The sequence below is a fragment of the Patagioenas fasciata genome, chromosome 18 (assembly GCF_037038585.1).
Source record: "Patagioenas fasciata isolate bPatFas1 chromosome 18, bPatFas1.hap1, whole genome shotgun sequence".
In the NCBI taxonomy this organism is placed as follows: Eukaryota; Metazoa; Chordata; class Aves; order Columbiformes; family Columbidae; genus Patagioenas; species Patagioenas fasciata.
In genome coordinates this window covers 1,860,866-1,932,954 of record NC_092537.1, presented here as the reverse complement: position 1 = coordinate 1,932,954, position 72,089 = coordinate 1,860,866, and positions in this window count along the sequence as shown.

Sequence of the window (72,089 nt, the reverse complement as noted above, 5' to 3'; positions counted from 1 at the left end):
GTCAGGAGCCTCTGTAAGTGAGGGAGAGCAGGAGACACCTCAGAAATAAGAGGCAACCCACAAGAACACTGATGTTTCTGCTAATTAATTGGAAGTCTGTCAACAGTAAAACTTATGTAGAATAGAGGCAGGCAAGATCTCTTCCCTCTCGAATAAGCCCTGGAAGTTACCTGAAAGATGTGCATGGTTTCCACACAGCTGTCGAGTTTATGAGCATTCTGTAGGGGTTTGTTTAAATAGATTTTGGGCGATCTGTAGATAGCAACAATTTTTTTAAAGCAAACTAAACTAGGATGTTTAAAGAAAAGCAATGACATCAGTAAATCTCATTGTCATAGTTAAAGCATGTGAGATCTAATTAAAATGAAGAAAGGATACTAGGCTGTGTCATTCCTTGGGTGAGTTGTCCCCAATGTCAGTATAAAATTAATGAAAAACTGTGAAGGGAAAGCTTGTATGCACACTCCATATTTGCAGCTGTGAGTTAGAGGAAGTAATCGCCTTTGCACTGATGCTTCTCTGCAAGCACATTTCTGTGATAAATCTAGTGAATAGTGTTGTGCGGGATTATACAGCTATTCCCTTCAACCGCACCTGAGAAACTCATCAATCTCATGCCACAAATCAAATCAGAACAAGCAAGTAAGCAAGCAAACTACTCCTGTCATCAAACCCTCTTCTGCTTTTGATGAGAAGCACAGGCTCGGTTTCTGTTTCTTACCATAAGAAATATGCTGTTGTTTGACAGATAAAATCAAATCAAATGTGTTTTTCCTATGTTTCCGCACACTCCAGCTGTCATGTCCCCATCTAGTGTGTCTCTTCACTGCTCATCAGCTTTAAGGCTCGTGTGAGATGCGTGGCTGGTAGGCGCCAGTCACCACTGCCCTTTAAGACGTGTGTCAAGCCGAGAGCTTCTGTTTTGTAGTGGCTTTTCATCCTCTAAATCCAGATCCTCCAGGCTGGATCCTCAGTGACATTTCTCCGCGGTTTTCAGCGGAGCTGTGCCAGAGAAGGATCTGTCCTCTGTGTTTCACACAAGGTTCTGAGTCTTTGGCACATCTGATCTGTTTTGTTAAAAAACAGCCCAGGCAATAAGGGAAGATTTTCCACAGAATGCAAAGCAGATCAGAGACCACGATACTTCCACGCCTGGGTGTATTCCTCCCTTTTCAGTTTGCCCTCTTCATCCTGTAATTATTCTGCTATTAATATAAGAGATGAAATCCCTGAGCAGCTTCAAATAGCAGTGATGATTAGAACGAACGCGTTTGCGTCTGGTCAGAAATGGCCGTGCTGATCTAAGTATCATGCCTAAGCAGTTGATTAATTTCTCCCGGTTATCCAATACCTCTCCCTTGGCAGGGACCAGGCAGTAAATGATGCTCAGAAGTTTGCTCCTCAATTTCAATGCAGAACAAAGAGAAGTTTAGGTCAACCTTTAAACCATTGACTAAAGGCATAAATATTGAAGGTTAAGGTAACCTGCTAGTGCTCAACACCTTGAGACAGATGAATAAAAGAATGTGGAGAGGGGGCAGATACTAATCAGGGATTTAGGTATGGGAAAGAGCAAAGAAATGACTATAATTTACATTTATACATTTGCATTTGGGCAATGATTGGTATCAGTTCTGCAGGTGGATTTCTCATGGCCGTTTTCTATGAGTACAGGAATAATGTGGTGAATGAGACAACTAGCACAAAAAAAATCAGCCAAATAGTTATTATTAAACTAACCATACCAAATATTAATTGAAAATTTGGATCCACACTTACCAAATATTCTTCCTGGGGTCTAGAACTTCTGAAAAGAAATTAGAACATACTCTCTGATTCCTTATTCCACCTGGCAGGGTTTGCCATGATATCAGCACCTAATAATTACGGTATCATTTGATATCGTGTGCACTTCAAGCAACAACCTCAGTTGTGGCCTCTCTATATTGCCCACTGGCATGTTGGCAAGAACCTGCGTTCTGTCCCCTGGAGAGAGCTGGAAGGAAACATTTCACTCAGCTCGTTTCTATCATCTGCAATGCCAAAAGGGAAGCAGGAGAAATATAAGGAAGTTGCAATGATAATACCAAAATAATCTGCTGTTCTTCCCACATGTTATAGTAATTATACCCTTCTCCTTCCATCCCCAGATGTTCTGTGTTTGAAGAGAGATTCATGGTTACATAATGAATCAGGAGGGAAATGCAGAGAAAGGATGTGAGCCATGAGGATGATGTAAGGAAAAAAGAATAAAAAAAAACGAAAAATAAAAAAGATAGGAGATTGTTGAAGTGTTTTGGAAGGGAAGGAGGAAGCCTCAACGCAGAACTCTCAAAAACTCAGTCAGAAGAGAAGATTACTGCAGTGGAGAGGAAGAAAATCAATAGCACATGAAGCAATTCAGGAGAAGTGAGCAGTGCAGCAACAAATCAAAGAGCTGCTGAAAATCAAGATCTGCAAAGGGGGAATTTTCAGGCAGCCCCGCATATAAAAACAGGATAAAGCAGCTTTAAGTGAGGAGCGCCAGGATGCGTGGAGCGTGCTAGCTGAGATTCAAAGAATTAGTGAAAGCCAGTGACTGTGATCCAGTAAATCAAAATGAAGAAACAGGCAAATTTGGGTAGGAGACTGCTCAAATATGATTTATGACTTAGAGAAGGTAGACATTTGGCTAAATCCCACGAATGTTTCATTTCCTCAAAATTCTCCTAAACTTCAGTTTTAGGGGCAAATATTGGCAAATGTTTGAGGGAGCGGAGTCTATTTAGCATTTTAAATAACATTTTCCTCAATACTTCCAGCAAAGTGGTTGAGCTATTTTTGAATGAGAGGAAAGTGAATACGAAGGCTTTGCCCACAAGGAGAAAAACGAAACCTTCACCTCAGTTTTATGAGCAGTTCTGATGATCCTGTATATCTCTATGAGTAAAAGCTGTGCTTGGACTAGAAAATAGTTTACACCAGCGACAGGTGTCTTTGATTATTCCAGCATGATTTTCAGCACTTCTTATCCATGTTTCGTAGTGTGGAAAGCTCAGCCATTTAATCAACAAGGGGTCCCAAGTCTTGCAAGCAGCGTCAACTCTTGTGTTGGGTAATGAAGAGCTTGTAGGAACGGACTTTGTTCTCCATGCAAAATAAGGCACAGGCAGAGGTCTAGAGCTTGAGTTGAACCCAAGATACGCCAAAGGGCAAGATGGGGCAAGATGAAGCAAGAGGAATTGCTTTGCCCAGCTTGTGGCTGGAGCTGCTCCTCTGGGATGCACCTGCTTCTCCACGGTCCTTCAAGAGCTGTTCCCATGCAGAGACGGACGTTCCTGCACCCTGACCACCCACAGTCCTTGGTCCTTTGTGAGGACACCAAGAGCGTGTGGCAGGTGGGCAATGGACCAGCTGGCTGCTGAAAACACATGGGGAGGAACTAAAGGGGATTTGGCTGAGAGTAACCAAGGAGTTGTGTGGCCAAAGCCAGGCTGCTGGTGCTTCTTTTTCCTTCTGAAAATGGGAAATCTCAGCCCTTTGCCCCCCAGGGTTCAATGAGGGAGGAGAAGCTGTAGGAAACAGTATACGATCTGACGAGGAAAAGAGGCATGCTGCAAACAGTGGAAACCGTAGAGGCAAGACGCACTGAGAAAATCTGGGAGATATTCAGTAGATTATTCAGGTTTTGGTTTGGTTTTGTCTTTTAAATTGTTGGTAGATTTTATCAATGCAATCTAAAACCAGGCTCTTGAGCTGCAATTACACAGAAAGCAAAGCTGAGGCTGCTAAATGTCGTTGTGCTACTGAAATGCTCAGTAGGGGCCTGACTCACTGCTCATTGCTATGGCAAGAAATTAAGAAACATTGGATGATCGTGTTTCACTTTCCTGGAAGGAACAACACCATAGAACAACAGGGAGCAAAGGTATTACAGGAATACTAATTTTTAAAAAAGCCCAATTACTTTTAACATGCTAGAGTATCTGTTAACAAATTATTATTCTCTTATCTTTTTAGTGCTGGCTGCCTTCTAACAATGTCCTTCTTTAAGGGTGCAGAGAAGGTAGGAATAAAAGCAATGACAAGTGACTTGGTTATTTGCACTTCTTCTGTTTACAGTGGCCAAAACGATACTGTGCCACCTCCCCATGCTCCAGACCCCCCTGATATCTCATGAACTTTGCAAGGAGATGCTGGCAAGACTCATCCAGCTCAAGTTCACAGCCTCTTTCTACCTATGCTTCATTATAATACATTATACCGACCACATAACAGCAAAGGAAACTGTGAAAGCAGGATCCAGGAAATAGTGTAACTAATATGTGAATAAAAGAAAAAGCAGATGGGGAGGATGCTCTTCTGTGAGCCATGGGAAGAAACTTGCTCCAAGGCCAGGGTTCCTTTTCCTCCTCTTTCTTGCTGACAATCCAAGCAAGTTGTGGCATCTTAAAAGAAATGAATCCTGTGACATTGATGAAAACGAGATCAGGAAAATCTCCTTTTGCAGATGAGGTCAAAAGTTCTATGTCTACAGAGCAGACACGGTCAGTTCTTTTAAATCAGAAAAGAAGCTACCGCACTGTAAAATAATAGCAAAGAAACAAGCTGTTGTTTGAAGGAAAAGTCACCTATCAGTGGTGCGAAAGTTTTTCATGAGTTTTCTAGAAAATCTTCTGGTTTTCTGCCCAAAAAGAATTCCAGGGAGTACAGTTGTACAGCACAGCTCAGGGATGGCAATTGTAGTGGCAGATCAAGAACTTAATAAACCAAGATTTGAACTCACAGCATGGGATCAGTAAAATCAAACTTAGGATCTGATGAAACTGTGGCAAATTTCAGAAGTTCTGACCAAAATATGGAACAAATTCTAATGCATGATTTTTTATTTTTATTTTTTTAAGAGCTTTTATAACCAGCTTTAGCAGTTTAATTGTAACTAAGGTGGTTCAGATTTCTCCCCAGCACCATCCAACCACCCACTGCCCTGGATTATGTCCCATTACTGGGTCGGATCCCTTGCTCAGCAAATTGTAGGGCCTCAGACCAAAAGGCGAAAAGTCATGAAAGGAATATGCAGGGAAAGGCAAATAGAGTGGGACCTAAACCTCTCAAGTGTTGAGTGGGAATGAGGTTAATTTTACTCTTCAGGCGTGCTGTTTGAAAGCCTGTGATAAGGAAAAAAACAGCCTAGATTTTTCAGCTTAGCTGATAATAGCCAAACACCTGCTTCATTTACCTTGAAGGTAGCACTGGACAAGGTCTGAACACATCTGTTTCCATTCATGTTCTGTAGGGTCTGACATCCTATAGGGCTTGACAGTCCATATAGTCCATCCAGCCTTCCAGATAGACAGGGTTGGTTTGTTTCTTTGGGATAGATTTTACCTGGCCTTGCCAATTAGTTTTGTAAAACTCAAATTAGAAACAGCTAGTCATGTCAAATATAATGACATTAAGTTGAAAACTAGGTGAAATGTATTTATAGGAAAAGAATATATATATATAGAAAAGAATGAGTATATAAAACCAGATTTCTGTATCTGATTTTTAGTCAACTAAAACTGTCTTAAAGGATCAACTGCTTATATTAATCTTTCCTAGCCACAAGAAATACTTTGGAACTATAATGTGCTACAGGATGAATCTTGAGTTAGCAGAGCCATTAGGAAAAAATGAGAGTTATTTTGTGTGATACTCCAAGGAAATCAGAGTGAATGCTCCTCAGGGTTGAATCTGCAGTAAGAGAAAATCTAAGGACAATTTAAGTTCTTGTCAGATAAAAATCTTGGTGTAAATTTGACAAACAGCATGCCTTTAGGCAAGCACGAATCTTTCGATTTGTCTGTCGTCTTGTTTCTCAAGACTGTCTAAGGAATGAAGGCGTTGTATGATAGTTTCTGGCTCATTTTCATCAGTCTTCATTATCCCTTTTCCGTCCCAAACCACAGCAAGAAATGAACCTGAATATTGGCAAGACATTTGATTCCCTATTCTTTCCTTAAACCCAAGCAAAATATGCGTATCCCTTTATTCACCATGATAGTCTTCTATACATTTGATGTAGTTTTCTTTTCCTATTTGTAGAGCTACTCAAGGATATTGGTTCTTCCATTTAACCACGGGGGCCCTGGAACAATCTTTAATGCATTTAGGATGTGGTCATATTTTAGGATGTTTTAGAGTATAAAATCACACTTGAGGGCTATTTAAGTCCTTGAAAAAGTGCAATGGACACAGCTGTATGGGCTGCCAATCCCATAACTGTCCCTCCTGCTGGCCCTGGGAGACATCTGTGTTCGGGAAGGGGTAAGAGGATTAGTTTGCCTACTGTGAGTTCACCTGTTTACCTAGGCTATTATTTATTGAAGATCAAATTGACTGAAAATCATTCCCGACAGAGAGCTGGCAAGAGATGACATTACGAGGAGACCAGAGTTTGTGTTTTATAGGTTCAGCTATCTGTGATTTAGGATCATTATGATCTCTTTAAAATTCTTAAAGCTAGCCAAAACAACTAAAATTAAAGGAAGGCTGTGCCTTACATTAAACAATTTAGAAAACAAATGGGAATAGAATAGAGACACTATTCTGTTGGGCTAAATCTTTTCTTTAGTTTGATCTCTACACATTTCTTTAATGTTTTTGAGCTTGGTTTTGCCAACTTGTGTGAATGAGGGGGAAGCATTATTTATGATGGACAAAATATTCCTACAAGTAACTTCTCTACAATTTCTAGGATGGCAAGCACTCTTAGTTGGCTCTTCAGCTGGGGACAAGAGTGGTTTGTAGAGACTAAACCTGACATCTGTTCCACGCTCTGAAATCTCCATGTCTGAACCAGACCTATGGAGAAAGGGACGTTCCCAGGTCTGAACCTTGGACTTGAAACGCTCCAGATCGAATGGTGACAATATCTTTGTTATTCTGATTCCAGTCGATTATTAAGGCGGTCGCATGTAAGACACTTTAAACTGCCCTTTTGTGTTTGTATGGATGCTTCGCAATTATTTAGTAGTGAAAGGAACAGATTTAATACTGTAAGACAGAAATGCATGCAGCTTCTAGCTCCATTTTCAACAATTTTGAAGCTGGTGTGGGCAACAAATCCTTTTAGACCGGGGTTTTGTGCTCTTGCAGGGCAGCAGCTTTGGGAAAAAGCAGGAGTTTCATCAGGGAAAAGCATTGCCTTTTGTTAAGTAAAGCCCATCAGTTTTATGGAGCATTTTAGGCAAACCTGCCATCTAACAGGGGAGCCATCTATTTTGCTCATACTTTTGCTTTGTTTTGTTTTAGCAGAGCATTTCTTCCCTGCTGTTTATCCCCTCGGACAAATACAGGAAAAAGCCCACTTGCACCCCTCGACCTTTCTCCTCAACAACTGACAATTCGCTTCCTCAGCCTAAAGGCATTGCTTTTTTTGGGAGTGCCTTATTTAGAACACACGATCAGCATTCAGGGCTTTCCAGTAGCCTCCAAGCCCCACTGAGTATTTATTTACATGGTATAAAATTAGAGGAAATGAAGGGGTATGTGTTTGAACTAAAAGCAACAGCCTAATTCTGCTTGTTATAAACTCCTCTAATGGAAGGATTTCAGTCAATGTCAGCTTAGGGCATGGAGGGAAAGGAACACCACTGCTGGGCATTTCCAGCATAATGGGGCATGATGCCTGACAATAAAACACATTTAGCAACTTTCTAAACAAAAATAATTTGGTGGATTTGAAGTGATTTTTACCATCCCATGCTATGAGTCTAGTTTGTGTTCTTGGCTCCCTGGCTTGCCATAGGACACCCCCCAGGGGCACCCTTTGGGGTTAAAGAAAATGAAGGATTTTTAATGAACAAATACAAATTAAAAAATTCTTGGTTTTATGTGGAAGATTCCACTGCCCTCAAAACAGATAAAAAGGACACTGACTAAAACATGATAAAGGTACAAATGACATATGATTAAACGTGATTAATTTGGTTCGCACTGGTACCTGCACTCATTGTCTGCCCCTCCTGAATGAATGAAGAACTCATCATTTCTTTCTGGCTTCACTCCACTTCTCAAAGGTAAATACAATCGAAATAACCACAAAAGGAAGTTGATTAGATACAGGTTTGTGTTGTGAAAAAGAATCCAAATAATTAGTTACAGCATAATACTGTAAAAAAAAGGTGGTTTGGTTTTTTTTTTCTAGAGCTAATAATTACAGACTCCAAGATGGATCTTAGTAGGGAGGCTGGAAAGGAAAGACCATGGAAGAAATTCCAGGCATCCATTAATGGTAATCTAGAACAGATCCCCAGCCCTCCTGCCAAAGTTATTTTAAAAAGCATTTATAGCTCATTGTCCTCGGTGCCAGCCCAAATTTGCCACTGCCAAATTTAGTAGTGGTGTCAGGGCTTTGCCATCATTGGTTTGGACGTGCCCATCAGCCACTTTTTAGAAATCCGTAAGGAAGTGACGGAACTTCCTGGAGCTACTGAATGTTTTCCCAAAAACTTCTCAACCGCCTGTAGAATCGCTTATTAGAAAACCATCCCCACGCTATCCCGGCTGTTGCCTTCAGGTTTATTCTTGGGATAGGACAATCACCATTTTCTCTTCAAAGCGACTCTGCCTTTAATGATAGTGTGTAAACACCATCAGAAAAAGTTGTCCAGAACACTTGATCAAATCAGTGTTAAAATTGTTCAGTTAAGTGTAATGAACTTTTCTCTGGGGTGGAAGGAGAACGAGAGGCAAAAAGGAACGCTGAACACTGAAGAAAACCTTGATGTTCAGGTCACCGCCTTTGAACATGAGAGTGCTGGTTCAAATCAACATTTGTGAGTTTTTAATTACATAGAGACAGTTCCAATGGTGGAAGGATCATCAGGTTTGTGCTTGGTGAGGTTGGTTGTGGCCCAGATGCAGATGGTGGATTTTAAAGCATATAAAAAAGACCCCAGCACCACAGTGAGAAATTTCAGAACTGACCTGTTTTAGGGTTGGTGTGCTCGTCTTTCCGAGGGGAAATTTGTGAGATCACAACTCTTTCCTCTTTCTTTTTTTAAACCAAAGAGTTGATGAAGAAGTTGATAAGTCCACTGGTAGGTCAGCCACTGGGTCTGCAGAACACAGTTCAAAACGTGATGGGAGGAGAAGGTGAACATATTAGAAACCAATATCAACTTAGAGCTCAGCAGAAGAAAATAAGTCAACCTGTAAAGAGGCAGATACAGACAGAGCTCTGCCTGCTTTCCTGGCATTGCTTGAGAGGGAAAAGGAAGAGAAGTAGCAAACCACAGATGATAAACAAGGATGGGGATTCTTAAAAGAACTTATTTATTTGTAAACCTCCTACGTAAGCAAAAAACGTGTTCTGCTAATGACTGGGAATTTAACCAGCTTTTTTTAAAGAAAATAAAACAAATAAATATTCCTGTGCACCTTTAAGATTCCTCTGAAATTATTTATGGCAAACATATCAACATAACCCACTATTCAGCAGCTCAAGCAATAACTTGCATTCAAGGTCAAGTAAAATCTCAGTAAAAACAAACAATTTTTCAGCAGCCCTTCCAGAAGCAGAAGCTGAAAACAACAGATCATATGTTTAGGAAAAACATTGGAAAATTGTGAAAAAATGTCAACACAAATATTTGGCCTCCATAAGAAACCGTTCCCTGGCTTTTCCTAAAACGCTGCTTGCGAAACGCCTTCTCCATGGGGAGATTTTGTAGGGCTGCAGTTTCCTTGGGTCTGGTTCAGAAACCCTCAGGAAGTGGCTGAAAACTCTGTGGTGATGTAACTGTCAAATTGACACAGGAATGGGTCTGTTGATATTAGCCGGGCTAATCATTCCGCTAATTGGACAGCCATTCGAGCCACAATGCAAAGCCAGATCGGCTTTCACTTTAACTACTCACGCAAATGAGGTTTGACTCAAATGTAATACTTTATATCAACACACTGGATGACTGTAAAAATAATACCACATGTGCTGGTGCCTCTTTTTAATAAGTGTCTTCCTCAATTTTCCCTGCTGTATGAGGCATTTTAACATCCACATAATTAAGGTTATTTAAGGGATATCAATTGAAAAATGCACCCACAGGAGGCTCAATGTGAATGATAGAGCTACCAGTATCGCTCCCAGAAGTCACTTGCCATAATTTCATGCGGCACTTCTACAATATGATCTTCTACCCATTGCATCCGAGAAGGATAACCTGGCAACCTCTTGCTTTGCTCTTTCCGAAGACATTTGCAGCAGTACAAGATGGACTTAAGATGCTGCCTTTCTGGTTTGGCAGCAATTTATTCAGGAATCCTATTGGGTAACAAAAAGCCAAAGGAACAGAGAAAAGCAGAGCTGGAATCCCTTTCTGTAGCTTGTGGATAGACAGGTAAGACCTTTCTGCTCAGACCTGACAGGGAGAGTTATTTCTGTAGTCAACACAGGAGATGACACATTAAAGCATTAATTCAATAACTAATCATGCTGCGGATGCTTCGAGCTCTGCACCAACGCATCCCTTTGTGCTCCCAGATGATACGGTGCATTCAACGTGTTCAGCACTCTGCAGACAGCACTAATACAGCCCAGGACACCAGCACCATGTGCACGATATAATCATTATGCTCACTGAAAGGCAGCAATTTTATTGCAATTGATATTTTCCATGTTTCTACTTTAGACCTTTAATCTCAGCAAGCGTTCTGTTTACTGTGAAGCCTGTAAATGGTTTTAGGGGTTATTTGATAAAGAAGAAAATCAAATGCGTGCTTTGTCCAAGATCAAAAAGGGCCCGTAAAATGTTCTACAAATCCAATGATAAAGAATTACTCCCAGAGCATTTTAGCTAATACCACAACCATATTAAAGGCAGCACAGAGCGGCACTTTGAGCACTGGCAAAGCAGAACTGAGCTGCTCCTCGCAGCATCAAATCTGTGTCCTTTCGCAACATGCAAACCCAGCTTCTTTTTGCTGCTTTTGTAATTCTGCTGATGCTCGTATCCATGTCCCCGCCAGCCAAATGCCCTCACAGCGCCGTGACAATGGCACGAAGCCACCCACCTCCTGTTGTGACACCACTTGATGGCTGAGGGAGCCGCTCAAGAAGGAAATAGGGGTCTTCTGGTTTGTCAGACATGCCTTGAGAAGGCAGAGGGAGTTTCCAAGATTCAGCAAAACCCTGAAAGAAAAGGAACAATCCCCTTCTCCTACAAACACACACACACACACACACAGAGCTTGTGAATTCTGGATCTTTCCAAAAGCTCCTTCTAGCCCTTAAAAACACACGTGTCAAACCTATGACTTCTTTGAATATATATTTTTTTAATTTTTATTTTCTTGCTTGCAGCTTTTCTAGTTTCAAAAGCCTTGGGTTTCCATGAGAGGTAAACCTACAGCATTTTGTGGATTAACCATGGCTCTAGTGTCTGTGTTTCTTTGCTTTTAGCTGTGTGTTCATTCTTTGGGCCCTGCCAGGCAGTTCTTGGTTAGGGACAGATCACCTGAGTTCAACATGACAAAACTAAAATCCTCCTTGATATGTACCTGCAGTTCCCTCTGCATTCAACTTCTTCACTTTGGAAAGTTGTCATAAAAATCATTCTGTGCCCCGAACAGATGTGACCTTAAAATGCAGCTTCATGGAGAAAGAAAAAAGAGGTGGGGAATATAAAATAGCCTGTGGTGAAAATAACAGCAGGAAAACATTATAAAATCTGAGCCATAGCTGGCTGGCTTCCTCTTGATTATTGCTTTCTCTTTCAAGGACCCGTCCTTGAGAGTCCAGATATTTGAGGGTGAATTCATGAAGGCAATTTTAACACGCTGTTGTTCTAATGAAACAAAGCTGCTGTATGGACCTGTAATAACCTGGTGTTTGAAGAACATCCTTGGCACATGATTTAAACAGTCTCAAAGGCCTCAGTGAAATATCACTCTTCATGATTTTCATTATAGTGCTAACATAGGACCCTGCCTGTGTGTGGAGGGGTTTTTTTGGTGGTTGATGTCAAAGGCTGTGCAAACTCATAGCAAGAGCCAGTTCTTGCACTGGAGCGACTATAGTCTAAATATTACAGGAAAACAGCAGCGACTTGTTCAGCAGGGCAGAGATCTGTGGCAAAGCTGGCAATGGAGCTCAGCAAGACCCGACCCAGCCTCAGCCTAAGCTCCCAGCGCTGCTCAGGTACCAGCACCTCACCTGGCAGTCGAGTAAGATGGTATTTCTGGAAAAGGGCTACAAATGCCATGTAAAAGTTAAAATATAAAACATATGACTAGTGAGTTTAAATCGTAGATGGATTTGCAAATTGCAAGCGTCTCTTATCCATTCACAGGGCACGGGTCACTTCTGGTTCCAGCCACCAAGGAAAGCTTGAATTTCACCTAAACTGGAGTGTGTGGATTCAAATGCATTAGGTTGGACTAGGCTCAGAAATAATCTTTTGAATATGAGAGCAAATTCTGAAGCATGTCTGGTAATATTTGGATGTAGATAGCACTGTACTAAACTGGCGTATAATTTAAATAAGGTGTTAGAAATTAAATAAGAAATCTGATGTGCCTGTTATATTATGCAATGTTCAAGCTACAAACGGGTTGATCTCAATGGGTTTTTTATAAGGTATAAGGTATAATATTTTCTGCAGCATGTCATATTTGTGTCAATGCAATGTGGAAAAAGTCTCAGGTATTTGAGAATCTTTTGAAATGAAATTACATCCAGCTGATTAGGTAATGTGCGGGAGGAACAAGCACGTTGTTTTTCTAAAGAGCAAGACAGAAAAGAGAAGTGATGGTCTGAGTTTTGGAATAAATCATCAGGAGCTACAGCTTATCCCATGCTGCTAACAGGTTTTCAGAGGCTCCTCCCAGACACTGTTATAGGAAGGGTTGAAGGGCTGCAGACGCTGCCCTTCACAAAACAAATGGCATCACATTCAGGTCTCACTGCTCATCCTGGTCCGCAGAGAAGGGCAGGGGCTGATGCACAATGTGTCAGGCCCTGGGCACGAGCTGTTTCCTGCTGTCACCAGAGCTTGGGTGAATTGTTGAGTTTTATGATTTTAAAACACGGTCAAGATATTGAGGCTATGTGTCCGGGCAGCCACGAGCAGAGGCTTTTCACTGTTATGAGCAGAACTAAATTCACATTATAATGGCTCTTTTCCCACCCTGGATCTGGGGCTGACCCTGTAATTCAAGTCTGGCTTGCAAATGCCCTGGGAGGAGAAGCCGTTTTCTGCAGCATTTTTAGGTTTGAACTTCCCCCTTCAGCTCCTGGAGAAATTAAAAGCCAAAGAGCTGTGTATGAGGAGGGTTTGACACGGTTCTTCCACACCTATGGCTGCAAAAGGTTTCAACTCCTACGCAGATTTGACAATTCTTGTCTGGTGAGATATACAGATATTGGATTAAACCCTTTCCTCTTTTAACACGGTCGTAGAAATCATTCCTGTTTGGTTGGTTGCTTGTTGCTTATTTCCCCCCTATTTCATCATCTGACATTATTCAACTTTCTCAATAACACTGCCAGTACCGTTATCAGATTTCTCTGGCCCTGGTGATACTGGAATCAGCAACGAAATTCCTGTGCATGGAGACAAGCTTCTCCTGCAGAGGTTTTGGCACTTTAGTTGTATTTTGCATGGATAGCACAATCCAGATTGAGACTGAAAGCAGCACTTTATAGAGGAGCTCTGCTGCACGTGGATACAGCAAACTTCAACTCTGGGTTAAACTTTACATCCAACGGATTAACCGGGATCTGCCGCTGCTCGCAAACTGCACATAACCAAAGTTGGCTGGTGTTCGAGTTCCTGCTTATCTGATGCATACTGATCATCCAGCTAAAGCTTCTGCAGGATCTGTTTCTCCCCTGAACCCCTGGTCTGTCTGCTTAGTACTTTCCTGTAGGTTTCCTCGCTTCAGTAAATCTGTTCGTTCCTGGTCCCAGGTGAATCCTTCTCAAGTATTTGATGTGTAAGTGAGAGTCCCCTGCGTGGCCTGGGGCCGATGCAGCGCAGGACACCGGGCAGGGGCTGCAGCACAGTGGGAAACTTCCCGCTATCAGGCGGCAGCAGAGGGGGTTGTGTTGTTGTACCACGATCGCTGGGGGAATATTGTTTTGTTTTTGGAAGAGATTGCTAAAACAGATGTTGAATGCGAGATGGCGGTTTGAAGCCTGCAGCAGGCAAGAATTATCCTTCAGGATGAAAAGTGACCTCCAGTAGTGCCTTTAATCCAGAGCTTTGTGCTTTGCTATCGGCTTCTGATCACTTCTAAAATCCCCACCCACCCACTCAGCCTTCCCTTGCCCCACAAAGCTCAGCTTAACAGACCTCGGTGCCTCCCTCCTGGGCTGGGTCCTCCTGAGATGCTCCAGGAGCTCCATCACCTCCTGCTCCCCTCCGTGACCTGCACAGACACCAACCAGAAACTTTTGGTCACTTTGCAGTCATGTACAAGAACTAAATACCCGCCAAAAAGAAACAACAAAGCGATCCTCTCTCAGCCCTATATTTTGGTACCGAGCTTGCCAATTCCATGTTGTTAATTGTGTGAGTTATCTCCTCATGGATGGATAAAACTTCCCGTGCACATCCCTGGAAGACCCAAACCTCGATAGCTACGCTCTGTACCATGGTTGGTGATTTCAGTGCATATCCCATCCCTCAGATTGAATACCTTGTTGTTGAAGGATCTATATCCCACTAAATTTGGCAAGATCTGACTATTTCAGCTTTCCAGCCCAAACCCAACCACCGCACTCACAACCGTGTTGTCCTGCTGGGCGCCCTGTTCATTCCTCTTCTCAGACCAGGCGACAAAGACTGAGCTCAGGTGAAAGATTTGGCCGTGATGTTGCTGCAGCCCAAGATGTCCCAGCCTGACAAAACATCTACAGACAGCACCTTGTCTGTACAGGTATTAAAACCCACCCAGGATTTTCCCATAGTTAAATTACTGACCGAAGGATGGAGAATGGGTTCCCCAGGGAGCGGCTGAAGTCCAGTTAAGACTTACCGACTTGTTTTACGAGATGGAGCTCCAACTGAAAAGGCTTTTTGCTCCGGGGTGAGTTTGACTCTGTAAAAACGCTTTTTAAGAGAGTGTCTGTGGAGAAACACGCAGTTATTGGCCTGGACAAGCCCTGCAGAATCGCGGTGTTCCCAAAGAGGGCACTGATGCTCTGCACACGACGCAGAGCCAAAAGCTGAGAAATACATCGGCCAGGCATAAATCTCTGAAGAGAAATCTGTCTTAGCACGTCTACCTCAGGAAAAGGGGAATTATTACACTTAATTAAAGTGCATTGACACCACATGTGGCCCCACCTCTCCCTTTTGGCTTTATTAATGATAGCAAAACTGTCGCTTTATAAAGGTGTGTGTATGGCGGGGGGGTGTCTGCGTTTCTAAACAGTAACCATAGGCTGCTTTGAAAAATATGAATGCAGCAATCACACTTTTTAACAAGCCCAATTTTTACCTCTGAGCTAAGTTACATTTTCTAGTCAATATTTCTGCTTGGCTGAATTGGCAAAAGGGAATCAGTGAAGCACTGTTTGCTGAATTACTATTAATGCCATTAGAGCAATACGTGGGCCATTGGTCCCAATGTTTATTGACAGAAAGCATTCATTAAGGAATTAGGTTTTGTATTTTTTGGTGGTGTTGCCTTTTTTATTTTTTCAGGAGAGTTGTTTAAATAAAAGTCGGACACAAAATCATGTCCTGCTTGAGCAGAGACTTTTTGTCTACAGTTCAGAAGAAATCTCAGATGAAACACAGAGAATCTGCTTAAATCTTGAGCTGCTTACCCACATTTGTGGATCTCTGGATTTTTCTCTAGGAGGTTTATAACGCAAAGGAGCCTTTTCCATTTCTCGCCCTTTCCCCACCAGCAGTCTGGGGAAATCCTGAAGTGAGCAGAAACTGCTTTTCTCTTTGAGGTCCCTGCACTGGGATGCAGAACAGACCGAGCAACAGGTTTAACATTTTCCTTTCCTACGTTGTGAAAATCACGGGTGGCAAAAGTGTCATTTTCTACAATCTTGGAGTCATTTCCTAGTAAAGTTTGGCCGTGACTGGAAATTTCACATAAAACAGTGGCAAGGGTTAATATTATTCCTGCCATAACATTTTGTACAATTCCCCATGAGAGCTCTCAATGGTTTTCCACTGCCACTGGAAATAATGACTCTCAGCTGGAGAAAGTTGCACTAACACTTGATATTCCTGCGCCAAGTGCTCTTTGAAATAGGCGGGTGTTGCTTTTGCACACTCAAGAATAACTAACACCATCTCCTCTTGGTCAGAGCTTCAAACCAAAAGCCAATATTCTTGACCAAGTTGTTCTTGAGTTGAGTTTACACCAAAATCTTATGGAGGGTGAGAGAAACAATAAATTTAATTATCAAATCAGCCAGTGCATTTGTAAGAACCGAGGAGCCAATACTCTTAAAGGATGCCTGATTTCTGGAGTGTTCTCGGGTAGTGTTCTCCTACCGTACCACTGCAAAATGTCTGGTTTTCATACGAATACAAGAAGCTCTGTAGGAACAAATATTGGCCCTTTTCTTCTGTGGATTTGTCGTTCTCCTAAGCGTGTGCTGTAGGTGCATAGTTCAAAAGGCATCGCTGCATTGTTCAAAAGCTTTACCACTACTGTATTATCACTATTTGAATCATGCAAGAATAAAAACCAATCCATCTTTGGATTCATAGCTACACTAGGATAACATATTACACAAGAATCCAGCCCGTTTACTACGGAAGTATAGAACACAAGCAAAGGCAAAACCCCCTTACCTTTACCACCTCAACCATCTAAAAATACTGTACTGCTTTACCTGTCTACAGCCATGGAAAAATTCTACCTGTAGGCTACAGAGGTTGATTATTTGTATTAAAAATAAATTAGCTGACATTTTGTGTATAAGAAAAAGAATCCATTAATTATATTTTGCAGATCATTTTGTGATGATAGAAAGATAAAGGTTTCCAGAACAATATAGGGCTGGGATTTCTGAAATAAAATTCAAACCTTCCAGTTTAACTGGCGTGATTTATTTATTTTGAGATGTTACTGCCAATGAGGTCATTGTACAAGATGAGCTTAACAGGACTGTAATTTGAATTATGCAAAACACCATCAAACCAGCTCTTCACAGCCAACCAGGGAATGTAAAGCTATGTAATTCCTATTAGAAATGATTGCTGTTCTACCAGAGGTTGCAGGCATCTCTTCAACACCACAGCCACTGCCAAGTTATCAAGGCTGGGAGTGGCATACCCAGAAACTGGAAGATTTCCAAGTCATGATCCCCCATTCTTAAACAGTTCTAAGTCTATACTATGCTGATATTATTGGGTCAATGTCATGCTCTGAGCATGTCCAGTATCAAGGTGATACTCTGCATTTCACCCTGCCCAGGCTGCCAAATTTTGCTGCAGAAGAAAAAAGAAAAAGAAAAAAAACTTGACTATATTTAGAATGTTAAACCCTCAATGTACTCCTGGTTAATGACGCACATTGAATTTAAGATCTGCAACGGGTGCCAGGACAGACAGATGTTATTTGGCTCACCACGCTTTGCCCAACGTGCACTAACAAGTCGAGGCAAACAGACGCGCAGCTCTACAAAGAGAAAATCAGGGCGGCTCAGTCGTCTGCGGAGCAACCCCAAGCTTCTCGATGAATTTATAACTGGTTATGACAAGGGTTAAAATGATCAGGAAGCAGCATCGCCATCTGATGATGTCACAGCTGCCCTCTGGGAGAGTGAGGTCACTGGCAGAGTTGTTCGGGGAGATAAGGGTCTGTTAAAATAAACACAAGTGCCACGTAATTGCCCACACTCAGGAGGAGGATTAGGCTGTTTGGAAGACCCCGTGTCTGCCTTATGCTGTTACTTTTTTCTTTTAAATCCTTGGGCAGAGGTGGAGGGAACTGTGGTTGAAATAGATAACTGGGGAGTCTGAAGAGAAAAACCAAAGAAATTATGCTCTTTTACATCAGTTAAAAACCTGTTTTGGTGGGATTACACACCAACACATATACTAATGTTGCATTATGAAGTGGAGATAGCTGGGAAATCGTTTCCATCCAGCAAGGTTCATTCAGCAAAAGCAAAGAACTCAATGAAAAATCTCCGCATTTAGAAAAGCAAGGGGATGAGCGAGCTGAGCCACCCAGTGCTGGCAGGAAGGAAAGCACCATTGGTGGATCAGGGCTCAGCAGCACTGCAGGAACAAGGAGCAGAAGGAAATGACCCTTTGGGGGTTAAAATCCCACCAGCTCTCCTGGATCAACTCACATGGGGCATCTTCAGGCCATGGCCCAAGGATGCCAAGGATGCCACCTGAGTCCATGATTGACGCCACCTTGAGTCACCATCCCTGGGGGGTTAAAAGTAGAGATGAGGGTCTTAGGGACATGGTTTAGTGCCTGGGTTAGGTTATGGTTGGACTCGATGATCTTACAGGTCTCTTCCAACCAGAGCGATTCCATGATTCTATGACCATTGCTATGATCTTCCAGACTTCTTTAAATTATAAGCCTTTGGTAAATACTCCTGCTTTTGTTTTCAACGTGTTTTTTAGCACTTACCATTGTACGGCTCTGTTTAATGAACGAGGCTGCCCTACAGCACCCTGAGAGATAAGTAAATGTGAGATAGATAAATATATTTTTAAAAAATGTAAGATAGACACACATATTAAAAAAATAATTAAAAAGCACGGCAAACACAAGCATTTTTGATGCACGTCGACTGGCTAAAAACCCTCCCAGCAGCCGATGCTCTTTCGAATCAGCTTTCCAACCTAAAACAATATAAAAAGAATGCAATGCAACACATCGCAATGCAATTCAATGCAATGGAATGCAGCGCAATGCAACGCGATGCAACGCGATGCAATACAATGCAACGCAACGCAATGCAAAGCAATTCAATGCAACGCAATTCAATGCAATGCAATTCAATGCAATGCAATTCAATGCAATGCAATGCAGCACAACACAGTGCAACGCAATTCAATGCAACACAATGCAATGAAATGCACTGCAATGCAATGCAACGCAACGCAACGCCATGCAACACGATGCAACGCAACACAAGGCAATGCAATGCAATGAAAGCATCACCTGAATGGCATCAGGTACGTAGATTTACTATTGCAAAGCAACACGGAGTGTCTGGAAGCAGCTGGAAATAATTCAGTAACACAGTACAGTGAAAAGGAGTTTGAAAACCACACAGTCTCAATGATATTTTCATAGTGCTCCAAGCAATTTACTTCCACAAGTTAAATGGTTTCAAGACTATCCAGCTCAAAATTACATACACAGCGTAAATGCCAACAGCGGTAAACTGCAGAGCATCAGGCCAATGAAACAACAGCCAACAGCCCTCGAGGAAATTGCAGTGGGATTTATGAGTGGCATTCTCATGGCTTTGAGGGATATCACCCAAAGTCCTCTCTTATCTGTCAGTGTCTGTCTCGTATGTGTCTCACTGTGGAAAATAATTTGCATTTTATGTCATTATTGCAAAAGCATTGCACTCCTTTGGCCTGTAAAATCTTTGCCCCTGCTCTCCACCTTGCTGGTATCCAGAACACGAACTGACTTGTGCAAGTAAATTACTATTCCATGTGGTTATACAGACAAAAGCTTGGATGATTTGCAGTCCAGGTAACTTTGTGACACAGTTAAAGCTTTTCGTATAATGAAAAGCATCTCCATCAACAGCAGATGACAAATGCAGCAGAAGAGCCCATGGTTTAGGTAGGGCACGTGTTAATGTACACTCCGATGATGGGAATAAATACTTCTACTCTAATTTTTGTTTTGTATTCTTCTGCTAAGTTACTCAAGGAGAAGAGCACATTTTTGGTTGCATGCATCATCCAAATAGCTCCTATTTAGGGTAAACGGATGGGATGATCTGCTGCATTTAGAGTTTTCTCTGTGCTTTGACTTAAAGTGAGTGAGAGGTGAAGTATCTGGCAGATGTGGAGATTACTCAAAGACTCGAGTTCAGGTTCTGGAGTGATTTTGGACTCAATATGCTTTGCAATCTTAATTGGAGCATGGAAGCAAAAGTCAGAGAAGGTAAATAAGCAAAAAGCAAGCAAAGAATTTTGGCATGCAAGCGTTATCAGCTCTAGAAATCTTAAGTTGAACAGTATGGAGATTTTTCATGGGTCTGCGCACATCTCAAGTTGAGACACATAAAAAATTAAAGCTATATATATATATATGTATATTGAAAAAAACTTGTTATATGCTTAAAACAAATTAAAAATCCCCACCTAAATTTCACATAAAAGTCCCCCAGAAATTCAGGGATTGTTGGAAGGATTTTGGCAAAGAAACTGCCCATCCCAGGGAGGAGCAGGCAGAGTCACAGCCGCAGAGTTATGGAGATAAATGCATCGGGAGTCCGATACACAGCAAAGAAGGTGGCAAAAAACCTTTATCCAAGAGGGATATGAACAGGACCATGGAAATTAAATAAGTAATCATTTTATCTTTAGGGTAGAAGCAAGGCTGTTGAATTTAGCAGCAGATTTCTTTTATCATTGTTAGCCAGACTAGATAGATTAAAACCCATGCACACTTGTGCTACCATCACACATACAGGGAAAAAATATCTGGTAAGAGCGGCTTTCCAGTTTACTGGAGAAAGGCATAAAATCAGCTAACTAAACCCAAAATGAAGATATAAATAACGCATCCATTTTTAGCAGGGATCAGAATTGACTTTTCATATGAAGAACCTGAGGAACAGGTGGATTCTCCCTCTCTTGAAGTCTCTGATCTAATTTAAGCCGCGTCTTGGATGACAGATGTTGGCTCAACACAACTTCTTGGCCTCGTTACAGGCACAAGTGTGTGAAGCTTTGTGGCCTTAAACTCCCGGTGAGGAGATTCCGTCTCCAAACACCAACACAACAGCCCAGGGTTCCTCCCGTGCCCGCTGGGTCTAAGCTGGAAATGCTTTGTAACACATAATAAATACAACTGCAAATCATGAGGAATTGTGTTACCACAGAAAAAATGATGCTACAAGGCCAGGCTTCCTTGCGGTGCTGTGCCATGTACCCAGCAGTGCCCAGCACTGCGATGGGGAAGGATGCGAAATACTTTGGACATGGGGACATAGCCACAAGCACAGCTTGAGAAACCAAATAAAAAATTGACAAAATAGATTAGCCTGAGGTAAAATTTCCTTGAATTTTTGCTAGATTATAGGCCGTCTAATCTCCAAATAAGCATCTGCACTTTTGAAACCACTTCTCAGTGTTTTCAATAAGCTGCAATTATTTTTGCACGGTTTTCAAACAAGTCTTCCGTGGAATTTTGGTGTTTTCCGACGCTGTCTCAGACAGTTCTGTTTTAAAATATAACCTGGGCGAGGGCTGGGCATCTGGGCTGCGCCCAGGGATGCAGTAAGCCCAGCCCAGCGGGACCATGGGGACAGACTTGGGCTGGCTTAGCGGAGAACTTGGCTCAATATCAAAACCAACCGGATGCAAGGAAAACAAAGGACAGATATTGTGAGATGGGACTGACCTGAGTGAACAGTGGCAAGGGACAGGAACCACCTTCAGCGCTTCAACTGCCAAATGGAAAAAAATAGAGAAAAAAAAATACATGGTTTATTTTAGCACCAAGAGCCTGCAGGTGAATGACAGGTCAAGGGTAAAGTTCTCCTCCTCCAGGTCCCACTTGGGCTGCTTTATTTGTATATATTAGATATATATATATATATAAAAATATACAAATACATATATATACAATATATATATTAAATATTACCTATTCCAACTCAATCTCAGTGGGGACCTGAGCACTGATGGCACCATGGGGTGCGGAGCTGAGCCATCAGGTGCGGAGCGGGACCCCGAGGCTGCTCCTCATCTCCAGGCAGCCTGGAAAGCTGCAGAATTTCTTTCCATTTTTACACTGATTTGGAAGGAAGAATTCAAGATTTTCCCGGTCAGCTTCTAATTCAGACAACAGAACGATTGGCAGGGGGCAAGGTGGGAAGAGGGTTTTTTTTGGCTGTATTGAAAGATCTCGCTTCAATATCAACTTTAAGATAAGCAAAGTTCACAGCAATGGCGCCAAACTTCAGTGTTTTGATTTGAACCCAAGAAAATAGAACATCTCCCTTTTAGCCCCAAAATTCAGAATTACTCTAAAAATAACTTCCACAAACCGATAGTGAGAAGAACCAAATGCAGCAGCTGTCAGAGTTCCCAGCTTTGCTCAGGCTTCCTCTCCCTTATGCCCCTGAAATGCTGGAAAAAAGATGGGTCTTGAAGTCATAAAGCCAGAGCCATAAAAATAGCTATAAAGATACTATCTCCATCCCTGGATGGGGATAATAGTCCCTTGCCCTCAGCGGTGATTGTAAATTGAGATCATTAGCGTACATCAAATGTTTCTGCGAACTCTAAATGACAAGGCTCTAGAAGTCGATGTGATTGTCGTATATTAAATGGTCAGGAGTTATCCAAGCTCCGAGGAAACCTAAAGCAAGTTAGGAACTGAAGCTTATTTATGAACACGGAGTGCTGGGTGTATTTGGCAATGACATTTTGAAAACACTCAGGGACAGAGGGGTTTTGCACACATGTGTCTCATTTTGCACATTACTTCAGTCTTCCAGGCTGTGGCTTTGCAGAATTTGACTGACAGCTCCATCAGATACATTGCTGATTATTTCAGCCCTTCTCCCAAGGCTTTGAACATCGTGTTTAACTCGCGGGGAAGAAAAACCAGACTACCCGAAAAGAAAGAGATCTAGGATGTTACTACAAGGCTGAATTTTACCTCATGTTGCCAAAATTGTATTGGAGATGGGATGTGTCCAAAGGAAGTCTTGAAAATCTTTTCGACCAGAGGTCCACACTGCACGGTGATGAGAAGGGAGAGTGGAGATGAGGTTTCTTTGCAATTAGACAAGTAATCAGTTCAAGCACTGGAGCTGCCTAATTGTCAATCAGCGGCACCCACAAGTGAAGACAACACTGACTTTCATCTTGCTCTATTTCTGAATACCATACAGTCCTAGAAAACAACACAAGATGTGTGTACAGAGAGGCGGTCTCATCCTGGTTTAGGACTTGTTTTAAGTGGCTTTGCCTGTAAAACAAACAACAGAAGTTAAGAATCACTGGCAACTTCCAGGCACTATTTCCTTTTCTACTGGAACCCCGGAGTGTCCACCACGGCTTATCAGACATGCAGAAAATAACAGTGTAATGCTTGAAGTCCGGTCATCTATTCAGGCTAGAAGAAAATCAGTTGAAACGAAATGGAATAGATTCTTCATTTTGCAAAATATTGAGTTACACCATCCCTAAGGCTGGTTTGAACCTTATCTGAATCTCCAGGGCCAAATTTAGACCCGATTAAAATCTCCTTTGCTTTGAACAAGGTTACACTAGGGATGCAGTTGTAGCTTTTAAAGTGGCAAAATTTGGCCAGAAATGCTTGAAAATAAAAATCTTTCCTGCTTCTGTTTGATATCAAAGATTATTACAGCCAAAAATCCAATTGAAATATTGAGGTCTAGGGAAAAGCAAGATGGAGTGAATAATCTACCTAGAAAGGCAAATATCTGCTTGCAGTGCTGTATTTCATCTCCCCCATCTCGGGCTTCAGTCCAGCAAAGTAATAAAGCGTGCGCTTAGTTTTTGAAAGTGGGAAACCATATCAATATTAAACAACCAGGCTGCTTGTACTAAAGCATGTGCCTAAGCAGATTTTTGGACTGGACTCCCAGAAAAAAAAACATTAATGGCTATTTTTTACCAAATTTATTCAGGACTGGACTTAATCCATACCCTTTTTGCCTGTGGTTGGTGCTCATCGCATGGGCTGTGCGGCTCCTGTCCCACTTGTCCGTGTGTCCCGCGTGTTCCAGCTCTCCCAGGATGGAGCCACCGCCCTGTCCTCAGCAAGGTTCATCTCGCACGTCTGGAAAGTGGTTAAAATGGTTTACGAACAAATCCAAGTGAAGAGGTGGGGTCTGGCCGGGACCAGAGAGCAGCTCAAATCTTTACTCCTCTATTTTGGGATGTTTTCGCCAAAACGCTTTTTAAATCCTTAGTGAAAAAGTTGCTCCATGAACCCCACATGTACTAATTCAGTTTAAAACCTTTGCAAAGGCTACTTTATAATTATAAGATTTGAGCTGTGGCATAAAAAATTTCAGAAAGATTTTTTAAAAAGAAGCAGATTATTATATTTAGAGCAAAGTCCCCCTCACTTTTTCTCTCTCCCAGGATAGACATGAAAACACCTTTGAAATTATTTTTCTCCCATCAGTATGGTTTCTTTCCCGGATGTAAGTGCATTCAAGTGAATGTAATTACATCTTGCATTCAACAAGCCAAATATTTGATTTCATACTAATATGTTTTCTCCCCAGCTAGTGGTAAATGTGGCTTCATGCACCAGATGCAGAACATTTTTAAGAGCTCGGCAAAGCCAATATGTATTTATATGCTTATGTATATGTGTGTGCATGTATATACATATATAAATGTAAATGCTTACCACAGAAGAGGGGAAGAAAGATCCTATGAAGCACTTTTCCCTGCACCCCTAAATCATTCAGGCTTTGTGGAGTAGACTAAAAAACATGAGCATTTCTGATCACTGTGGCATTGTAGGAAAAGCAAATATGAGACACTGGAAGAGGTTCACCCCTCCTGTTGATGTCCTGTCAATCTGAATTACACAGGTTGTATTTGACAGTCCAGAAGTGATGAGTTTTGACCCACGCACTGGACACCCAACCCAACAACCAGCAAACTTCTCTGGCAAAGGAACCTGGAGAGATGCTGAGTGTGGAGGCATCAGGTGCAGTGCTGGGGCTGCAGCAGAGAAGAGCACCCAACGACGCAAACTTCTTGCTGTCCTGCTTGCCCAAGAGCAAAATGAGCTTCAGACACATCCTCTGTTGGGCTGGGCAGCAGGGGGCTTGCAAAGGCCTCCTCCTGTGCCTGGGTGTTGATGCAAAAATTGTGCTGAAATATTTAATTGACAAGTTTTGTGCTTCAGCTCCAGGCTTGGCACTCTTAGCTACATGGCATTCATTTTGCAGTCTTCTCTAGGGCTTTTCTTAATGCCATCATCTAAAAGTTGCATGCATAAATGATTTAACTTAAGTAAAAAACCCATATAAAGAAATACATACCTCTGGAGGGTACTTCTATCAATTTTTTAACCATTTTACCACCAGCAACTCACGACTATTGCCATCGGCACAGGTAATTGAGAAGCTTAAACCCTCTAATTTCAGGACCATCATGGCTTCCAGAGTGATGGGTACATAAAGACTTCAGAGCTCAGTCCCTCATGTGAAATTCAAGCTCTGGATCCCCCTCAACAGCACAGACGCTTCCCCAATGGAACGAGACATAACCCGTGGAAAACTACAGCACATGAAAGAGGAAAGGGGCCATGATTGTGTTTTGGAATCCAGATTTCAGAACAGCATTAGCCAGGATATCTCTGGATTCACACACAGCCACCTTCAAGCCGCATCAGTAGATTCTTTTTCCAAAGCTAATACAGTGCATTTTTCAATCAAGTTGTGCAATCTTTTCCTTTCCATTTTCACAGTTCATGACTCAACAGCAGCTTTAGTAATGAACAGATAATTAAATTTTCACTTTTCAGCCTTGATGCTTTGTTTATTTAACAAGGCTGATTAAGAAATAAGTAGCCCACAACTTGGTGTCACTCAGCCCTTTCCAGCATCTCATTGTGTTTATTGTAACAACCCACATCCAACCCACGAGGAGGAGCGGGGAGACTCCAAACACCATCCTTCGATTTAGGAGCACCAGTCAGGGAAAATGTTGGTTTGTTTGAATTAGGGAAGGGAAAGCAGAGAAAAATAAACTGCAAACCAAAGTATGTTCCTACTTATGGTACTTTCCCCTGGATTAACCAAGAGATCCAGCACTACTTTAATTCATGAATGATAAAGATAGAAAAGCTTACTCACTCCGACTTAGGCAGCCAGAATATCATCAGCATAAACAACACCAGGCCCAAAATGTGGCCCTTCTTGATCTGGTCTAAGTAGGGAAAGGAAAACCGGTGCTGAAGAAAATGAAAAGAACCCCAAAATAGCTCCCTCTGTGTAGAAATCACACCTAACAGGCTACATTCAGATAACCTTTCCCTCCCTGCCCCGTTCCTTTGCCATTGCCACATCTGTCTGGAACCAGAAAGAAACGTGCAGATGCCACGAAACTCTTATCCTCCTTATTTCAGAGAAATGTGACAAATAGAACCAAAGGCTTTTCTCATCTGACAGAAAGTAATATCTTCACCAAACCAAATAGTGATACCAAGGGCTTCACGGATGTTGGTCCTTAAAGGACGATGTTCTCAAGGACAGGAAACATCTCCCTCCTTCCAACCTACAGAAAATGTCTCGCTGTCTTCTCTTCACTCTTGATTCAAATATCATTGGGGAAAAAATAATAATCCATCAATGATCTTTGTCCCAATTGCCATTATTGAGGTGTCACATCAATGTTCAGCCTGAGGAGCACTGAGCTGTGTAAACACTTTTTTGGGCTTCGGTGGGAGAAAATAGTAGGGTTCACCAAATTGTTGCAAGGGACCAGGGTTGTAATTATTAAACCAAAATATGTAACTCAGCCAGCTTAAGTCAACAGTCCCATGCCCAAAGTCAGCAGTATTTTCTATATGTGTCTTTATCTCATTACAGACTGTAATGAGAATGTAAAGGATGAAAGCAGAAAGTGTATCTAAGAAGAACCATTAGTATGCCAATATATGTTGCATAGTGAGTGTGTAAAGTGATACAAAACCTGGTTCTTTTAGCAAGATGACGTGGAATGAACGGCGAGGCGCTTTGTGCAGAGGGATGTTCTTGGCTGCGGGCGGCTCACGGCAGAGCTGTGAATGGAGACAGTCAGAAAAGTGGCAAATCGGGGAAAATCACGGAGCACAGGGAAGAGGCTGAGCCCTGGGCGGGAGCCAAGCACATCTTGTTGAGGAAAAATAAATACCTCTGCTGGATGGCATTCAGAGATGCTGCTATTAAGCTGGTATTGCCCAGTGAAGCTTGTAATCGCAGCTGAAGGCTCCTGCAGCACTACTATTGGGTATAAAAACCTGAATCCGTGTTCAAGAACGAAAAAGCGTTATCTAAGAAAATTCCTCACATTTTGCAAAAGAAGAAAGCACCACCAACCATTTGAAGTTGCTTCATCCTCAACACTTGTTCAGTTACAAGTGCAGTGCGACACTTCTATTATTGCTTTGGTCCTGCCCCAGGAAACGTGCGGGATGCCCAGAGCTGTCACCCCAGTGACACTGGACCTTCTGTGCCCACAAGGAAACTTTAGTTGGGTCATCTGCATTTTTCTCCTCCCACCCACGAAATGCAGCGACCGAGCCCACGAAGGAGCGCGGGTCGGTTCCAGGACGGGGCGCTGGAGCGGGAATCAGCACCGGCATCGAAACGTGGCTGCGACGGGCTGATCACATTGATTATTGAATTTACAACAGCAAGCACCTGAACCAGTCTGGAAACAAACCCAGGAACTGTGGCTTTTCTGCTGACTCCTTCATCTATCCAAACAAGCATTTATTTTCTTTTTTTCCTCCTTTTTTTTCTTTTTTAAAAGTGAGCAGGGTAAAATATCGGCCTGTGCAGAATGACTGGCTGCTATATTTAACTCAGACAAACACATAACAAATCACTATTCTGCAGAAAGAAGGCACACCTCATAGGCTGTATTTTTTTTTTTCTTGAGACCTGGATGTAAGACCACAACCCTCTAAATAATCCTCCAGAAATAAACCAATGAAATGTTCACTCTGACAACAGACACAGTATTATACCTGCAGCTGGTAAATGTTTCCACAGTTCAACCACCTTTCCTTTTCGTTTCCAGTAAAAATTTGATCCCAGGGGAAGGAGTCAGCAGCTAGGATTTTAATTACTTTTCTGCAATAATGGAGAATGGAGAGCAGCATATTTTTTTTTAAATGCTACTGATGTATTCTACTTTTCTCCTCTGTCTTGGACACAGGGCAGTTGACAGCAAAGGCAGATGCCCTATGGAAAACCATCCCTTTTCCCTCCGGTATCTCTCAAACCTTCATTATTTGTTGTTTCCCTAAAGACACAGCAGCTTGGGAATCTGATGAAGGCTTCAGAGAACGTCGTATCTGCAGCACTGTTGGCTCAGTTTGCAGACCAGACTACAAGCGAAGCAAACTGAATATAGCACCTTGCTGCCTAGAACTAAAATGGCTCTGAAACCAGGGACTACCATAAGCTTCACATTTAAATCCAGTATTTGACTGTGAAAACATCCCAAAGTCAGGACGATGAGTCTCCTCACATATGAGATTGACTTACGAAGTTGTTGAGCAGTCTGGCTGACACCTGGGATAGTTCTGCGTCGTCTTCTAGGTTGGAGTTTTCATACATTTCTGTCACGCTTTCAGACTTTGACATTTCCTTTTCTGCCACGAGAACCAGAAACTTCCTTTCAGATACAAGATAATACTGATGTTATTTTTGCTGATTTCAGCAGGGAGAAAAAGAAATATGCTCACATACATTTTATATATATATATACTCATAACCGTAATGTATATATATGTCTGTTCACCATCACATAAATATGCTGTCAGTGCCAGATACACAATATTGCAAGTGTTGAAGTCTAGTTCTGATTTTTACGATTTATTCCCCCCAAATCACGCTGGATCCCCCCTCCCTCACCCCACACAACACGCCGCTGCCAGAAGGTCCATTAGAGACCCTTTGGGAGGGACGTGGTGGGCAAAGTGACAACAGCGTCTGCCCAGGGACGGAGCAACCGGGCAGAGCTGTGAACTCCAGAACTGCTGGGAAATGTGTGCGGAGAGAGCGAGCGATGGGCGAGAACAGCAGCCGCACAAGTGGAAAACCAATGTTTCCCCTTTGGATAAATCCTTCCCGCTCGTCCCATTATTTGGAGAGGTTTGTCCAGTCCCCAGCAAGGGCAAACAAAGGGCCACCAACACTCGTGTGCTCCAGTGTGGTGCTGGTAGCAGCTGCTGTGATTTCTTAGCGGATTAACCAGGCAGAGAAGTGGAGAACAAGTGGGGAAATTAAGTAGCATGAGAGCCCCAGGTTCCTTTCAAATGGCTTTGCCACACAAATTTCGCTTTTGCAGTATATCAGTGAGTATCCAGCATCCTTCCTTAAGTGGACATTGTATTTTTCTTCTGGGATCTCTGCATATCTAGATAGATAGATAGATAGATAGATAGATAGATAGATAGATAGATATGTCATTTCCTATTTCTCTAAAGCCAGAGGCTTAGAAATACCTTAAACATAACCTGCTTTCAATTTCGGTAATAACCATGATTTATATTAATGCTGTTTTATAACTAGCTACCCTCTGCCCTGTACTCATAAACCCGAACTGTGTTTCCAAATTTTGAAATGAGACTTTTAGATAATAAAGCTTACAATACTGCAGCCTTTCTCTGTCAATATATTATCCCCCATCCAACCCACAAACTATCACTTAAAGCCTCTGCTTGTAAAATTGGAAAATATCTCTTTTCAATGTTCTTATTCGGCTGTGGTTCGATATATGGCCATTCAGGAAATGCAAGCCTGATGATGATTAATAGCCATATCTAATAATAAAAAATGTAGACTTTAGTAGAAAAAGATGAGCTTTCTAATTGATTTATATTCGATACTGTAATGAACACAAGTGTAGGCCCAAAAGTCAGACTTAATAAGAGTAGGAACAAGTTTCAAGGGACCTAATATTTTGTGTTACAATACAGTGAATGCTCGCTACAAGTTACTTTGAAAGGTACTTCACTAATTTCATTTTAATATGCAATTCTTATCCTGCAGCATGGTAACTCGCATTCTCACAGTCAGTGAGATCTATGTGCATGACTTAGTTTGAATTGGGCTTATTTTGGTCAAATAGATTCCTGAGATGATGTGTGTCAAACCCACAAAGAGAAATGAATGCTGACAACTTCAAAATTGGAAAATATCCTTCCATAATAATAAAACACTAACTGCAGGGTCCAACTCGGAGCCCTTAGGGTTTCAGCAGCCCCTAAAATATCTACCATTCAACAAGGTATTTCAAACTAGGATGGTAATATTTCAGCCCAAGGGCAGCAGGCCGTGCAGTCCCGCGTGAGGAGCACGTCTCTAATTCCCTGCTTACGTGGCCTCTCTGGCCAACAGCTTCGTTTGTAATATTTATGATACTTGAGTTACCAGCTCTTTCATTACTTGTAGCTTGTTATCAGGAAACTCGTAATTGTACAAGCGCAAATAACGGAACGGCAAGAAAACCTGCAGACCTTGATGAGCCAAAGGGACCGTGTACTAAAGAGCACTGATAGTCATAACTCCTCACGCACTTTGTTCCGCCCTCCTGTGGGATCTGAGCACATCCCTGGGGGAAGAGGATGGTTTCTGTAGATCGGTGCAACCCTTGACATCATAAGCATTTTTAATGAAATATTAATGGCCTTTCTTTTAACATGAGTTTCAGCACGACCTAAATTAAGCCATTGGAAGAGAGATGTTCCATTAAGAACAGTCAAACCTTAAGCTCCCTTCCCGAAGAGTAGCTGTGGGCAGCTATAGTGCCAATCAATTTAACCAGGCGATATTGCTCTATAGGTCTCTGAAGTGTGAAGTCCCAGCATGCCTGCTGTATTTCATTTTCATTTCCTTTTGGAAGCGGAGCCGCGGTTCATGGGGAACCTCACGCACACGCGCGCGCGCAACAAAAGCCTCGGGAGCGCAGGGAAGGAGGAAATGAGTTAACCCTTGCAAAAAGCTATACCGTTTCTTTCGCTAAGTAAAGAAAAATAAGCATAGGTACTTTCTCCTTTAGTTCCTGCATGAAAATAAACAATAGCCTTGCATAGCTAATAACTGCATTAGGGCCCCTTGCTAATAACTGCTACAAGTCCTGAAAACTTAGCGAAAAATCCTTTTTTCTTCTAGTTTCCCTTCACTTCAAGCAGCTTCTAAACCAGCTCATGGCCTCTATAGGGGAAAAAGATAAGAATCGTGTAATTTCATCTCATTTCCCATTCCCAAGGGATTTCTCTGCCATCAGACCACACAGGTACATGAGAGTCCTTATCAGATGTAGTTTACTGTTGGTTCCAGGTCAAATCTGATGTTTTCAAGATGGTAGTGCTGCCAAAATGGTGTGAGAACGAGTCAAGATGACACAACAAAATACTTAATGATGAGAGGGTCTACTAAACAATGTGCAAAAGAGAAAACCTGCACCCTGCTTCAGCCCTATACTGAGATTATTTCAAAGGGATTGAGAATAATGGGAATGAAAACCTTTCCAGGATCTTCCTTTATTTGATTGGAAACCAATAGTTTATGGAATTAATTAATATAATCAGGAGCATCATGCTATGGGCACTTGAGAAAACATAAGCAAAGACAAATGACTTATAACCCCTAACAGAGGGACCTGGAAAGAAAATATATATATATATATATAGCATTTCTGGTTGGAAAGTTGATAAGATGCATTTATCTTTGTTTGCAGTGCTCTAAATTATTATTTTTTAATAGAAACATTGAAAACTGCCCTCTCACAAGGTGACATAAAAGCCATGCCCGTAGTTGAATCTCAGAATTACATATTTTTTTAATGTAAACAGACACATAAATAAAAAATCCCGCCAGTTTTATTATCATATCTGCAGGATCGTGGTTCAACTACAGGCATGCCTTGAGCCGGTAATTACTTCAATTTGATGGGAAAACAGATAGAGACGTGCGGACGATGCAACCAAGGGCTGCAACAACTGCCCCACAGTTCTGCGCGTCGAGCTGCGTGTGGAGGGATCCTGCTGCTGTCTGGGAAGGACGGCTCTGTTTATTTGCAGTGTGGTGCGGTGTAGAGAGAAACTAAACTCCTATTTATTTTGCACATGTATATTGCATTTGGTAGCATGAAAGGAAGGCTCTCTATTTTTCCAGACCAATCAAGGAGAAAATTTTAATGGTCTAAACATCTACCCCTTCCTGGCTGGCAGCAGCTTTTGAAGCCCAGGCCCGAAGTGGGGTGAGTTAAACAAGGTTCCTTCTTGTCTCATCATTTCGTGAAGGTGTAGGAACAGCCTGGCTTGTCTGTGCCCCAAGGAAATTCAAAGCAAGGGGCTCCCACATGCTCCATTTAGTGCTGATGCCCATCACCAGAACTCTGAAAGGCTTCTTTAGATCTAGGAAGCTAAATGGGGTATATCAAGTTGAAGTGGTTTAGAAACGTCGCATTCAGGTTTTTGAGTAGGTGGTGGAAAGTGAGGAACTCCAAGATTAAGGCTTGAAAGGCGAAACTTATGAAGTCTTGCTTTTCAGGTATGAAAACCAAACCAAAGCCGCAGATTCAGCGAGCTGGGACCGGCGTGCCCCGCGCAGACACGAGCCGCACCGGCAACAAGAGCGCGTCACCTGGGTCCCCACGCAAAACCCCCACGCGCATCCTAACGGGGAGGTGCGGAACCCACTGCTGGTCCAGACGTGTACTGAGACATGGGCTGACTGAGAATTCCAGTGTTGGGCAGCAATGGACTTGACCTAGTGGTTTGGCTCTTCCTATTTTCTGCTTCTCTAGCAAGGCCACAGATCTAAACCCTCTTGGTGGGAGAATGAAAACACTCAGATTAGTACCCAGAGTAAAAAAAAGTTACTGAGTTTAGGGACGAAGTTCAGAAATCCTGGACTATGGATACAAGATTTGCAGTTCAACCTTGGTAGCTCTCAAGCCTCAATACCAGAAATAAATATTTCTGAATTTGTGATAGAGATTAAAATTTGGGAGCTCAATTTATCGGACCTTTTCCTGCATCTCTAATCACTATGAGGGTATAACTACTTTAAAACGGCATTACTGGTGCATTTAAGGTTTCAATGTGTGTGCTGTTACTGGTCTAATTCTTAGGTGGTTCAAAGAAATATTCTCCTTATTGGAAGGTTGCTTTGCCTGTGCTTATTATAGAAAACAGTTTATGTATCTGGCAAAAATAATGTAATTAAAGGAAATTAATTACAATGCCAAGCCGTGCTACAAGCAAGCTTCTGAATATTTAACCCGGTAAGTGAAAAAAGTGGTCCCAGCTGGAGCTGGTTCACGGCCAGATGAGCAAATGGGTTTGAGCTCCCAGGTGTGAGCAATCGTGTTACAAACCCAATATAACCCTCCCCTGGGGCTCTGCTGGGGTTTGGCTCCTTGGGGAGGTTCTCCTGGTGGAGTTTCCATGGTCAAGTTAAATAATCAACCCAAGCACCTTTGGAGAGTTTGTCCCTGGGAGCTGCTGGTTCTCAGCTGTGAAGGGCAGACGAGACGCTCAGGTAAGTGCTGGACTCAATTCACTATGAGGACATTGAAATTTGGTGATTTTTGTCTGTGAACATGTTTCACACTAATATTCATGAAGCAGTGGGTGTAGTTTGGATGTTGAAAGCTCAGAAAGCTTCTAAACTGAGAATGAGAGGAAAAGGCACGAAGAAAACACGTATAAACAGAAGATCATTCCTCATGGTATTATATGGAGAGCTTTATAGTCCTGGTCAATTTGCTGGTATGGTTTCTTTCTAGAAAAAAAGAAAGCCTAATTCTAGCTAGAAATGCTTGTTCCTGCTGTTCTTCTTCTGCAGTTCTGCCCTTTAAACTGCTCAGAAATGGTCTTTTGGCGGAAGGGTTTCAGTCCATGTTTTTTGATTGATGTTATAGCAATGCTGCAGAAACATCTTCTCCTGCTGTGCCCTGTGACTTGGTGGTCTGTTTGTGAGACCAGCACGGGTAGAGGAAAGTGGAAAATGATAAGGATTTAACAGCTTTCTTGGAAAGTTTGGTTCAGCTGCTTCTTGTTCTGTTCAAGCGGTTTGTCTGTCTGTAATGCACGTGGAGAGATGTGTATCAGCCTGCTCAGCAGCGACATGCTGCTTCCTGATAGCAAAGGCTGGGGGAGCATCCTGGCCCCCAGCAACTGGGAAAAAGGCAAAAACCCAAAACGTGCTAAACCCAGATGAAGTGGGGACAAGAGTCATGGGCAGGAAGTCAGGAGCCAGAGCCTGGTGAAGCCCATTGACATGGAAAAAATGAAGTAATCCAGTACAGTAGGCTATTCAGGTCTGAAAACAGTGTGGTAGGAAAGTCGAAAAGGACGGGGAGACTGAAATTCAGATGAAATTCAAGGGTCTCTGTGCAGCAGCTGTAGATGATGTCTGGCAAAGCACGTGTTTATTTGGACAATAATAGCCTTGAAGCCTCCTGATAAAACCATCTCCTTGCACTTCAATCCATAATACTGCCAAAGGTTTCCTTAGGCATCCCCTTCTACTGGGATGTAAACCAATCTGTGCTGCTGCATACGGGGAGCGGAAAGGGGGTATGAAAATGATTCCTCTCGAAGTGGGCAGGCACGAAAGACACGGGAGGGTTGGTGGAAAGGAAGGGTCAGTCTTTTGTTATTATTTTTTTTTTTAATATATCCACATCTTTAATTATTTCCTTGGAAAAACAAACTAAGCAATGGATCCTGGGCTTCTGAGGAAACAACAGAGGAAGCGGCCTGTTTTCTGAAGCCCCCTCGCCATGTGGCTGCTGCTGGGTGCCTTTTGTCTCACCGCTTTCCTGGATATGGCTGGAAAGCGTCTCCCTTTCATGACCCAGCCCCGCTTCTCCGCCACCTCCTCGCCCGCCCCTGTACAGTCGATAGGAGAAAGGAACCAGCTGCAAAAAAAAAAGTGCCTTTTCATGTGTATCGCGCTCCTTGACCCCCCTTCAACACCTCCTCGTGCCCATGGGGATTTCGTGTTTTCTAGTGTTACGTTATGGCAATCGCCTTCTGCTGAACTTGATGGGAGTTTGGGCCCAGACTAACAGCCGGCCGCGCAATTCCAGAGCAGGTTTTAGGGAGAAAAAAGGAGTTCTGATCTTTCTCCTCTGCTAAGCAATTCAGCTCGTGTTTCCCAAAATAGGAGAGCGTCGAAACTGGTATTGAGTTTAGAACATAAATGAATTAAAACAAATCTGACTTTAAAATCCAGTCTTAGATTCAAATATGGAAATTCATAAAACATGTGGGTGAATATTAAGAGTAAATTCCACACTGTGCCGAACTGCCCTGTGAAGTACCGGTGCCTTCAGGTCCTTGAAGCAGTTGTAAAAAAAGCCCAACATAATTGCAATTACAGAATCCTCATCTCATGGAGGGGGGAAGGTGGAAGAAATCCAGGTACTGGATGCCAGGGAAGTGATTCTGTTCTGTGATTTACTTTTATGTTATGATGCTACTAGAAAAGACCAGGTAATCACACTTTCTGAAGGAACTGGAAAGAATAAAGAGAAGTATTTATCTGAGAAATATTAAAGATTTTCCTGTGGTTGCAAACTGTCCTTTGGGCTGCTTTATTTGATTCTTTTGTTTTAGTTCCCAATAGGAATGTTTCTTTTAAAAAAAAAGCTTCCCCTCAATGCAGTTGTATGGAAATAAGGCTTTTAATTAAACCCTGATCTCAGTGACACTTTCTTGATGGATGAATATAATTTAAATCTAGAAGGTAATACCTGGTTGTGTAGTTTGACCTCCAGTACTTGAAATATCACCCTGTCGTCTCTTACCAAGACCAATAATTTCTATCTAGCTAGAACATCACTACTAGAAACACATCTGCTCTTGACCTGGAGACAACAAGACCTTGAGAACTTCTTGTTTCCTTAGTAGTTCCAGTTGCTAATCAATGTCAACCCTTCCCTACTAGATTTAGGCTTATTCAGCAACTGGTGCTTTCCCTTTGTGAAGGTATTTTTACAATGTTATCACCCTACTTCTCTGTCCTCTTTGACCAACCTGAACAGGTCTCCAGCTTTTTCTCAGTCTCTGGATTTTTTGCACCTCTTTCCTGCACTCTCTGCACCTTTTTTTTTTCCGCACACATCTGTTTTAAAATCTGGATACCAGAATGGAATCAATCTCCCCAACACTCAGCAAGAATGTACATAATAAAAAAGACACAGGCCACATTGCAGGAAAGCCGTCAGCACGCTGCAGTGACCAATATATAATATATCAACCTAAGCTGCAAAGATCTAAGCTTTATTTAGTATCTTTTATGAGCTGTTGCTACGGAAATGGACCTCCCAAAATAAAAGCTGTGGTCACTGATGGTCTATATTCAGAAAATATTGGCGGAGCTGTTATGAATATACACTAAAATACAAAAGCTAAAGAAAATAATGGCAAAAGAATAGGAAGCCTTGGGGACGATATCACTAAATCTTGCTGCTTTGCTTCTACAAGTTGCTTCTTTATTCTATTTTTTTTCCAAATGGGCAACTCAAAAGCGATCCAGGGTCTTTTGGGATAGCTGGTTATGTGCAGGTTTGGCTTGTGTTAATGTTTTGCATTTTGGTTTTGGCTCTTCCGTGGGTTGGGAAGACTGTTGGCGTTTTTGTGTGTCTCTTATTGCTGGGATCCGCCGGCGTGCGGCCGGCCCGGGGCTGGGCACCGCGCTGGGACGACTGTTTAGTCTGGTGAGGTGGAACTCGGACCAGTCTTTCTTTTCCTTTCCCCGAAGCTGGCGGAACGGTAAACGACCGCGATTACAAATGATCGCTGGTGGTTCCTCGGACGCCCAGAGAGCCGAGTGTATTGAACGAGGCAGGATGTTTCTGGCTTCTTGAAAATATTTCCATCACGTGTCTTCACAGGTAACTGGCAAATATACTAAAAGAACCACTGCCCCATCCAGCCAAGCTGAGCAAAGGCTGTTGAAATTTATGACATATTTCTCCTACCACAGTATTTCCCTTTCCATTTTTGTTACTGACAAAAATACTTTCATCTAAAAGTAGGAGAAAATCCTTCCCTTTTCTAATTATCTGCTGCTTTATATCAAATTAGAGACTAAGTCTAAGGCAAGGGGGGAGTAATTGTTCATTCTTCCTGGTGCTGATTACACGGAGATGTTGTAATATTCCTCCTGCGAACATCAGCTTTCTGATTCTGAATGGCATGATATTTGAGGTACTCATGTATCCCATCTGCATAACACTTCTAAAATAACATTTGGTTACCAGTTTCATGGAAATAAAAGATCAAATCAACTGCTAAATACCATCAATACAAGAACACAGAAATTAAGTGAAAGGATTCATTTCTACTTGGCCTGAAATTACTGCTTTGGTGTTAAAGCAGACAAACTGTTACTTCTGTTCAGGAGCTGGCCCAAAACAGGAGGAATCAAAACAAAGTCCAGCACTTTTCTCAGCAATCCAAAATACACCAGAGACAGCTAATCCGCAATTTTCACCTTTGTATTGTTTGTGAATGGTGGATTTGGCCTTTGCAAGTGTTAGTGAAACTTTGAGCATGTACATGGAATAATTCAGCAAAGAAATTGGTCCCAACCATCATCAGAGCAGTGAGAAAACAAACACAAGTGGATTAATATAATTGCTTAATCAACAGCATTCAACGAAGGGCTTGCAAGTGTGCTGAATTAATCATCTCATTGTGAGGTGCATTATAAGTAATGAACATAATGAGAACTTTGCACAGCTGGGAACTATTTTAATTCATTAACAAGCAAAATAAATAGGACTAGAAAAACATTTCATGTTTACCCTATAACTTGCCTTGATACTGGATTTTGGGGTTGATTCCTCCTTTAATTTCTCTAAATTATCTTCGAAACCTTCTACCTTCCCAGCTATGAATGGCAACTCCCTTCATAGGAATATATTCCCTCAACCAGCACTAATGGATTCTACATCTCACTGGTCGTTTTGATTTTAGTGAGATCAGTGGACTTTCTCTGGGAATGCTGCATAAAATATTGTGTGAGTTGGGTTGACAGTCTACAACCAAACCTTCCATGAGATATCGCGATGCTGCTGAAGGTGAAGGACTCTGGGGAGGTTTGAGCACCATCTTTGCTCCCCTGGATACCTCATTTAGTCCAGTTAGGAGGTTGGTGGCCTCCACCTTGACCCTTCTGAACAATAAATGAAGCTGAATCTTGGATGTTTCAGACATTGAGGTACCATTTGAAAACAACACAAATCTGACACCCTTTGCATATGTCTCCAAAGGGTGGTGTCGGTTTAGGTCCCACAAATGCTTCTTTCACAGCAGCTGCGACTGTTGAATTTCTGCTAATTTGACTCAGTCCAATGTGCGGGAATTTATTGTACTGATTTTTCAAGTCTGACGTCTTCAAAGGAAATATTTATCCACAGGCATCACTGACCCGTGATGACTCAATTGCAGACTGGCAAGAAAAACCAACTTGCTCCAAGGGATTTGGGAGACCAAGTGCTCCCTTCCGGCTGGAATGAACACATCTCCGGTCCTCAAGGGTCAATGTTGGAGAGCCCTGAGCATCATCTCCCTTGTTCCAGCTGGCCAATATTTCTCTAGATTACTTAGGTAATAGTAAATATGTGGGTATATAAAGCATATATAATACTCTATTTTTTTCAAGCGTGATTTTCCCTTTTAAGAGTACGCAACAGGATAAAGCAAATAGTCGTCAGCGTGTTCCGTGGTTTGGCAAATGCAGCCAAGGGAAATGGCTTATCTGGAGACATCCTCCCCAAATCCAGGCTGTCTCCTCGTGCGGTGTGTTAAATACTGCAAAAATCCCGAGCTGATCCACACACAACTGATAAGGGAAACGTCAGTGGGTTTTTGTTTGTGGGTTTGTTATTTTTCCCCCTTCCTGAAGCGGGATGTGCAGAAAGGGATGCTGCCCGGTTTGGAAGTGCTGGGGGAAAGTACTGAATGTGCAAGCTTTGAAAGAAAACAGAATTACATCTTGATCACCACATTGATTTTCATTTGGTTATTGGAATCAGGAAGGAGGAAAGGATTCTTTTATTTGGGAACAGCTGGCATGCAAAAACCCCAAATAACGGGAAGGCTCAAACCAACTTCAGTAACAAATGTCTCTTAAAAATAATAATTTTAGAGAAAGTCTTTACAATATTTCTCCTATTGGTTATATGTATAGAGAGGGAGTATCTTCTCTGAACACATTATGGCTGTTATGATTGGTCTTTGTGACAATTTGGCTTAAAGGTCATCTGAAGAATAAGTTAGATTTTATAGTCTAACCTTCTCAGGGTAAGACAGGTCATTTTGAACCATTTTATCGCTGCTGAGCAACTGAGCTTTGCGACTGGGCTTTCTTGGATGTTACGATTTGCTACAATGGAAACAAAATGTTGGCTTTTCACTTGGATTTTGGGTGTTATTAGTTGAAATGAGAGCACAGAGCACTTTATCAGGGCTAATGTAACGTTACTACCATAAAATTGTCTTACAAGCAGGATTCTGCGTTGGTAACCAAGTATAAAATGAAGGGATAAATAAAGAGGCTACAGTAAATACTGGCTTTGGAGGAAGATGCTCTTCTCGCAATCAGGAGTAATGTTCTCTGCATGTATTGCAGAATCTTTCACTCCACCTGAAAAAATGCCCCGTGCACAGCCCTGCTGCTTATAACCCCACCAAAATCAGTGTGTGCAGATGATACCAGGTTGCATATACAGCTGTGTTAATTAACGCTGACAAGTTGTTTGTGATACACCAAATACAGGGTGTCTGCATTGAGCACAAGAGAGGCTCAGACTTTAAAAATCCTTGCTTTTGCAACCTCGGCACCTGAAGCTCAAGTAACAAAAACTAGGTGTTGAATCTGGCATTTGAACACCACTTCCCACTTTGCAGCCAACCTCCAGGCTTTAAACTTTAATTTTATGTTAGAACAAAACCCAAACTTACAAAATATGCTCGCAAAACAGAATGGTGTCAAACCAGATGTTTGGGGATGGAAAGAGACAGGTTTTAAATGCCATATTTTATTTGAATGACTGGAAATGCAAGGCCAAAATTTTTTCCCCATAAAGACTTTAATTAAACTAGGATGCCTTCCCTAAATATTTAGACTTGGCAAACCAGGATATTTTGGCAAGAGGACATAGTAAGCCAGCATCCAATAATCCTTAGAATTTTATTCTAAAGATCATGGAGAAGCGAACATGTACAGTAATATGTGGAACTTAACATGCTTAAAATCATACTTGTGCTTCTTGCCACAAGTAGGATTCCTGTACAGAAATAAGAGACTAGTGATTGTCTTCAAGCTGCATGCCTGCTGAGCCTGGCCTAAAAGCATTTTATGTAATTAAATATTAATGGTTTTTTATTTAAATAGAACAGGAAAAGGGGAAAATGCCTGTTGAGAAGCTGCTGCACTTTCCTCTGACGTGTAGCAAAGAACTGAGAAGTTGTTAATGAAGATTTTGCTGGTTTTCTTTTATGTGGTACTCTGAGTTAAGTTCTTATAAAACTGAAGATTCCTCTCCTGGAGAATAAAGGATGAAACTATCTCCCCAGAGACATTAAAACTGTAGTTAATGTGAAGGTAATAGGTACCTGGCCAGGGTGAGGTGTTTTGGTGGTGGTCATAAAAATCTTTACTGATAGTAAGGATCTTGAATATTCTTTTTGAAAATACGCCAGTTAAAGTGCCTTGTTTGCAACACAAGGGTCCATTCTGTTCTACGCCAAGGAGTCAATAGGGCTCTCAGCAAAATAAAGGGGCTGAGCTGCTTTCAGTTACTCCATTGCCATCTGGGCTTGACCTCTCTTCCCACCTAAAACCCTCTGTGTCTTGCTTTAGTTCTGTTTAACGTTGATAAATGTGCGTTTGAGATAATTGTTGAACGTGCATTTAGGGAACTACTACAGGGAAACCTCATTGCAGCGTCCCCATAGCCTTTCTCACAACTGGTGCGGAGGCAGAAGCTCCCTGCAGTTAGTGCTGTTGGAGCACCTTGACCGAGAAGCTCTTTTTTCCCCCCCGTTATTTCTGATTTGAGCAGAACCTGCTGATTTTGGGGTAGGTCCTGCACTCTGTGGATCAGCCAGAAAGGAAACGTGCCGCAAAGGTAAACCCGTGCGCTTGGCACCGCACCTGCACCTGACAGATGTATTTACACTGGACTGGTGATGCAGAGTTTCACTCATCACTGCCCTCTGCATATTTCTTACATCCAGGCTTCTGCATGGCTGCACACTCTTGTAAACCTTTGCAGCAAAAAGACTCCCCAGCCTTTCTTACCCTTTCCCCGCTCTATTTTTCCCCATCTTGCCCCCCAGGCTCTTGTGGTTCTTTATCTCAACACTGGGGCTGAGCCTGGCGAGGCCTCTCAGGTCCTTCCTTTCTGGCCCATGTTCACGTTGGTGAAACACACGCCTCTCCCGAGCCTTTGAGCTCAGCTGAAGGCGGATATGAAGTCAACAAGTATAATATGAAAATAAATAAAAATCCAATTCAAACAAACCACTTGCCTCGGTAAATAGCTTCTGGCCCCCTTTCAGGGCTGCCCAGCAAATCTTCTTAGCTATCTTGTTTTCAAACAGCTTGAAGGGTCTAATCCTTCAAAGCTTTACCTTGTTTTGGAGCACTTAATTCAGCTCACACCGAAATTACTCAGATATTATTGTGTATCGATGATTCATGATGGCTCTGCTGGAAAATGAAAGCTAAGGAGTCTAATCAATAAAATAATTTAGTCTCTTTGAACTAGTTCCAGGTCAATTTTTCTTGGCAGTTTTTTCACTTCCTGAATTAGACTGACCAAAACCATGAATAATGATCTAAAATTGCACAATATACAGAAACCATCTGTTAGATAGAAGCTGGAGGGTGATGTCATCAGGCTACTTCTAATCTGAGGTTGGCTGTTGCCAGTGATGATGTCACGGGCTTGGCAACTCATGGCCTGAGCTGGTTCAGCATGAGCAGCACTGTGGTGCTTTTTCGTTTTCCCCAATTTCTATGAGAAAAAATTCACTTGTGTTCATTATCTGTAGAAGAAATGGAAGGACTGTGTGCTCACATAATTTATCCCACCTGTAAGATGGTGGTGTTAGTGGAACCGTAATATTAGAGCCAGACCAAAGTATCTTGGATTTGCATGATTTTCTCCCTTCCGGATTTCATCCTGGTCTCTCGGGTTGTTTTTAACTGGCTGGCCTGGTCACAAGTGTTTCAGACAAGTCAGATGCACATAAAAGTAGTTGCCAGTTCCAGACAGTGTCCTGGATGCTCTGGTTTAATTCCAGTGGAAGCTCCATCAGGCCTCACCCACTGGGTTAAGTCCAGTTGCGTTGAGAACAACAGCGAAATTCCATATAATTTAAATGCAATGAGAATTCTGGGTTGAAATTCTTTCCCCATCTCGTGACAATGGAAAAGAAGGTGGTGAGCTGGAGCTGAAGCTTCCCTGCCACCCAGCTGTGCTCAGCCCAATGGAGGTGAATAGACACTGAGTATTTTTGTCTCATCTTTGCTGTAATTGAACCTGAAAACCAATCTCCATGACTTTGAGAGAACACCAGCACTTCAATTTTCAGAACACAAGAAATTGCTTGGTGTTCCACAAATTCTCCTAAGATGGTCTCTAAAAGATCCGAGTTTCATTTAAGCTTTGTATACAATTTCACTTAATTTGGGCTTGTTTATCAAGATGTATAATTTAATTGCTCTAAGTGCCCGAAAATGTATTTCTAGTTAGATGGAAATCTGTAAACAATCAAGTTTCTTATTTTAACATTATTTTCATGCTGCCTTCAGGGCTTCGTAAGATAATAAATTGTCAGTTTTTCTTTTGAAATACAACAGTTCTGTGCATATCGCCTTGAAGACAAGGTCAGTCACAAAATTCCAAAGTTCTGGTTTTAAACAGAGAAGCAGCGATTTCTGACTTGCAAGTACAAAATCACCTCAGCTTATGCACAACAAATTGTCCCACAAACTTGCTGTTTGTTACTGAAAAAGTCGGAAAGTGCATTCATTGAGCTTAATACTGCTTTGAATGTACTAACAGCAGAATTCAAATATTAATCCATGCACGGTTCTGTGTGCAGCGGCTGAAATGAAGAGGTTCTGGAAATATCTTTGCTATTGTGGTCTGTCTGCTCTGACAAGATCTTCTGTATTTCAGCACTTTCAAGCACAAACTGCCAACAGGCTTTTCAATGATAAAAATAATGATAGTTTTATCTGTGACAAATAAGGTTAATCAGTTTTATGTATGGACAGACTTTATTTCCCCTAAGACAGGCGCTGTCGCGACGATGGGAAGTATTTCTGCTGCCTTTTCAAAGCAGCAAGTAATAATTTCTGTGAGCTGTGTATCAAAACTGATGGTGTGATTCAATGACCCCAAAATCTGGAATATTGATACCTCCAAATGGCAATGAATTGCATTTGACTGTTACAGAACCAGCCTCATTATTTCTCATTTTAAAGGGCAAGGAAGAATTTAAAAGGTCAGTCTTGAATCAAAAAGAAAAGTAGGGCTGTGCTTTCTTCCCTGAAGGAATCACGATTTGCAATTGCTTTGCAAGCTCAGTAGTAAATTTGCCATTTTCTGCACTCCCTGCTAAAGCCCAGAAGCGTGGAACCCAAGAGCTGCCACTGAATCAAGGCTTTTGTTCAAGGCCCGTTGATGGAAATCTGGGCTCCCACCGCCCTGCCTTACGAGATCTCCGTGGCAACCGCACAGTTGATCCCTGCCCAATATTTTCCTTGGCAGTTCATCAAAGCCTCGGAGAATGTGCAAAGTTTGGGGCAAGGGAGGCAACTGATGCTGCCTCCAGATACCAGGTCCTGAGCTGCTTCACTATGGGAAGTCACTGGCGAGATTTGGGGCAATGGCTTGGCCACCGAGGGGCTTCTTTGCCTCCTCTTACAGTTGTTTACCATGTCTCCTTGTTTGTTACTTGAAGACTGAAAAATACTTGGAAAAGATCTCAGGTTTTCCTTCTAGAGCTCCCCACAGCTTATAGTCCCCGATCTCTATCAAAGATCAGCACACTCTCACTGATACATATATCCCCAGGGGATTCCAATAGCGAACCTTGTCAAGTACCTTTTACAATTTGCTGAAATTTTAACAAATGAGAGCAGATGTATGTTTACAAAACAATTCTATCTGACATTCGTGTGTCCACGTGTTGCTTTGGTTGAGATGAGAGATACACGGGAAGGATAATTCCATTACAGCAAGCAAACCGTGTCAACAGGCTTGTGTTACATCTGTGAGCTCGGAGCAGATTTGAAAAGAACCTTGACTAGGAAGGAAGGACGGATTTGTTTTAAAGTCTGGCAAATTTGAAAGACCCGCTTTAACAGGAGTAGAATAACAAATACCTTTCAAGCATACTATATACCGAAGGGATGCTGTCAAGTTGATTTAGGCCCCAAATTTTGGTTTTGCTAAAACAAAAGGAATTGGGTTGTGCGTGTTTTTTTGTTTTTTTACAATATCAAATATTTAGGCTCACATTCTACAACAGATATTCATAGGCACTGTGGACGTTGTGTTTGTGAATAAACCCATTTTGCTCAGTGAGGTTACTCAGGTAAAGTTTAGATTTTACATATTTGGCCTTAATGTTTCAGTGTGAAGCTGGTTTTACCCTACAAAGTGTGTTACAAATGTACTTAATTCAGAATGTCAAACTGATGGAGACTTCTAAATACTACAGCTTGTACGATGCTAATGTCCCCATCTCTGACACATGGTTCTGGGTGTTAAAATGCTGTCCAGCCAGCTATTGATTAATTAAAACCCCATTCTAACTGCAAAACCCTCCCCAACAAAGATCGTTTGACTGTGTTCCTCCTGATAAAGACAGCAGTAGATACCGTCCTTCTATGTGTTTTTTTTTTCCCTTTTCAAAGAACTTTTGATTATCTTGATTTCTACCACCCGGAAAAACAGAAGAAAATGTTCATCCTAATTTCCCTTTTTGGAGGAGGGGAGAGAAATATCCATCTATAAATCTGCAGCCCATTCGGGACTTCAAATGCCTCACTTATCTGGTATTGTAAACTTGGAGCTGTAGAGTAATACTCACCAGACAAGTCATAAATCATGACTAAAGACAGGTGCAATAAATACCAGTGTCAAAAAGTTACAAAGTAAAATTATATTGTTTTGACAAGACGTCCAGATGCGTTGACAACAGAGCAAGTAAATGGTCTTGCTCTGAGGGTCTGTATTAGTGCAGAGGAGGCCGGGGATGAAAAAAGAATCTAAAAGACCCAAGAAAAATAACCCAAAAGCTTAAAGGCTTATCATGAAAACTATGTAACTACTGCAAAACACGTCCAAAGACATTCATTTTCTGTGTGGCTCTCCCTCTGCTTTCTCTAGCGATCTATCTCAATAGAGTGCATCTCCTACACATTTTTTTTGTTTGCTTTGCTATTTTGGGTAAGCAGTGATTGACAAAACTATTTTTTTTTGCCCTGCACAATATCCAGTTACAGGTATTTAATGTTATTGCTCCCCGACACAAGATGCGAGTTCTTCTCTGTACAAAATCTGGGACAGAGCATCCGTTCCAGCTCACCCTCCCTGGTCAAGAATTCAGCCACGCACTGAAGTATCGTTCTGAGCAGATTTGGGGTCGCTCTTAAACTTCATGTTAATATGAGGCTTTTAAGATTTTTCTGAACTTAGGCCAGAAGGTTCAGCAGCTTCCAGTTTCAAATTCGAAGCAATTTGTCAAAGATCAGGCGGAGGTTAATATGGAAGGCACAGCTTTTAAAACGCGGCCAGTTGCACCAACCACAAGCCCACCCTGAATTCTTTGCTTGTGGGCGATCCTGCTGATGTTGGTCACAGATATACCGGGATCTTAGAGATTTAGTTTGCTGTAATTACCATGTAGTTGGTAGAAATCTTTTGTGATGTTCTTGCTGAACTGTAGCAACAGTTTTGGAATTAACTTTCTGATATGCCTGGATGACTTTTTCTCTGTTTTACTCTTCAGTCCTGAGGAGCAGAATTCTGTTCTTGGAAGAGATCAGTGCTAAGTCTGCCACATGGTATGGGGGATTTCGCTTCATTCCCCAATTTAGCGAAGGCATTGCACATGGTTTCGCATTTTTCCAAATGTATACTGATTTACATAGTTCTGCCCCAGATAAATTCCAGTGGCCGAATCTTAATATTGACGGCAACCCTTGGTATTTCTGCTCGGGTTAAACTTTCACAGTGTTTATGAGAAACTTGGCCCATGAAAGGATGATGCTTTTGACCCCCAAAGCAGGCTGTGGTGTGGATGGTGCTGGGACTGTTGAGGTTTGGGCTGCCCAGCCAGACATCAGCACCCTGTAAAACCAAGCCAATATGTTTCTGTTGAAAGGAATGCGCTACCATAAATGAAGGCACTTGAAGGTCAAAGGTCTTTTTGAGTAATTAGCCCAGGCCATTAAAGGAAGAATAAAAATCATGTTTTACAAGCTGATAGAAAAGAAAGTTAAAAATATGCCTTGGAGGAGGAAAAAAAACCCAGCACCACATGGTTGCGTGCATGCATGTGCACATGCACACGGAAGGACATGACATATATTTTCTTTATGAAAGTCTGCTTCTGTACCCCATGTATACGTGTTCCATTACCACTCCGCTAAAATTCTGTGGAAAAAGTAAATTGTGCTATGATATATATAATATTTTAAAAGCTACATTTAAATTGGTCAAGTCTTTTTATCATCACGTTATCTCCCTCCTTCATCTGAAAATCTGCTTGACATTGGAAAAATACACAAAGTTTGACGGCCCGGATAAAGTGAAATCTGAATATATGCTTGGTAAACGTTGGCCATTTGCAGGCAGCTCTGGGGAGATGGGAGGGATGCTGTGCTGCAAAAGCACCAACAATCCACAAAGGCCAAGCAGCCCATTGCCTGCTGACCTGATGGATGAGTGACCCATTAAAGAGCCTCTTGGGGCTATACAGTTGCCCATTTCACTTAAATGAAATCAAATATGTTTAAAGCTGTGCAGGCTATGCCACAGTTGCTAAATTGTATGAAGTGGGAAGAGACTTCGAGCACAACTTAAAATAAAATCCAGATCGTCTGTTGCAAAGTGATACTTCAGTTGCACACCAGTCACTGGTGCCCACAGGCTGTTGTGCAGCAGGATGGGAATGCGCTGTAGTACAGCATTATTTTTTCTTTTTAGATGTATTAGTAATTAAGGCAATTCCAAGAGATGATTCAGGAGGTTCCCTGTGTCAGGCTAATATTTGTGTGCAGAAAAGACAGGGATGTCTTGTTCTCTTGTTCTGGAGGACTCCAAGCACGCGGCCCCAGCCTCACCACTGACTGCATGAGAAGTTTAAAACCTATTTGGTTCTCTGAGCCCTGTCACGAATGACTCTCTGAACAGTTGCACTGACAGCCTCAAAATAGTTATAACAATAAAAAAAAAGGAACAAGTTATCTAGAGCCACTTCAGGAACTTAAACTGTTTTCCTTTTCATCCACTTCCTCCCAATCCTGTCCCAAATTAACCAATATCCACTGCTTCCCTATCGCCGACGCTGGACGCGGAGGGTCTGGCCGTGACAGGGGTCAGGGATAACACCTCGTGTTAATCAGCTCTGAGATGGTTTCCAGTTCTTCCTGAGGCTGCATCGCTCCAGAGAGTCCTGTCAGCAGCAATTACCATAAAGCTCTTTCAGAAGAAAAGGGACCTATTTAGTCCATTTGCCTCTCCCATGTTCCCAGATCCTCCTTCAAAATGAAAAATGCCATTTGATAATCTAAAAGGACATGTCACCGTTACACCGTGTATTTTAGCCAAGGGCTTTATTCTCCCTTGGATCTGTGGCACAGAGGCCCTGATGCAGCGATGGAAGGTGGGATGGCAACATTTGGCTGCTTGGGGTTGGAGCAGTGTAAATAGTGAATAAATAGGTATATAGCTGGCTCCCCCTTGATCAGGTATTGCTAGAACTGTGTCCTCCCTCTGAATGGATACTTCCTGCGCGGTTTCTGATGCGGTGACTCTTGTTGTCGGGTTATTTTGTTTTTTCCCCACCTCTAAGCTTCCTGGTGACCCCCATGTCCACATGGCACCCTCAGCATAACTCTGCTCCCTTTCTCCTGGAAGTGCTCCTCGCCCCCAGCTGCTCCCACGCATCTCTTAGAAGCTGCATCCCCAACCATGCAATTCCCCACAGGACACTTAGACATTTGCTTTTAATCTGGATCTGGAGTTTCTAATGAATTCTGTAAATGTAATCACAAGGACTTTCATAAAGGAAAACACGCATATCACAGCCATTTTTGCTGACACGTCTGACTCTGGGCTTGATCTTTGCCCAGGTTGCCAAATAAAAAGGGCAGAGGGCAGAGTTCAAAAGTGGCCATTTACCTCTCGGATTATTGAAAATAAAAAGCCAGCGGAAACCCTCCTGAGTAATTTGAGGAAACTCCTCTCCCCCTCCTCCCTAGGAAGGATGTCATTATATTGTTTTCTAAGGTTAGGTCTGATTATAGAAATAAACACTTGAGTGAAAACAGGCATGAAATGCTAGAAAGCCAGCAAAGAAATCTTGATAGTTCAGTCAGAGCCAGCCCAGCTCCCGGCAGCTCGTGCCATGCAACTGCTCCAGTTCAGGCACCTCCTCTCCAGGCTGTTGTCCACCAAAATCTGGTTTTGTACACATGGTTTATTGGTGATTTACCTATACAGCGATGGGGACATTGGCATGTGTCTCCAGGGATGCTTAATATGAAATGAAATTTCAAAAAATTCAACAGGTTTCTCTGTTACCACAAGACCTTGAGCGCAGCAATGCAGTAGGAAGACAATTTGCATGCAGGTCTAGTTATTGAGTGGGAGATTTTAATGATAAAATATCAGTAATTTGTATTATTAGCTGGAATTTAAGACATCCACAGCTACAAGCATCCCAAGACCACCGGTCACTTGTAATAACAATGCTACATGCTGTAAAGTTGGATCTATGACACTCAACCACGCATCCCTGCTACTGGAGTTTGTGCTCCAAGCTTCTTCATTCGCTGCATTTCTAGATTTCTCTGTATTTCCTCCTTCCCCTGACTGGGAACAGCTGGCAGGTCCTGGAATGCATATCAGAGGCATTTGCTGTTCTTCAGATGCCATTTGAGCCTTTCTTATCTTCCCTTTGCATCTCCAATTTTTATTTTTCCACTATAACGTTTATTGCCCTCATTTCCACTTGTCCCAGTTCCACTCACTTTCTGCTTATTGACCAATAAAGACTTACTGCATTTTTTTTTTTCTTTTATTGACTTTCCACTAGGGGAAGGGAGGAAATTTGTTTTTTCCTTTCTCCTTCCTTTCCATATAATATTTTCCCCCCTCCTCTTCTGCATCCGTGAGCTGCAGCCACCAGTTTGTGTCTCTGGCAGTTTCCATCACATTGCAGTTGTGCTTTACTCTTCTCATGCTGGTGTTTCCAGCTCTGGGTATTGTTCCCATCTCTGCTCCTGTCCAAATTTTTTGAGTAAAATGGGTCGAATAATGCTAGATGGACAATAAATTTTTTTTTAAAACCCAAACCCTGGCATTATGTAGAAAGTGAAGCACATGGGGGAGTCCATAAATCATTCTTCCTGCCACATCTGTTTTTATTTTGAAGTTTATCAGCCTGCTTAGTCGCAACAGGGATTTTTTTTGGGGGGTAAGGGGAGGAGGCATGGGTTGCAATATTAATCTCCCTATGTGACTTATAGAATATCAGAGAAGAGAGGAAAGAAAGGCTTTTAGCTGGGCCCTGCTTTTCCTTCCTTAAGACTGGAGATAAAGATTGGCTGCACACCGGGAGCTGGGCTGAAAAGGGCGATTCATGCGGCCCTGCTTATCAGCTCCCCGAAGGGAGCGCTGGAGCTCGCCCCGCGCTGGGCAGCGATAGTCCCGGCCCACGTGGGCCGGTGGGTGGCTGTGGGGAGATAAGACAAGCTTAAAACTGATACCTGCCCAGACAAAATGGACTCTTTTTCCCTTCTCCCTGGTCTGCAGGGAACATGTGTGGGCATCTTTAGAGACACTGGTATTGATAAGTTTTTGTCTGTTCTTCACGTCTAGAATGAAGTGACAGTCAGGGGGAGAGGGAAGTCGGCACAGATATGGGGCTTGAACGAGCTTTACCCCTTTCCCAGAACTTGGAGCAATAACCTCATAGTTCCCCTCCCTTCTGATAAAGATAATTTTTGCTTGATGTCTTCTTCCACCCCGTTCTGTGACAGCACAGGCTGATGCACTTGCATCAGTTTTACACTTTGAAGACTCGGACAGGCCATCTTCACACAGGATTTCTGATCGTGTGGATGATGCAAAGCACACAGATTGATTTTTTTTTTTTTTTTTTTTTTTTTTTTTTTTTTTTTAATTTCAAGGTGTCATACAATTTACATAAGAAGTGAACACAAGCACACCTCAGAGGCAATATCAGCAGAATGCGCTCTTCCACATGAAATCCTTGCTTTCTGAGCTGGAATACAGGCATTCCAGACACAAATTCTGGTAAATTTGACTGTTTCCCCACAAAGACCAGAGCAATGCAAGGAAAAAAATTAAAGAACTTTATATCTTTTTCTTTTCTCCTTCATAAAAGTAAATGTTAAGGCTTTGTTTGGACAGCTTTAGGCATCCTGCTATCCAAATGTCAGGTATGACACTTCCCTGTACTATTAAAGATTGGTTCAATTCCAAAGTGAACGTTAGTCAGTACATTCATTTCTACATGGTGATATTTTAATTTTCTTTCATTCCTGTTGAAAACAGACATCTTAATTTATTATGATTTTAGACTAATGCTCAACTTTGAGCCTGTTGTCCATTTTGAGTAGGTACAACCCTCTCAAACCCCGTGTATCTGCTCTATCATCCTGAACTCTCGTCCATGTTTGGTTGCAAACGGGATGTGGATGTTGCGATGGTTTAACTCCACATCTGATGAGGCGAACCTGGTGTTCCAGGCTGTGCTCTACACCGCTAGCACTTACAATTTAAGATCTGTAGTATCTTAGTAGCATCATATTTAGAAACATTAAGACTCTTATTCCCCTCTTAGTGTAAAAATAAGGATTCGCGGAGGTACTGGAGTTACATCAGTGCAGAAGCATTTTGAGCGCTGATGTGTGGTACAAATGTATGTTATAAAAATGCAGATATCACCTACTTAAGATGGCGCAAATGGGCTGGGTTCCCATTATTTGACTGGTTAGTGAAGGGCAATATTTACTTTGAAAGAAAATCAGTGATGCCAGACAGAGGGTAGATGTGAATTATTTGGTTCAGATGGAGACAGTGGGGGAGACTCGAGCAGGAGCTGCTCCTTATCCCCCACCTTTAATAGTTCAGCTCAGTGGTGTCCCAGTCCAAAAAGAAACCCACTTACACATATAATATCACTTTTGGCCTGTTTTGGTGGGTTTTCTGGTGTAGTTTGCCTTTTGTTTTGTGGTTGTGTTTTTTATTTTTAAATTTGCATCTGCTCCCTCCAATTCTGTGCTCTGAGCTGAGCTTCTCCTGAGCCGCCCCTGCCCAGGCTGCGCTGAAAGCCCTCCCCCTAAAGTGGCAGCAACCACAGCCCACCCCGAGCTCTCCTCCTCCCCATCCCATCATCTCCAGAGCGTCTGGATGCCGGCGCGTGTACCTGCCCCTTCGGAGACATTTCTACCCAGAGGGGAGGCTGTTGCAGTTTTATATTGGCCCTTTTGCCTTGTCTTTTATTCTTTTTATGAGCAGTAAAGTCCATTAAACCTGTTGGGAATTCTCCACTGCTGCTTTTGTACCAAACGCCAATCGCGTACTCATCACCGTTCTGCTGCTCCTAATTCCCAGGATTTATGTTGCAACTGTCTTTGGGTTTGGATTCAAACCCTCAAATGTGAATTTGGGAGGAAGGGAAAAAATTCAGGCAAAATTGCCAAGTTTTCTCTGTCAGCTTATTGTCACAAGGATTTTCCTACTTAGGAAGCTCCTCTTTGCAAAGCTGATTCCCATTTCTTTAGTCTACAAATCACAAGCGCACAAGCCAATGTTTGCGCTCAGATGAACGAGAGCAGATTTCAAGTGACATCTAGGGCTCTGTGCTCCTGCTTCAGGTCTGCAATTCGCTGAATGTGAATGAAGTGAGGAGCTTTGTGCCTTTTTTTTTTTTTTTTGGGGGGGGGGTGGGTGTCTTTTTTTTGTTTTCTTTCATTTTTTCCTATTTTTTTATTTTTCTATCTTTTTTCTCTTTTGTTTACTTTTGCCTTTTTCTTTTTTCTATTTTTTATTATTTGTATTTATTATCTTTTTCCCCCTCTTCCCTTTTTTATTTTTTCTTTTTCTCCTTTTTTCTTTTTTCCTTTTTTCTTTTTCACTTTTTTCTCCTCCCTTCCACCCTTTTTTTTTCTTTTCTTTTCTCCTCCCTTCCACCCTCTTTTTCTTTTTTCTCCTCCCTTCCCTCCCTTCCCTTTATTTTTTCTTTTATTTTTTCTTTTTATATTATTTTTTTATTTTTATTTTTTTATTTTTTCTTTTTGATGTTTTCTCTTTTTCTTTTTTCTTTTTTCCTTTTTTCTTCTCTTCCATTTTCTTTTTCCCTTTTTTAATCTTCTTTCTTTCTCAGTCACCCAACAGATTTTACATTGCACCAGAATTCCTGTGAAGCCTCCAGGCTGGTGGTTATTTTATCCAAATCCATTTTCTCATTTTCCCTCCCTTTTTTAGCCGCCTTTTAAAGTTAAGGTGAAGCAAATCAGTGCAAGAGAGTTTCCAAACTCCTGTTTATACAGCCCGTGTTGACTTAGCACTCGAATTGCTTGTCTCATTTAACTGATTCATGGCACAAGAGGATGCTGCACTCTTGATTTGTAGCCCAATTGATATTTTGCTTGCCCTCGGGCTACCACAGGCGCTGGGGCCTGGTTTCCATTGAGTGATTAGTCCTGACAGCTGGAGGAGACAATTTCCTTGCCAGGCTCACATGAAATGCCGGTGCTGGGCTGTTGGTTCCCCAAGGACTGAGCCCCAGCAAATCCTGCATGTGGGACTGGAAAGCCGACTCCCAGAAGATGAACCGAGACGCGCGTAACAATCACAAAACTAAAGCTGAAACAGTAGTGAGCACGGAAAGATCCTTCAGGAAACCTCATGCGCTAATTCTCTTTATTTGTAGTCAATATGTATTTTTTTTTTTCTGAATTTCACTTACTGTTGAAAATCTATTCCCAAAAATGATTCACTTCAATTGCATCAGTACTTAATCTTTCAGTACTCTGTTTGCAGCAGCAACTGCCTTTTCTTCCCATTAGTCTTGTAGGAGCAACTTGACTTTTATTGGAGTTCATCATTTTACTTTTCTGCTTTAAATAATCAGTTGTCTTTGGTTTTTGTTTGATGTTTGGTTTTTTTTTTTTTTTTGTTTGGTTGGGTTTTTTTTGTTGTTGTTGTTGTTGTTTGGTTGGTTTTTTTGTTCCTTAATGCAGTTACACCCTTAAAGACCCATCCTCTAGTCACCACCTCTTTTTACCATACAGGCTGGCCTGAGCTTCTGGAGCAGTAGTAGAAGTAGATTTACAGGGAGGGCCTACAGGCAAATATCTTAATTAACTGTTACCAAAACCTCTGAGCCATATGGCCACCATAAAAGAGGGACTTTAATACACTACTCCATTTTATGTCATCAGTTGCAAGCTATGGATTCACTCTCACCCCCAGTAACTCATGATTGTGCAGAAGAAAACCTCTGAAGTGAAAACATAGACCATCTGTTAGCGATACGGGTAAGCCGTGTATTCTCTACATACATATATACATTTCCTGCATTGCATATGATTTCAAATATTTGCTCTTGGAACTGCAAGGTGTCCTACTGTCATAACAGTCAAGTTATTCATTAAGCTGTCAGCACCTTAGCGTATTGCTCCCACACAGGGTCCATTTCTGATTTTTCCATTCCCCCTTGGAGAACCCACTCACTCATCACCAAGTGCGGTTACTCTCATAACGGGTGCAACTGAGATCCTCATGTCAACATATGTAAACCAATTCTATACCTTTCTATTGCAACGCTTCCAACTCCCGAATTTCCTAGGGCACTAATGGATTTTGGGGGCCAGCTTGAATTTGCGAGAGTTTTGTTCGTATCAATGTGATGCAGTTCTTGGCACAGACTTCTGAGGCGGTGCCGTGAAGTATTAAAAGCCGAGAAGGCGAGCAAACAAGTATCAACCAAAAGAAAAACTATGATTGATTTCAAACCCCGGTGTTTTGAAATAAAGCTGAGCAGACAGTTTACAATAGCAAAGCCAAGGCACCAGAGTTGTCCAGATCTTTGCCCAAAACCCAGCTATTGTGCGAAACCGGGCCCATAGGCTGTCCGCATCCAGAAGAGAGGTGGTTTTTGTTTGGTTTGGTTTTTTTTGTTTTTTTTTTTTTTTTTAATATTTTTGCTTCAAACAATTTTTATCTTCTAAGGGATACTCCCTCCTTCGCTCCTTCCCTCTTAAAAGACTTCTATATATTTCTTATAAAACTCTCAGAAGCCTGAAACTGAAAGCTGCCTTGTCACTAAGATAAAATATCATCTTTATGTAATATGTCATGAGCAGTGTTGACTGCACTGCGAATGCAGAGTACCTGACACACTGTTTATCTGCATTAATCCAGCGCTAGTTAGTAGGTTGTACATTGATTATCACCGGGAGCTTCAGAGGCAGCCTTGCCCCGTCACATCACCTGCAGAAATCAGTGCAAAGCAACATCAGAGAGCAGTGAACGGGGCTAAGCTCAGGGAAGGATAATCAAAGTACTCCCAAGAGATCAGAGGAGGAGAGAGGCTTGACTGTTCATATTAGCTGAGAGGCAGTAATGCATTTGTGATCAAAGTGATACCAAAATGTCTTGTCTCTGGTTAGGGTCACCTCAGACCTGGGGCCTTTTGAGTAATTTCCCTGCCTTTCAGTCATGAATAAGCCATTTTGTGCCCAAGTTTCCTAGTGGTGACTCCAGCACAATGCTGGGTAAGTCACAGATATAAAAATAACATCTTAGTATGATCTTGTCATTGCACTGGTTTAACTCTGGCTTGTCTTATCTTACTACAAGGTGTGGTAGTTGGACTAGATGATCATTGTAGGTCCATTCAAACTGAATTATTTTATTCCCTTCTGTTCTACAACTCTTCGTTCTGAAGCACAGAAGGCACCCACAGCAGACCCTGTTCATTTGAACAGAAAATACTTCAGATCTAGTCATGACAACTGAGCGCTTCATCATCAGGGCCCTAGCCTTGGGCTGTTCCATGGCGGCTCAGGTCTGCTCCAGCCGCTGTTAGTCTGTCAGCCCCTGTCCTGCCGTCCCCTGTCCCTGCCTGGCCCTGGTCTGCCAGCTGCTGCCCGGCTGGTTCCCCCGCTCCTGGCCCCGGGGCTGCGGCAGCGCCGGGCCGGCGGTTCCCGCTTCGCCCCGCAGATGGCGGCGCTGACCCGCGCCTGCCAGCGGGGCCGCCTCGGGCGCCTTTTCTGCCTCCGCGCCAGAGCCAGGTTTTTTACCTGGAGCCCGCGTTTATATTAAGTATTTTTGTCTTAATTTCGAATGACTTTCATGGCCCTTGAGGCAGAGGAGAGGGAGAAGCCACGCTCCCGCCAGCGGGCAGCGCTTCTCCCGCGGGGTGCAGTGCCCTGAGGTGAAAGGCGGGGAGCGGGACCCCAGAGGCTGCCGGGGCGGGAGCGGCGGGCTTCGGGTACCCCGGGCTGTGCGAGCCGGTGGCCCGGCCGACCGCTTCCCCTGAGGAGCGAGGGTGGCCTCGGGTTTTACACAGGCACTGCTGCTGGCTTGCCAGCGAGCCTGTAGCTCACCAACCGGCCCCACCACAGCTCCGCACCCCAAATCTCTCTTCACTCCCCGTTTTTAGAATAATATGTGCCTCTAGTTTGCTATATGACAGGCAACAGGTAGCTGGTCACTGTGATGTAAGGTCTTTGTGGCGTTGCGAAAGCTCTTCTGGCTGCGCCCCTGCCCTCCTGTCATCTGCTCAATGCCGTGCTGGCTCCCTAACATCCGTCACTCATCACAGTATAAGATATTAAGCTACTAGAGAGCGTTCAGAAGAGGGCTATAAAGTTGGTGAAGGGGTTGGAGAGGAAGCCCAACGAGGAGAGGCTGAAGATGTCATCTTCGCTCAGCCTGCAGAAGAGCGGTCTGAGAGGAGACAATATGGCGCCGGCAGCTTCCTCACAGCCGAAGTAGGCGGGGCAAGGCTGAGCTGACCAATGGCAGGACCTGGGGGCGTGGCAGGAAGATGTTGCTGGGCAGGTTTAAGGTTGGGTGTGAGGAGCAGATTCTTCGCCCAGAGGGTGCTGGATGCTGGAACAGCCTCCCCAGGGAGCTGTCACAGCCTCAAGCCCGACAGCGTTCGAGACTGCACAATGTCCTCAGACACATGGTGTGAACTGTGGGGTTGTCCTGTGCAGGGACAGGTGTTGCATTTGATGATACTCATGGGTCCCTTCCAACTCAGAGGACATTCTATGACTCCCTAAATTCCCCTATTAGGTTACTCTGGTAGACAAGTTGCTCTGAAACAGATGGGATGTGAATTCCATGCTGAATTTAAGCTCCTTTCCCCAGGAAATGAAGCAGAATCCTTGTCCAAGCGCAGTGTCCTCATCGGCTCCTCTTGCAGGACGTAATGGACAGGCTGGCTGTGCCGGGACACGGCGTCTCGGAGGAGGCCAAGCCTGTGCAAGGTTTTACAGCAGCCTGTCCGCACCTGGGGCTGTTTCGCTCTCTGCGACTGTTACCACAGGATTCCTGTAGAAACAAACCGTATCACTCACTAGCAATCTGGCTTAAGAGAGACATAAATAAGATCTGTGCCCAGAGTTCACAGCGAAACCCCTTATATCTTTCGCCGTAGTGTAGGCAATCTCTTTTTTTTATATTTTTCAGCTGCATGTCAGTGTTCTCTCTGGGCCTGTTTTTATTTCTTTCATCGCCATCAAACGCCTACTCCTAAAGCTCTACGTGCTCACGCGTTTTCAGCCCGCTGCACAGGTTATAATTGAGAAGGGCTATGTTTGCTGTGACAGGAACTCTCAGCTGGCTCGTTAGACCCTTCAGCAGGTGGGGGGGCCCAGGGCAGTTCATCCATCTAAATACAGACGTTATTATGGCTGACCTTAGTTTGCAGTGTGAGTGACCTTCTGAGGGCTTTTAATAAATGTATCGCATGATTCCAAAAAGCAGTCCCATGCTGAGCAGCTAGAGAAGATCCACGTCATGCTAAACATTCCAGAGGAGTTTGCCAAAGAGCATTCGATGAAATCAAATATCAGAAAAATAGCTGATTTATTAATCCTCGCCAAATGGTAATAACGGCTCAGTTCTGAGTAGAATCAGCTTGGAGAGCTGGAACTAGCACAAGTTTTGAGGAGCCACTTTCTGATTTTAGCTTCACGAGCATGTCCTGCTTCAAGCTGCTGCTCAGTCTTGTGCCGCTGTTTGTGCGCGGCTCGTGTTCGCGGTGTGCGTGGACATGTAAGGTTGTCTTCACAGTGGTATCGATATACACCAAAAGATAAAGGAAGAAAAGTTCATATCCAGTGACAGTGGCTTTGTTTTCTCTGGACAAAATTAATCATCAGTGTAGCGGAGAGTTAATGACCTTCCAGAAATAAAAAATAGTCTTTTTTCATAATTCCCATCTCTGTTTTACTCTAAGGTAGAGCTAGAAGCTTATCTGAAGTTTCCAAATGTTGAAATGGATGTTAGGTGGGGGAGTTTTCACAGCTTGTACTGCATTTCCTTTCCAACCCAATCTGCTCTACCTGTGAGCACCAAAGCAATGAATAAACCAAACCAGCAAACTGAAACAAGAAGTGCTCTGATATCCACAAGAGGGGAAAATATTTTCAGTTTCAAATAACATTTTAAAGCTCACGTTGTTTGCATCCATTTGATCATTTCGTTTTTAAGCATCAAGATAAAAATTTTGGCTCTTCAATATTTTTTAATCTTTCTGATTGACTCAAATTTGCAAATAGTTTGGGCTGACCTAAATGGATATTTTTTGGATGAAAGTTCTAAGGGATAATATTGGCTCAAGCCACTAGGCATTCTCCTATCATTAGGTCTAAAAGCGATAGAAGCAAAACCACTTGTTTTCTTCTGTCACTGGAATCAGCAACAAATCTTTCAATAAAGGAGTCTCCTCAGATTAGAATTTTGGCCCACGGTTACAATCTCATTGTTCTTGCGTGGTTGCTAAGAGGTGACTCATCAAGAACTGGAAGTCACCAAGAAGGATATTCCAGCCAGAATGTCTTTGGAAAATCTCATGTAACATGTCAATGATAACTGGAAGACGCCTCAGGAAATATGGTGCTATTTCTTGGAAGTGCCTGATTGTGCAAATCTTTGGTGGGATTAGTAATAGGTCTGTCTTGCTGCTTTTGCATGTATTTGTTTTGTCTGAAGCCATGATGATGTACAGTAATTAGGTGTGAGTCTGGGACTTAAGGATTGCATGTGTATGGCTTTTTAATTGCCCATCTCAACCACAAAATAAGGCAGCGAGGCAAATTATGTTCTCATATAGCTCCTCTGGTGGAAACCTGCTGGTTCATCATTGCAGCAAGGAGCAGAAGTCAGTGTATGTTGGTCACGTTAAGGAAGGGAAGTTTTATTTCTTGGATTTTGTCCAATTCTGTACATTACCTTGGAGGGAAAAGCCAAGTACTTTCTAACCTAAACTGCAAAATTTTGCTGTCAAACGAGATTTCTCCCCCATTCTGAGCAGAACAAGAGATATTTAACAGGTAGATGTGGCCGCCAAGTAGAATGAATTTCTTACTATTAAACAAATAAAATAGCAAGACTTTCCATAGTTTATTTTCCGTTTCTTTATCTTCTTAGTTTCACACATGGTAAAAATGAAGCAGCAACCATCAGTGTGTAAATTACAGAAATAGATTATGTGATCACCATGATTTTGATGAATTCTTCATCGTATTGGTATGTGTGTGTATGTCTATACAGGGAGTATTCAGAAAACTTAGTTTTCATATTTGACAGTTAAATATTTTTACTTTTCTCTCTGATGGGACCTGTGCTTTTCAAAGTAAAATGTCACTAAGCAAGCCTGAATCAGAATGAAATGCTGAGCATCGTTTTACCCTTAAGAAACATGTTTTGATGTATCGATTTGCATTAAACTATTCTTGTAATGATTTGATCCAAGAAGTCTATACTTGCCTTAGCAGTAAAAGGAGAAGCCAGTTTGTTATATAGCTCTGAGTGGTACGAATTGCAGCTTGTGCTCGTCATGGTCTGTGGTATGTGGCCATATGACTCGTGTACATCACTCCTTTTTCTTTTGAAGAAATGCTGTAGGAATTTTAACTGCAGAGATGAATATAAAGGACTCGAAGTTAATGGTTCACTTAGGAATAAATAGTTCTTCTTCTTGACACTCGCACCCGGAGTGCCAGACCTCAGCCGGACTGAATCAGTCAATCATTAACTTTAAGAGGGCTTTGCCAGTTTACACGTACAGAGGACCTGGCTCACCTGTTTCAGTGGCAATTCTCAGAGAGAGACAACACACCAGGCATGGGGTCCCATCCGCAGGAGTCAGTGGCTGCACATCTGCTGTTCCTCCCTCTCCTTGAGACGGGACACAGTGCACATTTCCAATCATACGTCAGATATGTGAAGAACCAGACTTCAGTGCCCATATAGCTACCGTATTTTTTTAATGAATCAGACATGAATAGTGCTTAAACCGCTTACTGCTAACTTTAATTTACAGCGTGTGGTAACATAGTGACAGTAATGTTGTCATCATTCTCTCTCTTTCTCTGTGGCATCAAGCCCAGACTTTCACATTCTCATTTTTAGGACAGTGTCAAACTGAGTTTTACCCCCCACCCGCTCAGCCCTCTGATGAAATGATATGTTATTAAAAAAGCAAATAAATAAATAAAAGAGACCTCACTGATAGCTCCAGAATCTGCTGGGTTTTCCCTTCTGCATTAACGTGCTTTTCATCCAGGGAACAGAATGAAAATGCATTTTCTACGGTAGTAACTGGCATGTTCTAAATGGTGTCAGAATTCAAGAACATGACAAGCAAAATACAGCTGGACTGGAGGGCTCCACCACACATACAGTAGGAAATATTGCATTCCCATGCTGTTTTCATGCATGCGAACGATCAGCCACATTACAAACCCTTAAAAACATTGTGAGAAAACTTGACATTTCCCAGATGGGCAGAGACCAGCCCATCTGACTTTCCATTTTCCAAGGGAATTTAACCCCTTGGAGCTGCTACAGGGAAGCTGCGTTTCCTTGTCGCTCTACTAAAAGCCGAACGAAATGGTGCTGGTTTGGCAGGATTGCCAGGGTTCAGGTTGACACCCAAGTCTTTGTGCAGAATGAGGTCGGAGATGCGCCCGTGGCTCTTGCTCTTTGGTTTTATGGAGAGCAGCTTGTGCCAAGCTACAATCTGCGCAAACCGCATTACAGGCTGTAATGAGACCAAAATCAGCAACTGCTACTCAGTCCCACCATGTGGAATCCTGACAACCAGCGCGGCCTTGCAGGTTTTAAACTGTTCTCCATGTGTCGAGACCTCTCGAGCTTAAACTCAATGTGTTTTCAATAACTCCATGAAAAACACATAAGTTTGCTTTAGCTTCAGGGCAGATCAATTGGGGAGCAAACTCACCATCTAGATTGTGGGGTTTTTGACATTTCTAATGCACCACCCTTGGCAAATCTGATTGGTATGTAACCAGGGTTGAATACTGTGCAGGAGGTTTTGTGTTTGGTAGATCTCTTAAAGCCCTTCAACATATTATTCAAAATGAAGTCCTTACTGCTATAATTGATTTTGTAATAATCCTTAATTAGGCCATCTTGTAGGCCTACTGACAATTTTTTTAGGATAGGCAAAGTTTTGCTTGCTATTAACTGGCTGAAAAAATAGTATTTCCTTTTCAGTGCCAGACTGTATTCCACAAGTCAACTAACCCAAAAGCACAAAAGCAATCTTTTCAAAGCCAGCGAAACAGCACAAGGGCTGTTAAACAACTGAATAATGCCTGGCTCAGAAGCTCAAATGCAAAAGGCAATGTCTTCTCTCAGTATAAAGATGGTTTACCATCTAATAACCCATATGATGCAAATCACAGATTTAACTGTTACGGTCTCAGCTCTCTTTTTCTTTCTGTCTTTCTTCCCTCTTGATCTCTTCCCTTTTGCTCCCCCCAACCCCTTTATCAAAAATAACTTCTGGAAGGAAAAATAAACACTGGAAGACGCTCAGCTGTTTTGGCAGCCATGTGTGTTGGACAGGCCTTTTCCCCCGCTCCGTTCCTCCAGACTGAAAGGAGCTGGAGCTCCAGTTTGAGGGCAGACAAGCAGCCTGTGAAACCTCAGCCAGTTTTCATCGCAGCTGGCCGTGCCTGGGTGATTTCAGACAAAAGACTTCCGTCTTTATCTGGCGCTTATTGAGACATCTCATTCAGCTGGAGATAAAAGGGAAAAAGATGTGCTTTGAAATCGAACCATTAGGGCGTCAAAGAAATCAGCATGCAAATGCCACACGTAAATGAATTCAAGATGAAGCTTGAGGATCAAGTCTCAGTGCCAACAGGAGTTTGCCTGCACAGGGACCCAGCAAAGCCATTGTAAAGAGCTCAGGGGAGTTTGGCCCTGTGTTTGTCGAGGGAAGGAGGTGAAGGTTGGATGTGGAAGCAATCTTAAAAATAAACAATGGGATAGATTGTTTCAGAGGAATGACTCCAGTTTGCCAAAGGCTGGGTAGGTTATTCATGAAAACGGCTCTTCAATGAACCACTGAGAATTTCCTTCTGATTTCCCACCTTGCAAGTTCTCATGGAGTTCTACTCTTCAAGAACTCTGATGGAACAAGCTTACTGTATTTTAAGGGCTGTGTGACATGGCTCTCAGGAGAAGAGAATCAGGATTCAGCTGAAATGACAGTAGAAGAGCCCTTGGTGAGGATGCTGAAGGCAGACAGACCCTGAGCTTTGCGAGCTCCTGCAGGGGTCAAACGAATTCCTGGTTTGTTGTGTGGAGTCCAGGCTGTGATTGCAGACCATGTGCATCAGTGATTGTTTCAGGGTCTGTAGTTATCTGTAGAGATGAAGGGATGGTTAGCAAAGAAGTCAGGGCTAACTTAGGAAACCTCTGCTTGCCCACAACCTATGAATAGATGTGGTGAATAGAAGTATTTCAATAGGGATTTTATTCTGATTTCATTTGCCGTTTCTGTCCTTCAGCTGAGATACACATCAGTGGCCCGTTAAGTGAAGAATGAAGCATTTGAGCTCTCCATCAGGAGAAATGTTCCACTGCGTGATAGCTTTCCACCCACTGAGAAAACTACCACTTAATAACGTGCAAATCTCTAGTTAAAGAATTACAGAGATTAACCTGAAGCCTGACACTCCTCCTGCAGGAGGGACCCTCACCAAAACGCCGTTGACAAAGGGAAACTTTGTTAAGCATGTTTAGTTCAGCCCTGCTATCCGAGGATCCCTAAGCTGCTTTGTTTTATGAGACTTAGGGCAAGGGATTTTCTTAAAGCAAAGGCCAAAGGATTTTTCTTAAAAAACATATTCCTTCTATGAGGGTGCATAGTTTCATGGGATCTAGGGATTAGGTGTTCATTTCCTATATGAAAGCTTCACAATTGTCTAAAGGATGCCTGGATATTAACCAACCTCCAAGTAAAATATCAAATACAGTGCCTGAAAACAACAAAAAAAGAATGACTTCACTTAATGCCAGCTGTACTAAGAGTTAGGTACAAATAGTGAAACCCATGAGTTTTTCTCCATAGAAATTGTTTCTAAGAAACCATGCAGAGAAACTGTGATTGGATTAATGATTTTCTTATTTGAGTTGAAGATGGGTCGTAAAGCAGCAGAGATAACTCACAACATCAACAAGGTATTTGGCCCAGGAACTGCTATCGATCGTATGGTGCAATTGGTGGTTCAAGAGGTTTCGCAAAAGAGACGACAGCCTTGAAGATGGAGAGCATAGCGGCCATCGGAGGGTGACAACGACCGATGGAGAGCGATCAACTAAGCTGATCCTCTTACAACTACATGAGAAGTTGCCGAAGAACTCAACATCGGCCATTCTGTGGTTGTTCAGCATTGCTATTTTGATTAGGAAAGCTGTGTTTGAGCCCAGCTATAATGATTTAAAGTTCATGGTCTGAAACTGCAATTATTATTGCACCAAGTTAATGCCATAATATCTGGTGCTATCCCAAATGGTGAAGACTGGTCAACCAGGTCATCCTCCAACATGAGATTAGTGTTTTCTCCAGTGACACTCGAAGTGTCGACATGTTTACCTCACAGGAGCATTCCTCGTTTATGTGCAGCTAATGTTTTATGCAATTATATCTCCCATATCTCAATTTGGGAACATGCTATCTTAGCACAAAAGCAGCTGTTCTACATTTATTGCTTTCTCTGAATGTTTTCTTAAGTCAAGCTCTGGCTCTTTTATTGACTAAACTGTTTCATGGGGACCCCAACCCTGCAGGAACTTCCCCAAAACCATATCTCTCTGATCTGATTTTTTGTTACTACTTCTCCCGATTAATCAGTTGTTGCTCCTGAGTGAAATGTTTCCTTTATTCCAGAGTGAAAATACTTTGGACTTTTTGTGTGGCAGATCTACTGGACACCTTGTTGTCTTTATAGCCCATGTCCCTATGTTCAGTGAGATGTCAGTTCAACACGTCAGCCGCGTGTGCAGGGCAGGGTGTGCTGAGCACAGCAGCTGAGATGACCAGAAAGCATAAGAAGAAACGTGCATTTCTTTAGTATTCCTTTGCTATTGAAATGAGTTTTGCCATTCTTAGTACTTAAAGACATGAAATAGCCGTTGCGTAAACATTGCAACAGTTCTACCACCTTCACACACCAGTTCAGTAATTGGTAAAGAGTGAGAGCAACGACCGACAGCTTCACATGTAGCATCTGACCAAAAAAAGTTTAGACTTTGGAAAATAGCCTGGTTCTTCTTTTAAAAAAACCCACCAGAACTCTTTCTGTCTCTTTTTCCTAATAAACCCTTCACGGCGATTGCTTCTTTGTAAAGTGTATAGTCTGAAGTTAGTTTTGGGTGGCTACTCCCTCTATACGAGAGGTTCTCGTGACCATATGTACCATCTGTGCTTGACCGCACTTTCATACAAACCCTCCCCAGCAGGGTATGGTATGGGATGTTGGTTGCCGTTGATTGATTTTGTACAAGAATAGCCTACATGGCATTTCTTTGGAGTATTCTGTGGGACTTTTGTAGTCTTATCCTACATCAAATAATATTACTCTGTAAGGTGCAACTAGATGACTGGAGCAAGTTCCATATCACGTTTTACTCCACAGGGAATATTTAATTCCCAGGGAAGATGTTCCAGAGGGGAAAAGGGTAAAAATGAGTTATTTCAGGCGTCCCCCTGTGAGATGCGCAGTACTTCTCCATTACCTGATTTCAGTTGTGCTGGCAGACTTGGCACCTCAGTTCTTTCCTGGTGTGACTACCGAAATGTTTATAAAATTAAAGGGGAAAACGAATGAGTCTGGTTTTGCTCTTAATGCTGATGTTACTGACCTTCTGTGAGCTGAAATTACTATCAGTGAAATCCAAACTGGACTTGATCAGAATTGTATTTTGAGCTGTGGTGGCTGTGGATTTATAAGCTAATGCCATGGGTGGAAGTGGAAGAAAAAAATAGGCTTCTCTTGCCTTCTCTGTTATTGATATTGAATGATATTGGTGTAGGTGATCACATAGTAAGTTTTCTTTTATAAAACATCTTTGAAATCCTCAGCACACCGAAGCATCACAGAAAATGAACTACAGGGACAATCCTGCCACTGCCCTAGGAAATAAACGGGTTGACTCATTGAGCTTTCTGCCTTTAATTACTCCGAATCCACTGATTAAGCCCGGGAGCTCTCCTCTTAATCCCGAATTACTCATTTTGACCCTGGCAGGGTTTATGTGCCTGAGCAGTGACACCGTCACCCCGGGAGTCCCGTGCTGGTCGCTGGGGAGGCGCTGCCACTGGGTGAAACAGAAACCAGCAGGTACTTTACGGGGGTGACCCTGGCGGACACGCGAGCGTCGGCCCAGGCAGCCTTGCCTTAATTGAGTTGCTTACATTCCACGCTCCGTTACTGTCTGCTGACTTGCAAAAGAACAAAGGAACAGCTACTTCCCATTAAGGAAGGTAATAACTTAATTAAAACCAAGTTCTATGCACTGCAGGATCTAGTTTGTCATCAAGAGGCCTTTCCCTATAGTTTTTGATAATCTATGCCAGATATTTAATCACTGGATACCCCAGTATAAAACTTCGAGCCTCCATAACCAGCAGAAAGCTTGTCAAAATAAATTTTAACTTCTGACCGTAGTAGAAGACCAACTAGAAGGTATTAACAGAATCAGAGCTGTCAATCAGAGCTTGGGCTCGCCGTTTATATTATTAATTCCAACTCTGGTGGCATGGTCTTGGGATAACAACCATCCTAAGCTGCACTGGTCCAAAAAACACAAACCGAGAGTGGAATATATTTCGTGTCGAGGTGACGTTACTGAGTGTCCAGAGAAACCTTTTTTTTTCTTCCTTTTTGTCTTTGAAAGGTGATGTTTTATTAGATTATCCCCATTGCCAAAAGACACAGCTACTGTCTGGCTTCATTTGCTGACCGTTTTTTCTAATGTAAAGATTTATTCTGCACACAAAAGCAACCTATTAAGAAAAAGGTAAAGAAATTGTTTGTTTGTGTGTGCAGATTTCCTCCAAATTAATGCAGCGTGTTAGAATGGAGACTGTGAATAGTCCTCAGTGGGTTCTGAAGTGAAACGGGCCTCACAAATTGAAATCTATCTCGGAGACATCGAGTTGGAGGTATTATTACAATGCAAACCAGCGGGAGAGATTCCAGAGAGAAAGAGGAGAAGTGTGTTAATTGAGAACAATAACATGCCGAAGACCTCCAGAAGCTGGTGGCCTTAATAAAATGAGACAATGCTATGTTGTTGCCTAACCTGAACTTCAAATTCAATTTCGGTTCTAGTGGAGCAGAAGCGATGCAGAGCGAGGTTTCTCTTTCCCTGTTCCTTTATTAGCGCATCTGAATAGAGAAGGTTTCACGGGTCATGTTGAACTGGGCTTGAACTCTATTACTCTCTTCTGTATTAATCACTTGATCATGGAATAAATTTCCAGGGCATTAAACACACAGAAGGTGGTATTTACGATCCAGGTAGCTAATACTGGTGAACTGTTGGCATTGAGTTGGTTTGGGAGAGTCCAAGGTTTTGGACCTGGTTGGTTTTCAGCATCAGCACCTTTAACCTCCTTAGAGAATGGCAGTTCGTGCCACCTATGAATCTGCCTTAATTGTTAATAAATCTAGTGCGAATAAGACCACAGTATAAATCCTGTCATCTTTATCTCCTCTTATTTAAGCAAATAAATGGAAAGTGGAAAGTAAATACAAGCTTTGGGATTTTGTAAAATGAAAGTGTTCTGGAACATTTTATGAACAACAGAAAAACAGTGATTTTTTTTCACTTCCTCCTTTTTATCTGGGCAGCACAAATTCAGTTTCATTATCTATGAACATGTAAAACCCTTACCGGGCTGTATATGTATTTCAAAGCCATTGTGGGAGACAAACTACAATATCTCTTATAGTTTTCTGCCTCTCCAGCTCTGCAGCGTCCATCAGTGTGGTGTGTGCCTGCATGGGGTGTGCGTTGCTGGGCTGTGTTTGCGCATATCAAAAGCAGCCAGTCTCTCAATCATTCGTTGAAAGTTCCAGTTGGCTTAGAGTCTTCCTGAAAAATATGTTTATTTTGTCTTCTTGACTTACTTTTCCTCGTGTCTGAGTATTGTGCCTCCAGGAAGAAAAGCTTAAATTGCTGAAGTAGGGCTTTTTTCAAAGCCTGCCAAGAATAAAGTGGCTTAATAAGAAAGCACACAGATTTGACTTTCTTAGAGAGGAAAAAAAAAGAATAAGTCATTTAGAATGAGACTGGAGACTTCTTTAGGAGCAGTGGGTATTTTCTGAGAGTGTAAATATAGGAGTGTTTTGGGAAGAAAGGTGGGGCTAACTAGCCATGAAACGTGGAAAGGACCAGGACCCTGCCAACCAAATGTGATCTCTGAAGACACGCTGATTTATGCTGGTGGAAATGAAGTCATGGCGTTGAACAACAATAGGCTCCCAGAGCCGTGTAGCTGGGCGGTCATGAAGCGTCTCTGTCACAGCGGGATATTTGCCTTGGGCCACACCAGTGACTGTCCCTTTTGCAATAGCGTGGCTGTCACCACGTCCCTGCTGTATCGATTTGGGTGAAAGAACCACCTTGACGGACTGGTTCATTCAGGAAACATAAATGCCAAAGCTGCTCCTACAGCATTTATTGCAATCTGCTTTCCTTTAGGTTTTGGATGTAAAACCAGGGTTGGCTTGGCCCACCACTGTTTCTGTTCCTGGCTGCCACACTGTGTGGTGTCACCGTCAACACCACGACGGAGCTGAGGTCACATTTGCCCATTTGCAGCTTGACCACCAAAACAGATGACACTTCCATTTCTGTGGTGGCTGAGGGAGACTGCCAACCAGGGATTATTTTGTTTGTTTTGTCTGAGCTGTATTTGTCCAACAAACACAATCAGCAGCCCTCGTGACTCATCTTGGTAGCCGCAGAACATATGCAATTTCTGTTCCCTCCATCAGCAAAGGCTGTAATGCTGGGAGGGCAATGCATCCTACTGGGAGGGATAGAGACAGTTCCCTCTGCTGCTGTTCATCAGGAAAAAGCAATTCCAGGCTTCAAAGTGCAGTCAAGTCCTCAAGATTTAAACCTGCCTGGACGTAGGTAGCAGCCGAGTTGAGATGTTCCAGCACTACCATCTTCTTGGGCTCTCTGACAAGATGCTGAGTACCTCAGGGTTGAGGGCAACTCATATTTTCTTCTTCCATCAGATTCATTTTCACAAGTGCAAACTCACAGACTGGAACCTAAACAAATATAATCAAACAGTATGCTACTTTATGTGCAGACAGCTGGAAGTTTTATGCCTTGTCTTGCAGAAGGCACCAGCAAGAAGACATTGTGTCCCTGCTCGGTGCCAGATCATCGCTGCAGCGTTGACTCAACGGGCTGGATGCCACCTCTTGAGTCACTTAGCATCACTTCTCGATAAACCTGGTCTTTAATTTATTTTTGGAGGTTTCCAGTCTGAGTACAAATAAACATGCCCAACCCACCTTAGGCCACAGCCTTGGGTGGAGCAGCTGCAGATTTCTGAAAGATAATGCAGGGCTGGGGAGAGATGTGCAGCAGCGGAAAAAATAAACCAAAACCAAACTAAGGCAGATATTTCTGAATAACTGGAAGAAGTGAATCCTGAAATACGTGCATGTCATTTTTTATCGGTTGATCAGGGGTATTTAGCCCTCAGAATTGTTTGTTTAATTTTGCTGGCCACAGGAATCAAATTAAAGCACTTGCTCCCTGACAACATGACTGCAAAGCTTGTTCGATCTGCTGGTGTTTATCAGTTCAGAACTCGCTTGCCGTGACTGAGTATTGTCATAGACTCAGCTACTGCAGTTTGCAGAAATATTCACAAATAAGCTGCGAATGCTATTGAAACACCACCCTCAGCTTTATTGCTATTTACCGGTGTGTGGAGATCTCAAGACACTACTGTGCTAAACAGAAATAAATCCTATTTGCTTGGATTCGACCCTAACGGTTTTATTCAGGGTCTGCTGAAATTCCTTGTATTGCATAAAGCTTTCAGCAGGTGAGGCTTTGAGCAGAGGAAGGTGTTGAGGACTCCCGCATCCCGATTAAGCTTTATTTTAGATTCAGCAGCTGGACAGATTTTGCAAATCCTTCATTCCAGAGCAGCAAAGTCACCTGTTTGCAGAAAGACACTCACTGGAAAATGTGGGCGGTGAGATTGCTCTGCGGTTCAGCCGCTCCTATATTTGAAACGCTGCTCTGAAAAAAACCCTTGAGGCTTCTTGGACCTGGAAAGTGCAATTTGTCACATTCTCACCTCTTTTTGGAGAACTGTCATTTGCTTTGAGTCTCTTATTTTATTGTCCTTTCTGTACCTTATAGAAAAATCAATCTTTGCCCATTTCTTTCCCATTCTGACCCCTGCCTCCCGTCCTTTTGCCAGTCTTTGTTTTAAAAATTGCTTGAGCTGATTCAGCTTAGGATGGGGCAAAGAATCTGCTTGATATTTCAGAAATGTCTTGTGGTTACCAGGTTCTGCCTGAGCTACATAACTCCTGCACTGGCAGCTTTCAGTACTTTTCATGTGGAAATTTCTCCATTGCTTTGCAAAGTAGATGCATGTCTGGTTATTCAGACACAAAGTCTACGTTTGGAGAACTCCATAGGACAAAACATTGAAAAACAGAAGAATAAAATAAAATAATGAAATTAAATAAAATAATGCCCAGGTATATTCTTTCATTGTAAAATTAGCTGCCAATACGATGCACCTTTTTATGAAAAAGAAGTATCTTGAGATAGAGAGATTTCTGCATTCAAGACATGGTTTCAAGCAGACCAGCCAGGTTTCTACTTCTGACCGTAACATTTAGTAGCAAATACAATGCACTCTGTGGTTCCAGGCAGGAAAATGACCTAAAGTTTTCAACTCATTACAGAACAAAACTTTTATAAAAGTGGATTCCTGGAATGCAAACAACAAGCACAAGTCCAAGGAAAAACCCCAACCTACGTCAGGCCTAATATTTATCAGGAACCTGACACCAATGTGGTCATTTTTTGCTTGTTTACTGTTGAAATGAAGTTTATTCCAATTTGTAATCTACAAACTTTCCTTTAGACTGCTGGGCTGAAAAGGGCACGTTGGATTTGGATGGAGTGGGAAGAGATGAAAGGAAAGGGAGGAGGAAAACCTGCCGTGCCAAAAATCTAACGTACACAAACTAGAGTTGTGTGCTGCCCATGTCTCCGTTTCACGGTCGTGTGAATACTGAGTATTTCAAAGTGAGAAGCAAATTAAATTCGGTAGATTTTGCCCCTCTTTGCTCTTCAGAGGGTGTTGAAAAATGCTCAGGAAAACTTTTCAGAGAATCAGAGATTACAAAAACAGTCTGTTACCCAAGAAGAAAGAGTTAATAATGTGCGTTATCCAGGGGACTAGAAATTATTCCTAAACTCTTCTAGAAAACAGCTGTGGCCCATTTCAGATTTCAGCTCATCCCAGTAAAAAGGACAGAAACAACCAGTGTAAACGGGGGCAATACGGCTGCTCCATGTCCCCCATACGCCACGTGTGCCATCTTTGTATCTCCAGAGAAATGTTTGGTTCTCCGCTCAAAGCAATTCCAGATTGGGGCTTTTGCCGTGTTGGCCTCTCTCAGCTCAGTAGGATTGATTTATTGAATGGTTTCTTCAGATCACAGCCTGGTCTCAATGACAACGTTTACACTTCAGATCCACCACGAACATGAAAGACATCTTCCAGTCTTTTGGGGGTGTTCAGAATCTGGTAGAGACGCTCTTGCCATTGAGATGGTCTTTCAAGTCTTGGTGAGGTACATGGGACCTTTATGACTAAAATTAGTAACCTCTTTTTGGCAAGAATATTTCATAATATGTATTAATTGCCTGCAACCCTCTCCCAGGTGATTTTCCTACAAAATGCTACTGATTGCATGAATAGAGCACAGTCGTGCAAATGGAGAGGAGTGGGGGGTTTATTTCTTTACAAATAAATTATGTGGAATTATTCTTTGCATTGAAAAAAAGTTGTTTCCTTTGAGGAAACTGGAATATAGAGGACGGGCTCTCCTTTCCATCAGCTGCTTGCCAGAGATAACGCCCAAATGCAAAGAGGGACTGTAATATGATACATTGAATTTATGCTCTTTGGCATGAGCTGTCCTTAGAAAATGATTGATTTACTTTCTCATTTGAATTAATTTCAAGGGGCATCTTACCCAAATATGTGTCCTGAGATAACTCACTGAAGGAGCTCTAAGAAAAGTACCATACAGAAATTATTAAACCTCCGCAAACCGCCCTAATGAGACCTAATTTAGTCTATTTTAAGCTTTGATGATTTTTTTTTTTCTTCTAATGGCTCCCAGCTAAAATTTGTGTCTCAACCAAAGCTGAAATGATAAATAGCTTGTAGTCTACCACAAACAGGAGAAATTTATTGCTGCCCACATTGCTTGGCAAAGGGAAAGGATTTTAGAAAGGTTTTCAAAGTCAGGAGGAGGCGGTAGATGGAGCAAAGGCTCTGCTGGGAAAGTGAAGTTGAGATATCAAGGTCCATACTGTGTGAGACGGTCAATGGAGAGTGAGACAGAAAACACCAAGTATTGATGTTATCTCATTTTCATGAGCACAGGGATCTTCTCCCTTTTCCTCTTTCGTGGTTTTTTTTTTTCAAAATTAACTTGCTTTCGCAGCTCCAAAGTAGTTGGATCCCGGGCACTAAGCAAAACATCCACGTACAAACAAAGAAGAGCCTGATTTTCAGCTGTAGGAGTTTACGTTGTACACAAGTGACCTTTTCCCAAGCAGCAAATCCCTTGGCACGAGGTTCAGAATTTTGAGCAGCCAACTAGAAGTGTAGCTACTATCTCCTGCAATATTTATTGCATAATTTGTGGATTTAGGTTTAAAGAAAGGGAAGATATAAAGCTGTATGGCAAGCTAAGTGTGGGTTCCTAGTCTGAAGAGGAAAGGGCCTGGAGAAGTCAGATGTGTGGGACACGTCACAGTTTTGTTTCCAAGTTGGAAATAAACACATTTTTCACTCTTCTGCATTTAGCTGCACCGCTTCTTTGGAGCAACAACATCCACTTTTTCACCTTAAATAGATGTGTATAAATTATTAATCATCCTGTTTTGGCCTGGGACATGAACTTGTTATATAGAGATGATGAGGAAAATACTATAATCAAGTCTTTGTGGTCTTTCATTTGAGTAAGAACAAGGAATTCTCTCCATCATTATTCTATACACCTTGTTCACTTTTTGGGAACATTGGCACGAGTGAGAGGAACATGTTGT